Source organism: Phocoena phocoena, chromosome 17, assembly GCF_963924675.1.
Source record: "Phocoena phocoena chromosome 17, mPhoPho1.1, whole genome shotgun sequence".
NCBI classification, from domain to species: domain Eukaryota; kingdom Metazoa; phylum Chordata; class Mammalia; order Artiodactyla; family Phocoenidae; genus Phocoena; species Phocoena phocoena.
This window is the reverse complement of record NC_089235.1, coordinates 80166985-80219129: the sequence shown is the minus strand read 5'-3', so window position 1 is coordinate 80219129 and position 52145 is coordinate 80166985. Positions and strand designations below refer to the sequence as shown.

Here is a 52145-nt window from a genome sequence, read left to right as displayed (position 1 = left end):
CCCTCTGGGGGTGGGAAGCTGGCCCTCTTCCAGGCCATAGGGAAGGAGGTTGTGGACAGGGCACTGGGGTGGAGCTGGCTGGAGGCCCAGGAGGCCACGGGGGGCCTGGTGGACCCCATCCAGGGCATGCGCGTGGCCTCTGAGCTGGCCTGCCAGCAAAGCCTCCTGGACCGGGAGACATGGTGTGGGCTGTTGGAGCTTGGGCCCAGCTCAAGTGCCCCAGGCTTCCTGGACCCCGACACGCCGGAGCAGCTGCCATACCGGGAGCTGCTAGGCAGGTGTGTGCAGGCCCCCAGCACGGTACTGGGCCTACTGCCCCTCAAGATCACTTTCCGTACGCTGAGTGGGGCACCGAGCTTTGGCCAGGCCGCTGGAGGTGGGGGTCCTGGACGCGGAGACGGTCCAGGCCTGCGGGAGGGCAGGCTGGCAGTGCCGGATGTGGGTGCACGCACCGAGGTGCAGCGCCACCCGCAGGGCACCGGCGGTGTGGCAGGGCTCGTCCTGCTGCCTGCAGGGCACAAGAGCTTCTTCCAGGCCTAGCCGAGCACCTGCTCCCCACGGACGCCACGCTTCCGGTCCGGGAGGCTCAGGACGCCACCCGCATGCTGGTGGACCCAGCCACCGGCCGGCAGCTGTGGCTGGATGAGGCGGTCAGGGCAGGCCTGTTTGGACCAGAGCTCCACAGGCAGCTCCTGGCAGCAGAGCAGGTGGTGACGGTGGCATCCGAATCCCCCTATTCCAGGCCACGAAGAGGGAGCTGGTGGACAGGCCTCCGGTGCTGAGGCTCTTGGTTGCCCAGCTGGCTACAGGCAGGCTCCAGCTGCCCTTGGAGGCCACCCTGCACTTCGGCTGCCTGGACAGACTCAGCAGCATCTCTCGCAGGCGGCTGGCTTCTCGGGCCCCGGCAGCAGGAGAGCCTCAGCTGTGGGCAGCTGCTGGCCCACTGTGTCACCGACCCAGAGACGGGGCTGGCCTTCCTGCCCATCTCAGTGGGGAGCCCTGGAGCGGAGCCACAGGGGCCCCCGCTCACTGAGCACAGCACCTGGCAGACCTTGAGAGCTGCCGTGGCCACCGTCTCCATGGGCAAGTTCCAGGGCCGGCCCGTGTCGCTCTGGGAGCTGCTGTTCTCCGAGGCAGTCCCCGTGGAGCAGAGGGTGACGCTGAGCCAGCAGCACAAGGACAGGCCCTCTTGGTGGAGGAGCTGGCGGCTGCGCTGAGGGCCACCCACGAGCAGGCTGCAGCCACTGCCAGGACCACCTTTGCTGGGTGAGGATGCCCGTGACTCCAGGTGAGCTTCTGAGAGTGGAGATCATCAACCAGGGCATGTACGAGCAGCCGGAACGAGGCCGGACCATGGCCCAGGACGTGGGCCTCGTGCAGAGGTACTTGTGGCCTGAGGCACCGGCTGCATCGCCGGCTTGCTGCTGCCCGGCTCCCAGGAGCCCCTCAGCATCCACGAGACTTGTAGGAAGGGGCTTCTCAGGCCCGGCATAGCCCTCACCCTCCTGGAGACGTGAGCAGTCAGTGGCTTCATCATCGAAAGAAAACAAGGGGTATTCGGTGGAGGAAGCACTGAGGGCTGGTGTCATTGGGCCCGACGTGTTCGCGAGGCTGCTGTCGGCTGAGCGCGCCGTCACCGGCTACACCGACCCCTACACCGGGGAGCAGATCTCCCTCTTCCAGGCCGTGAAGAAGGACCTCATCGTCCGGGAGCACGGCATCCGCCTGCTGGAGGCCCAGATCGCCACGAGCAGCGTCATCGACCCCGTGCATAGCTGCCGCCTGCCCGTGGACGTGGCCTGCTGGCGCGGCTACTTCGACGAGGGGATGAGCCGCGTCCTGGAGGACCCCAGCGACGACACCAAGGGCTTCTTCGACCGCAACACACACGAGAACTTCACCTACGTGCAGCTGCTCCGGAGGGCTGCTCCTGACCCAGAAACAGGCCTCTTGTTTCTTCTCTGTCTGGAAAGTGAGCGGGTATTCTTTCTAATTGGTTGTTTTTTTCAACCCTGAAAAATACACGACAACATTTTAAAGCATTTCTTAGCGTGCCAGTATCTGTGTGCAACGTGTTCAGCTCACGTGCCCAGCGACGTTCTACTCTCCTCCGTCCTTTCTTGCTTATGGTCCCTCGTTGCATTAAAGGAAAGACATTGTCCTTTATGATTTTTTTCTCTCCACCCTTGGCGTTATCAGGTGTGAATTTTCAATTAAAATTTCACAAGTGGCCATTTCTGGTAGACTCTGATGCGTTTAGAGTGAAGGACTTTCCGTTGTTTCCCTGGCCTATCACACTGAAGTGTGTGTACCAATTTGTTATATTCCCATTTTAATTAAATCCGTTCCTTTCAGTTATCGATTTTTCTCCTGTTCGTTGAGTAAACCATTCCCCATCAATTTCTCGCTGTAGTAAGTGCCTTTGGGTCTCAATTTGGGGTCGACCTGCTATTATTTTCCATCCTCTGGCTGTGCTTTGAGGGGGCAGGGGCTGATTCTGTCCCCTGGTGCAGCTCTCCCAGTTGGTATGACCCCCTTGGTTTGCGTCACCAGCTTTGTTCTGGAGGTATGGCCTTTACAACAACGTACAAAGAATTGTTAGTATGTCAGCAAAGCTTTTTTCTTTGAGTTCAGTTTTTTGAAGGTTCATCCACAGAACTCTATCCTTATTGTAGATGTGAAGTTAATCACGGGAGAGAAGCATTGACAACCTACGGTGGCATACAGTCATATCCAGAACGGTCTCTGCAGTTCAGGTGTCAGACTCGGATGAGCCTGGAACTTCAGACACTCATTGCACGGTGTCTGGTTGGGGCAGGTGACAGAGGACCAAGTCTTGCTGGTCCCTCCTTTGCGACACAGCGCGTTCTGAGCAGTGTGAGTGATGGTTTCACAGGATCACCTGAGGGGGGTGGAGTGGGGAGCGCGGGGGCTATGCTGGTCCACCAGGATGGCGGCAGTGGAGTTATGTCTATGCAGAAGGTTGGGAGGAAGAGAGGTGTGCAGGGGACTCTGAGAGACCAACAGGCTGAAGGCCTTTGAGCCCAGGGTGGGGGTGGGGGGAAGTCAGGGTTGTGGTTTACTTTTGGGAGAAGGCACACGCGTGTCCACTACTTTTCTCTCCAGAAAGACATAGTGAGGGAGGGGGAGGACTCAGCAGGTGTGAGCGGGAGACTATTGAAAGGTAGTGGGGGTTTGGGATAAAGGGGGTTTTAGACAAGAATTCTAAAGCACATCCCCTGTTGGCATGGCCTCTGGGGTCAGGGCTCCCTTCTGATGGCTCCACTGTTCCAGAAAAGCCATCAGCAGAAAGCGGAGAGAGGGCCATCTGGGAATGTGGGAAGGTGGGTGTGGACATGAAAGGGAAACACCGAATTGCAGGCCAGTGGGAGGTCTGTGGTCACTAATTAAAGTCCACCTGCTTGCGTAGTTTTGTCTCCTTCGGGGACCCTCCCACGTGTTCCTTAGGGGATGGGGGACGTGCCGGGAGAGCTGGCCTCCCCGTCGCGCATTCCTGCCCTTCCCCCAGACCCTCGCGGTGATCCCCGGGCTGAGCGGGCTGCGCCCGGCCCGCTCCACGCTGGGTTCACCCCAAGGTGGGCGCCCGGAGACTGGGCCGGGTTTCAGGATGTGTGTGGCAGGCGTGTGATGGGGAACCGGTGCAGGAAGTACCAGCGGCTCCCAGAGCTGGGCAGGGCCGGTCGGCGCAGGCCTCCGCGCGCCCGGGGAGGCCCCGACGGACCCGGCTCCGGGCCGCCACGGAAACCCCTGCGCCCGGGCCGCTCGCCTCAAGCTGGTGCCGGGGCAGCCGAACGCAGCGAGTCCCGGGAGGAGCCTGTTTGGGACCAGGCAGCTCCTCCGGGAGGGGGCCTCCGGAGGGGCGGGGCCCTAGACGGGGCGGGCGGGGCCTCTGACGGGGCGGGGTCCGCGAGGCGGGGCCTTCGTGGATGTGGGCGGGGATAGTGGGCGGGGCCTTGGCCGGGGTGAGTCCCCACGCGCTGGGCCCCTGGGCGGGGAACAGGTGGGGTCTCCGCTGGGCGCCGCAAGGGCTCTGCCTTCTACGGGGAATCTCCGCTCGGGCTCCGGCCAGGGGAGGCGGCTCCGGTGGGGCAGGCGGGCTCCACCCCCGGGCCGGCCGCGCGCCCGCGCCTCCCAGTTCCCGGAGCCCGAGTAGGGACTCGAGGTGGTGGCGGCGGCGGCTCCGCTCCCAGCTGGGAGTCTGGGCGCGGGGCCAGGACGGGAGGGGAGCGGCGACGGCGCTGGGCGGCGGATAGCGCGGAGGGCGGCGGCCTGGACCCGCCGAGCCATGGCGGCCCCGGAGCCGGTGCCGAGGCGGGGCCGGGAGCGGGAGCGGGAGGACGAGAGTGAGGACGAGAGCGACATCCTGGAAGAGAGCCCGTGCGGCCGCTGGCAGAAGCGGCGGGAGCAGGTGGGCACGGCAGGGAGGGGCGGGTCGCCGCCCACCTCCGGCAGAGGGGCCCTTGAGACCACGCGGGGCCGTGCGGACTCTCGGGAAGCCAGAGGCCCGAAACCTCTCCGAAGCGTCGCGCAGGCGGCCCCCTTCTTGACGGGCCCTTGCACTCCTTTAGCCTGGCGCCCACGCCCTGGCGAGGAACCCCCGATTCCCTAAGTCTCCTCCCGAGACCACCTCCCCATGCCTCTGGGACCAGCTGTTAGTCCTCTGGGGACCAGCCTCAAAAACACCCGGAACATGCCCCAGATCCCCTCAGCCCAGCCCCAGGATACCAAGCTTCTGCTCCTGGGTGCCCAGCTTCCCCCCAGAGCAGGCCAGCGCCTGCCTCACATACTCGGGCTGCTGGAAGGGAGGTGAGCGGAGACCTAGCCCGCACCCTTTTCCTCCCCCACGCACCAGCTCACTCGTGCCCCCCGCCCCCCCACCAGGTGAACCAGGGGAACATGCCCGGCGTCCAGAGCACCTTCCTGGCCATGGACACGGAGGAGGGGGTGGAGGTGGTGTGGAATGAGCTACACTTCGCTGACAGGAAGGCCTTTTCGGCCCACGAGGTAAGGCCTGCTGCCCCCACCCCCAACGCCCAGCCCCCCCCACCCCCAGCCTGGTGACCGCCCCCCCTTCCCAGGAGAAGATCCAGCTCATGTTTGAGCAGCTGGCGCTGGTGGACCACCCCAACATTGTCAAGCTGCACAAGTACTGGCTGGACGCCTCGGAGGCCCGAGCACGGGTGAGCCCTGGGCACACCACGCGGAGGGGGGCACCAGTGGGTGGGGCGGCTGCGGGCACCCACCGTTGGTGGAGCCCGTGAGCCTGCTGCCTCGCAGGTCATCTTCATCACAGAGTACGTGTCATCGGGCAGCCTCAAGCAGTTCCTCAAAAAGACCAAGAAGAACCACAAGGCCATGAACGCCAGGGTACAGGGAGCGGGCTGGGTCAGCGTCAGGGCCAGGGTGGGGTCGGGGGTGCGCTGGGCGGCCCTGGGCACAGGAGCGGGGTTGGGCCGGGGCACCTCAGGCCCAGCTGCCTTTCCTGCGCTCACCCCACGGAGTCCGTCCGCCGCCAGGCCTGGAAGCGCTGGTGCACGCAGATCCTGTCGGCGCTCAGGTGAGGGCCTGGGCTTGCCCGAGCACCTGCCCCTGGGGCCCCCGCCTCCCTGGCACCCCTGACCCAGCTCCCCCTGCTCTCCCCTCCTCCCCAGCTTTCTGCACGCCTGCAGTCCCCCCATCATCCACGGGAACCTGACCAGCGACACCATCTTCATACAGCACAACGGCCTCATCAAGATCGGCTCTGGTGCTGGCGGAGCGGGGCTGGGCGGGGGCGGGGGGCGGGGCTGGGGGACCTGTCTGGAACGGGGCGGACGATGCCCACTGCCCCATCACGTTGACGCCTGCTTTCTCCCCGCGGTGACCGGCGCAGTGTGGCACCGGATCTTCTCCAATGGTGCGTGGGGACCCTGGGGGGACGGAGCGTGGGGGAGAGGTCCGGTCTGCTCATCCCGCGCGCCCTCCACAGCGCTCCCAGACGATCTTCGAAGCCCCATCCGTGTTGAGCGGGAGGAACCTCGGAACCTGCACTTCTTCCCGCCGGAGTATGGAGGTGAGTCTGGGGGGTCCCCCCTCACCCCCGGCATCCGCCTTACCTGCCCTGATCTGCTCTCCCCTTTCAGAAGTTGCCGATGGCACTGCCGTGGACATCTTCTCTTTTGGGATGTGTGCGCTGGAGGTACTAACCCCGTGGTCTCTGGGCCCCTCCCAGCTAACTCTCCCCATCTCACCTGTGCTGTCCCTTCCCCATGCCTGACCTTGCCCTGCCCCCCAGATGGCTGTGCTGGAGATCCAGGCCAACGGGGACACCCGGGTCACAGAGGAGGCCATCGCTCGCGCCAGGCATTCTCTGAGTGACCCCAACATGCGGGTAAGCAGCTGGCCCTGCCCCTACCGGCTGGCTCTCAGTGTTCCAAGGAGGGCCGGTGCGGTGCTTCGGGCAGGCCTGGAGGTGCAGCAGGTCTGGGCCAGGCCCGCTGCGCGAGCCTCCACCCCCCCCCCTCCCCCGCAAGGAGGGCCTTACTGGGCGTGCGTGTTGAGTTGCAGACGTGAAGGCTCTGAGGGCACGCTCTAAGCACAGAGAGGCCAGAGAGATACTTCCCGTGTGGGCACAATTTTTATGCCCATTTTATAGATAAAGGAACAGGTTCAGAGAGGCTTTAGAGCGAGTGGTGGAGCCGGTGTTTGCATCCAGGTCTGCCTGGTTCCACATCCCCGCCTGTAAGCCTTAGGGAGACCAGTTAGAAAGGACGTGGTCCTAGCCTGTGTTGGGGGCAAGGTGGGTGGGGAGCCGGCAAAGGGATTGCGGACGGACAGAAGCTGCAGCCACAGCCTCTCTGGCCAGAGTCTGGCGACTGTCTGGCTTCACCGCGTGACCTCTGGGGATGGGGGAGGGAAGTGACAGGGCCTGGACAGCACTGACGAGGAGGTGGAGCCAGGACGGACCCGAGAGCCAGTGGAGGGCACGGATGTGGGGCAGGGCAGGGGCACTTCAAGGTCACCTCCGGAATCGGGCCTGACCTGAGGCACCGGAAGAGGGGCAGGCTGTAGGTGGGCGGGCTCAGGCTAGGCTGCATTGGCCATCTTTCAGCACTCTGCCCAGCCGCAGGGCCGCGAGGCGGGGGCCGGGGTCCTCCCTGAGCAGCGCAGCTTCACCTGTGAATTGGGGATGACAGTGCCAACCTGCCACGATTTTTGTGAGGGGTGCTGGAAGTAGAGCACGGGCAGTTCTGGGCCCGGGGGCAGACTCGACTGTCCTGTCGGAAGAATCAGGTCCTGGCCTGGCTGCTAACGGGATTCCTCGACTCTGTGCACGTTACTCCGTGAAGGCTCCCACGGGGTTGGGAGGCTTCTCCTCACACAGTGGGGCCAGAGTGGAGGGGCTCCACCGACTGCAGCCCCCTCTCCACACCCCAGGAGTTCATCCTCTCCTGCCTGGCCCGGGACCCTGCCCGCCGGCCCTCCGCTCACAGCCTCCTCTTCCACCGTGTGCTGTTTGAGGTGCACTCGCTGAAGCTCCTGGCCGCTCACTGCTTCATCCAGCACCAGTGTGAGGGGCAGGCCAGCCTGGGGGTGGGCCAGGGCCTGGGGTCGGGATGCAGAAGGAGGCCCCGCAGGACCTCGTGCTTCAGGGCCCACTGCCCTGTGTGCTCCCACCGCCCGCAGACCTCATGCCTGAGAACGTGGTGGAGGAAAAGACCAAGGCGACGGACCCGCACACGGTCCTGGCAGAGATCCCCCGGCCGCCCCCCCGGCCCCCGTTGCGGTGGCGGTGAGCAGCCTGCAGCCCGGAGGCCTCCCCTCTCCTCCCAGCCACGCCCTCCCAGCCCTGCCCCCCCACCCCTCCCCGCAGGACCGCCACCCTCATGTTCTCACACCCATACCAGGTACTCAGAGGTCTCCTGCTTGGAGCTTGACAAGTTCCTGGAGGATGTCAGGTGAGGGCTGGAGTGAGGCTGGGGAGTGGGCAACTGTCAGGCCTGAGCCCTCGGCTGCCACCACCCCGCACTGTGTCCCTAGAAATGGGATCTACCCACTGATGAACTTCGCTGCTGCTCGGCCCCTGGGGCTGCCCCGTGTGCTGGCCCCACCCCCCGAGGAAGCCCCAAAGGCCAAGACCCCGACGCCAGAACCCTTTGACTCAGAGACCAGAAAGGTGAGACTCCAGCCTCCACAGGCCTGCCCACCGCCCAGACGGGTGCCCGTATCAGGGGTTTCAAGTCCCCCAGCCTGGCTCTCCTCCAGGCTGCCAGGAGAGACCAGGTTCTGGCTGACCTCTTTGTGGGGCTTGGGGGGCAGTCGTACAAGCTGGGATACCCCCTTTCCCAGAGGCTCCAGGGGAAGACCCCTGCAGGCCCCTGTCCCATACACGCTGCCTCTCGGATCCCACTTCCTTGGCTTGCTGATTCGCTGACATCTGTGACCTGGTGTTTCTGCCAAGGCCCCCAGGCCCTGTGTTTCCCCCGTCCCCTCCTCCTGCTAGGCTCCCCGCTGGCCAGGGGCCTCCCCGGCCACCCTCTCCCTTTCCTTGTCCACACCCACTGGGCTCCAGAGCCTCTGGCTTTGGCCTTGGGTGTGTCTCCATGGTTACCTCCCTGATCTGGGCCCCCTCTGTTCCCCACTGGGATGCTGCACCAGCCCCCAGCCTGGCCGCCTTCCCCCGGCTTTCCAGCCAGAATTCGTGTCCTAATAGCCACAGCTTGGGGTCCTCAGCGCACGCCCCCGCCCCCGCCCCTGGCCCGGCACCCTGAGGCTTGGTGTTGCTGGCATCCTGTGCTTCTGCTGTCATATCCCTGCGCACCTCGCTCCTCCCCCACCCCTTCCCAGCTCGCTCTTTCTCCAGGTGTTCTCCTCACCTGTGAAAACTCCTATTCATCCTTCGGTACCCAGCTTCAATATCTACTCTGGAAGTTTCCCTCAACTCGCCAGGCTCCTAGCAGTGAGATGTGCTTCCCAGGCTCCCCTCGGAGACCGTCCTCATTTCCGGTCTTTACGACCCCTTTGTGTCTGGGCCCCTTTGACACAGCATCTGCTCTTGCTGCCCAGTTGCCGAGTTCCAGCCTTCGTGGGTGACCTTGGCCTCCCCCTTCCCCCAGGTGATCCAGATGCAGTGTAACCTGGAGAGAAGCGAGGACCAGGCGCGCTGGCATGTGAGGGGGGGGGGCGCCACCCACAGAGGCGCGGGAGCGCGGGAGGGGCGGGGCCGACTCCCGAGCCCAGAGCCCACCTTGCCCTCCCGCCTTCCCAGCTCACTCTGCTCCTGGTGCTGGAGGACAGGCTGCACCGGCAGCTCACCTACGACCTGCTCCCAAGTAGGCCGCCGGGCGGGACCCTGGGCGGCGGCGGCGGTGGCGGGGGGGGGGGGGGCGGGGGGGGGGGGAGGGGGGGGCACGGCGGGCGGCGCTGCGGCCTCACGCCCGGTCCTCACGCCCCTGCCGCAGCCGACAGTGCCCAGGACCTGGCCGCCGAGCTGGTGCACTATGGCTTCGTCCACGAGGTGAGGTGCGCAGCCGGGTACGGCCAGCCTGGGAGGGCCGCAGGGTGGGCCGCGCCCCACCAACCCCCATGCCTCCCTCCTGCCCTGCAGGACGATCGGCCGAAGCTGGCCGCCTTCCTGGACAGCACCTTCCTCAAGTACCGCGGAGCTCAGCCGTGACCTTGATCCCACCTCAGCGCTCCAGCTCCCCAGCCCCCCGGAACCAGACCTGGTGGCTCCCGTGGGGAAGCTCGGCATTGGCCCCCGGCGTCTGGGTGGGGGACCAGGGGCCCCCTCTGCCTGTGTGCCTGCTAGTGAGGAACCTCCCCCTTCCACAGCTCCCAGCAACCCTGCAGTGGGGCTGAGGGTGGTGGGGCAGGCCCGTCAGGGGTGAGGGAGCCAGGGCTGGGGCTGGGGGGCTGGTTAGGCCCCGCATGTCCTTAGGATCAGGATCCCCCCATCGGCCAGCTTCCACAACTCAGCATCCCTCCCGTACCCTTCATTTCCACCCCCGACGCCATCTGGTCATGAGAGGCTGCCCTGCAGGGAAACGCGGCACAGTGCTGGGGGGCTGAGGGGTGGGGGTCGGCCCTGGACAGATGTGTGCCCAGGGAAGCGCTCCATTCCAAGTTGCTACCGCAGAGCCACACGAGGAACCGGAATCGCCGCCTTAAACCCATGGTAAACCACCTGCAGGTGTCAGGCGTGGTGCTGGGCACTGGGCAGGGCCACGGCCCTGCAGCTCCATGTGGCTCTCACACCCCACCCCCCGGCCAGTGCAGACCCTCCAAAGGGCTATTTTCTGTCCTTGTTCCCTGGCCTCGAGTGGTCAGGGTCAGGCACCCTCCCTGCTCCTCCCAAGCTCACCACTCCTCCTGCTACCTCTCTTACCTCCGCCTGTGGCAGGCAGCTGCCTTCCTGGGTCCTAAGGCTACCAGCCCCAGCTCCCTGTCTCCCCCACCCCTACCCCCCATAACCCTAGCCTCCATTCACTTGGACCACCTCCCTTCATTTTCAAATGTAGTTGATCACTCTTAAAGATTTTAAAGTGCATGTATAAACTGAGCACATTCAGGTTTCTAAGCATTTCAAATGTCAAACAAGAAAAGCTCACCACCGTGTTAGTTCTCTGTTGCTGCTGTCAGGGTTTACCACGAACTCAGTGGCTTAAACCAGCACACTTAGATAGTTCTGTAGCTCAGAAGTCTGGCACAGATCCCACCAGACTAAAACCAAGGTGTTAGGAAGACTGCGTGTCTTTCTGGAGGTTCTAGGGCAGAACCCATTTCCTGCTCCTTCAGGTTGCTGGCCTGCAGGTGCCAGGTGCGGCGCTGGGCACAGGGCAGGGATTCATTTCCTCGCAGTGATGGGGCCGAGGTCCCCACTTCCTTGCCTGCTGTAAACTGAAGGCCACTCTTAGCTTCTAGAGGCAGCCACCTCCATTGGCTCACGGCCCCGTCCTCTGTCTTCAAAGTCGGCAACATCGGATGGAGTCTGTCTCATGAAACTGTGTGTCTGGTTTTCTGCACCAGGAAGGTTTCGTGTGGCTAGGTTGAGTCCACCCGGATAATCCAGGATGATCTCCTCATCTCAAGGTCCTTAATCTTAATCACATGTGCAAAATACCTTTCACCAAGTAAAGTAATATTCACAGGTTCTGGGGGTTGGGACACGGACATCTCTGCAAGGGGCAGGGGGCGGGTGTCATTATCCCACCTACCACATCACCCTAGCCAAAACCCTAAACCAAAACACCTTACCAAGATGTATCAAATGAAATAAATGCACCAATACGGTGAATCTCAAGTTATCTTAAACATTCTAATACTCTTTACAAAATTATTCAAGTTCTCACACCTTTCAATTTAAAATTACAATCTAAAATAACTTACGCATCTAGTTGGAAACGCTGATGCTGTCTGATTCTGCGTCATCTTAAAACAGTTTGAGTGTCCAATGCATAACAGATTGTACCAGTGACTAAACCGAACTCAAAAGGATCAGTACTATCATTGCTTCATTCAATGCCTATGTTGATGTTTTCATTTTAACTTTTATCTTTTCGAAGTTATATACACATTATTTTAAAAGTGGAATTTTCTTAGGCCAATAATAAATACTGTCTCTAACCCTGACCCTTTCCAAATTCAACTCTCCTAGCTGTTTCTTCAGGCATTTAAAATGCGTGTTTCACAAAATCGCACACATGCTTTTACTGTGTTTTTATTGGTTTTTAACATCCCATGTCACCTGCCGGTGTCCTCTGGGGGGAAGGGGGTCACTGGCCTCAACCCCCTGACCCAGCATCATCCCAGTGTGATGGGTAGTATTACCGCTTCATTCCCACAGGTCTCAGCACAGAACAAGGTGTCCTAGGATTATATTTGCTTTCTTGCACAACTTTTTGTTTCCCCTGGAGTTAATCATTGCTTTTTGGGGGGCTTAGTTTTCTACACGTCTCATTAATTCCTCCCTAGATTCTCCTGCAGAAGTGCGAACCTACTCTCAGTCTTCAGATTTGTTGCATAGCTGGCTGCTGCGTCATCTTTTCCTGGAGACCCCAGCCTGCCCACTCTCTGCCCCTGTTCTTGGGTTTGTGACCCAGCTGTCAGCATGGGCTGCGCCTTCACCAGCACCTCCCTCCTCTTGTCTCTGGAACCCATGCTTTCTTCTTCCTTCATTCACCCTCTGTTTGAGGAGGAACGTCCTGAGCGAGGATGCGTGCAGGGTCACGGAGTCGTTCCTGTTTGCCCTCACTACTCTCTCATCTGCTTGTTCGTGCAGCTAGGGACAGTGTTGGGCGGGTGGAAGATTACTTCTTGCCAGGACTGTCATTTTCTTCCAGTCCCAAGAACTCCCATGCCTGTCTGAGTTCTGACCCTTTGTGATTTCTTCTCTCTCTCTCTGGTTCTTCTCTTTACCCAAGTACTTTGGAAATTCTCAACGTGTCCTGATGTAGACCTGCTCTTTCCTTTATTTTAATTTTTAATTGAAGTATAGTTGATTTACAATGTTGTGTTAATTCCTGCTGTACAGCGATTTCCATTACGGTTTATCATAGTATATTGAATATAGTTCTCTGTGCTATACAGTAGGGCCTTGTTGTTTTGTTTTTTAAATATTTATTCATTCATTTATTTGGTTGCACCAGGTGTTAGCTGCAGCTCGAGGGCTCCTTACTTGTGGCATGCGAACTCTTAGTTGCAGCATGCATGCGGGCTCTAGCTCCCTGATCAGGGATCGAACCTGGGCCCCCTGCATTGGGAGCGCAGAGCCTTACCCACTGTGCCACCAGGGAAGTCCCTGGACCTTGTTGTTTATGACCTCTTTCATCTATTGTCCAGAGATCCCAACCCTTCAGTTCTAGGAAGTTTTCTTTGCTTTTGTGGTGATTTCTCCCCTCTCCTTTTCTGGAATGCTTACTTAGATGTTGGACTTGTTTTTTGACAGGTGCAATACGTGCTGGTTAAGGGCATAGGCTCTGGAGCCATTCTGCTGCTTCCTGCTGTGTGACAGTGGTCTGTGACTCCACTTTCTCACCAGTAAAGATGGGGATAATAATGGGCCACACTTCACGGGGTGGTTGTGAGATCGCACAAGTTAACTGTGAAAAGTAACGAGAACAGTGCCCAGCACACAAGCACTCTGAAAGCAGCAATGCCAGATTTTCACAGGGGAAGCTGCCACCAGGGGGTGGTGCTTTTGCCCCCCACAATGGAGGTGGCAAGTCCCAGCCCATCCACCCCTTTACCCACGCCCGCCGTCATGGAGGCCTCTAAGGCGCCCGGCCAGCTCTAGCACTGGGGAGCGCTGACAGGGTGACAATGACTCCATTGTCTGCTTTCCAGCTATATGGTTTTGTTGTTGTCATACGTTCTGGAAAATTACAGCTTTATCTTTCAACCTTTCTGTTTAACTGTTCGTTTTCTTCTCATGCTTTCCATTTATAAGTGCTCTTTCTCGTTTGCTGAATGTTCTTTCTTTATAGCCTCTTGTTCATGTTTTCGGATGCAACAGCCTCTCTAATATCTCTGAGGATACGGTTTTAGCTTTCCTTTTTTCCTCCTTCTTCTGCTCGCTTTATTGGCTGTGTTCCTTCTGAGTCCCTTTTCCTTTTGCTTTTTTGTTTTTTCCTCTCCCTCAGCTGTCTGGTGATCCTGGGTTGCCCAGTTGCATTTAGTCTTAGTGGCTGGGGCTTATTGCCTGGTGAGCTTTGAGATCAAGGATCGAGCCAGGCCATTCTCCTGACCACCTCCCAACTGCCAGGCTTTTCTTCCGTGTTGGGAGCTACTGCAGAGATGAGCTCTTCTCTCTGAGGATTGTGGGTGCCACATGCTTGGGGCCGGACTCGGAGCCAGGGGTGGAGGTGGCAGAAAGGCGGGAATCTCACGTATTCCCCCACTTTCAGAACAGGACCCTGCCCCCGAAGGCCAACCCAACCGAGAGCGCCTCTGCTGGAGCTCACCTCCCAGCCACTGCCGGTAGGGGCTGAGCCCTGGAGTCTCTTCCTTTTCACAGTCGCACTTGCGTGAACGATCTCCTGGACCCCGACCTCCAAGATGCGAAAGCAGCTGCCGCTGTCCACCTTTCTTCAGCTCCACAACATTCCACCCCTTTGTCTTCATGGGTTGCTTCCTTTATAAAAATCCTTTTCCTATCATTTTAGAGGGAAGGGAGATGAGGCAAATATTGTTGGGTTTAACCAGGGGTGTCTGTATTTCATGTCAAACTCTCCCAGGATGGAGAAGAGACCTGCCTAGTTGGGGAAGACACCTTGCTGCCTCAGGCAGGCTGAAGTTGCTAAGCTGGCAACTTCAGGGCCTGAACCTCACTGAGTGAGGGTCTTGGGACTGGGTGGGCATGCAGCAAACGTCCAGGGCACTTCAACACCAGGGATGGACACCTGGAGCCTTTAAAAAACAGTTCAGAACTAAGGGGACTCTGAGCGCATACCCTTCCCACGGAATTGGTTCAGAAGCCTGTCTCTTGGGTTGCAGTTCTACCGACTGTATGTCAGTGACTCTACGACGCCATCAGTGCGAAAGATGCACTGTTTTATGGATCAGTAGGAAAGAGAAAATGCGGCCATTAGGTGACAGCACACCATGCATTGGTAGGCGCATTCGTAGATGTTATGATGCAAAGATGCATCTCGAAATCTGAGTCGAAATACAGCGATTCTTTGTCACTGCTTTCAACCGCAGCCCTGGAGAGGATCGGGCCGTCTGTGACCTGCCTCGGGTTTTCCTGCAAAGCAGGCAGAAAACCGAGCAGAGGCCGGAGGGCGGCACGGGACGAAGCGAGGGGTGGGACTGGGACGCACGGAGGCCGGCGGAGGGCGGGGCTGGCGGCGAGCGGAGGCCGGGCGGCAGCGCGCGCGCCCCCGACATCCCCCGGCCCCGCCCCTTCTACCCGCCCCTCCCGGAGCGTTAACTGTTTCTCCCCTCACCGGAAGCGCGCTCCTTTTTCCTTCCACGTCGCCGGGGGAAAAGGCCTTAATCGCGAGAGTTCCGTCCTCTTGAGAGTTTCTCCGCCGGCACCCAGATCGCGCGAGACCGCGGAAGGAGCCGAAGCGTGCGGCGCGCGCGCGGCGGCCGCGACGGGCGCAAGATGGCGACGGCGACCATAGCTCTAGTAAGTGAGCACCCCGTGACCGCGGGCCGCCGCTCAGATGGCGCGAGCGGGTTGTCGGCCCGGCCAGGGCGCCGAGGGTCCCCCGGGGATGTGGCGATCGCTCCGGGGCCCCGCGCGAGCTCCCGCGTCCTTTGGTCGCGCGAGGCGGGGGCGGGGCGGGCGCGAGGCGGGGGCCGGCCTGCGGCCGCAGCTTCCGGCCCGCAGATTGCAGCTTCCGGGGGCCGGCGCGGGAGGGCCTGGCGCGGTGGGGACCCGGGGCGCAGTTGGGGGCCGTGCCGCGCCCCGAGCCGGGTCCCTTCGCGGTGAGGCCGGTCGGGCCCCGGCGGCGGTCGTCCCCTTGTGTTGACGGGGTGCGCCTGTGTCCCCGACTTGAAGGCGGGGCTCCTGGGAACCGTGGCGTTTCTCCTCCCGCTAGTGTGAAAGGGGCCATTGGGCGTGCGGGGGCCTGTAGGAAGCGGTCGGGCCTGGTGAGGAGGGAGGCCTTGGCTTCTTGCGTACACAGCTGTGAATTTGCTCATCGCTGATGCTCAGCGGGGAAGAGGTTTCCAGCCAACAGGGATTCCGTCCTGCTAGCCCCACTCAGGAAGGGAAGACGTGGTCTCTCATTGCATGTTTCCTGAGCGATCACATTGTCCCAAGCGCTGTGCGAGGACTTGGGGGAACAGTGGGGAGCCAGAGGCAGTCTTGCCCTTTTCCGGGGTCTGGTGGGCACTGGAGACCAGTTCCCACCCAGGGTGCGTGAAGTGCTAGGGGGGTGCGGGCACCTAGAGGAAGGAACCCCTCCTTAGTTCTAAGACCCCTCCTTCACTAAGACCCTGCTTAGTGGTCTCGTCCTTCAGCCACATGGAGCAGTTAGCATAGATGGACAACCCCTCCTCACACAGCACTTCCGTGGTGAAGTCTCCTTTCACTCTTCTTCCTCCCAGGCTTGTGCGACTGACTCCCTTCTGGGACCCTTCACACGGTACATCCCTTTCTTTACCTGCCACTCTCCCCCGACCTATACTCAGACTGATGTGGTGAGATCTGTCTAAGAAGGCAGCTTTTGCAGGTAGATGGAGGCTGGACTGATAGGGGAGATATCTCAGGGTCAGGGGGTGTACTTAGACTGCCTTGGCCATGCTCTCAGCTGGGGGCTGATGCCCAGAGAGGGGGCCGAACCTGTTGCACTGGGGAAGAAACTGACCCCCAGTGAGAGAGAGGCCCCAGGCTATGAGGGGGGCCCAGTGTGTGACTGTCAGGCCTAGCTAACTTCACTGTCCTCTTTCTGCCATGAGCCGCTTCCTGTTGAAGCCACGAGAGCAACTACCTTTGTGAGAGGGACGTTAGAAAAGAGGTGAAGGTGGAGGCTTGGAGGCCACCAAAACTCCTGGGAAGGTGTAGGAGCAGGAGAGGCCAGTGAGAGTCACGTCCCCAAGCGTCCACAGACCTGCGTCAACACCATGCCTCAGCCTTGCTCGGGGGACTCAGCCCTGCTGTGGCACAGGGCCAGACACAGGTGGTGTCATAGTAGAGGTGGATAGGGGCACTGAGTCTAAACCCTGTAAGCTGGTGTTTTCAATAAGGGTCTTCACTGACCGTCTGACTCCTTTCAAGAGGTTAATACGTGTATGCTAATAGGTGTATGTAAACTGTAGAGGCCCGGGCTTACCTCATCAGCTTGTGGGAGTGAAGTCCAGCTTGTGGTCCTACACATTCCCTTTCCTGCCTTTTGAATGGATAGGTTTCTAGAAGGGTTACCTGTTTCCCTGCAGTCCTTTTGGGGCATATTGAGAGCTTGGTCTCTGTCTTCCGGTCCGTGCACGCTGAACAGTGCTGGTTTGCTGTCCTAAGCTGTGGCTTCAGCTCTTGTGGGAGGTGGAGTGGAATGGCACGTGATCTCTTGAGGAAGGACCCAGGAAGATATAGAAGCCCCTCTTCTGACTTGGGTGTGCCTTCCACCTGGTGGCTGCAGAAACGGGCCATAGCCCCTTCCTCTGACACTTGGACTCACTCCCACTTGGGACCATCATCCTTGGGTTCCATCTGGCAGGAGCACTGGGACCCTCCCCCCTCCCCAGGGGCACAGTTGCTTTTTTGCTCTTTCTGTGGGTCCCAGCCTGCATGTCAGTCCCCAGAGAGGCCTTCCCTGGGTGCTGGGGCCCAGCGTGCCCCGTAGTCCCGCTCTGCCCACCCTGTGCTGCATGTTCTTCTTAGCACTTGTTAACTACAGAAATGATCTCACGTAGGTGCCGGTTGCCAAGCCTCTTGTCTTGTTTCGCTGCATCTGCAGTGCCCTGCACAGAGCCTGGCCGTGCAGTGGACAGCGTGGCACCGTGTCAGGGGACTGAACGGAAGGAAGGCAGTGTCCTGCAGTGGCCCTGCTGTGCTCACTTGACTCTGGATGCTGTGATAATACTAATAATCCTTGAAACCTATGGGCTGCTTGCCACGTGCAGATGGATTGCCTTAAGTACTTTGTGTGGAGCCACTCACTGAATCTTCCTGCCAGCCCCAGGAGACAGGCCTGAGGAGCCTGAAGCCTGGAGATGTTAAGTAATTACGTAACTTTCCTTTTCTTCTAGTGGAAATAATCCTTTTGCCCTGGGCTGTTGATTATTGACAGTGCTGGGGTTTGGGGCCCAGAATCATGGGGCAGCACTGCACCCCACCCCACCACACACACACACACACACACACGTGCCAGAGGGGATTCGCACCCCTCAAGGCACTGCTGCCTGGTGGGGGGCGGGGTGGGGGGCTTTGTGACCGCGGGGCATGCTTCATTCATTGCCAGAGGATGACAGCAGAGGGCTAGCTGTAATGATAAATGACAGTTTCCTTTAAGCTCTCTTAGCATCTGCTTAGAACAGAACCCTAGGCTCAGTGGGACTGGAAACTTTGTTTCTGCCATGAATGGGGTAGGATGTCCTTCCTAGAGTTCTTGGTGAACTGAATTTTCCTGGGAAGTCTCTTCTGAGCTGTGTTCTGATCTCAGCACTGTCCTGGTTCCTTTGTTGGCTATTACAGTAATTTGGGGGAGTGGTTTATAAGTGTGCCCTCAAGTTGACTCTGTTCACAGGGGTCTAAAGGTTGGATTGTATCCCCAGACCTGAAGTGATCTCTTGCTGTGGGTCTTAAGAGGCAGCCTCTGCTCTGGGTGTGTTCTGGGGGCTGCCAGGGAACTTGGGGCAAAGCCAGACTAACCCTGTCCCCAGATGCCATGTACCCACTGGGTGGGACCTGTGTCAGCAGGTCCCCCCTTTTCTTTGTCTCTCTCTGGGGCACAGTTTCTAAGCAGCAGTGGTGCCGAGTTCAGAGGGATTCCAGGGAGGCAGCAGGGCCGGGTCGGCCACAGCTTCTGTGCCCGCTGGCCACGTCTCTAGTGCAGTCAGGTTTGTGCTGCTGTCTCTCCTTTGAGGCTGGAACTCCTGAGACATGCTCTGGCCAGGTCGGCCCAGCCTTCGGCTTTGTTTGTGCACGGACCCTTGAGGGTGGGCATGGCTGTCGCCTGTGTTCGAGATACCTGTGGGTCTCGTCTTGATCTGGGAGCGGGTTCCTGCTGTGTGGCATCTGAGAAGGTGGGGAAGTCTCAGGGCCCCTCCACTAAGACCCTCTCCCCTGTGACGTTGCCCACCTCCTGCCCTTGGCCTGCCACCCTTCTAAGCCGGGTCGGGAGCTTCTCCTTCCATTGGGCTGGCTCTGCATGGCAGTGCTTCTCGGCCCCTCTAGGCGTGGCCAAGCTCTCATCTGCCCCGAGTTAGACAGCCCTGGACAGTTTGCTGGGGGAGGGAGGCTTATACATGCAGACCCCCTGCCCGGCCCTGCCACTCAGAGGGCAGCCCTCCTCTGAGCTGTCTTCGGGAGGGGCCTGGGACCTGCCCCTGGGGCTTTTTGGCCAGAGACTGTTGAAGGCATTGGGGCTGCCGCTGAGCCCAGGCATGTGGACAGGGTGCTGAAGAGGTGCCTCTGTCTGCCTCAGGAGGGAGACGGCCATCTGCGCTCCTTGTCATCTTGTCCTGCCCGGCCTGGCCCAGCCTACCAGTAGGAAAGGAAGTGATCTTTAGGACCTCAGCTGTGTGGCCAGAGGGCAGCTCTCGACCCACTTTCTGCCTTTTGTTGGCCTGGGGCAGGAGCATAGCTCAGCTCTCTACCCTGTCTCTTTCTGGGGACTCGTTGCCAGCTCGGGGCTGCCACAGATTTGCTCTGGTTTCTGCCAGGCCAGCCCCTTGTGCTGGGCTCTGGGCAGCTGCAGGTGTGCTGGAGGAGTGGGCAGGGTGAGGTGCAGTGAGGCAGTGTCAGGAGTGTTCAGGGGCCATGTCACGGCTGGCTCCTTCCTGGGCCCCTGCCGGCCTCCCTTCCTGGTCCGTGCGGAGCTCAGCTCTTGACCAGGAAAGACGAGAGAGGGCCTGGGTGGCTGGGTCTTGTGGACGTCCGTCACATCATCTCCTTCCTGCCTGCAGCAGGTCAATGGCCAGCAAGGAGGGGGGTCCGAGCCGGCGGCGGCGGCGGCGGCGGCGGTGGCAGCGGGAGACAAATGGAAACCTTCACAGGTACTGACCTTAAGCATCCTCGCCCTCAGGCCCGCCTGCCCGCCCGCCCGCCCGCCCGCCTGCCTTCCGTCCCTGGGCCCAGAGAGACCTGGCAGGGGGTGGGGCGGGAGGAGCCCAGGGACTCTTCTCTGTCCTGCCCTCTCGCTCGCTACCCAGCCTCCAGCCTGGCTGTAGCCTCCTCCTCCCTGCCTCTACTTGGCGTCCTCCCTGCTTCTGTGGTGGGTTGAAGCCTCATGTGTCTTCAGACACCAGGCAGATGGTGGCTATGGTCAGGTGGGGTGTGAACCTCAGCCGGTGGCAGCCCTTCACCGTCGGTGTCATACAGAAGGGCAAACGTGTTGTTACCGAACGTGCAGGGTATTGTTGAGAGCCAGAGATACAGTTTCACTTCAGATCTCTGACTTAAGTAAAACGTGAAAGCAGAACCACGTGTAAGTCAAAGTCCAAGTCTGGCGGCCTCGGGGCAGGGCTTCAGGGTAGGCGTGGGAGATCTTGGCCAGTTCTGGTTGCGGAGCCGGTGGGAGTGTGGGAGGGGGAGCCGGGTAAGAAGGTTCTTCACGCTTCTCCACGGCAGCGCCTGCGTCCAGAGGGTTGGGGGGCTGTTCGGCTGGGCCCCCAGCACGCTGTGGGGAGGGCCATGGCATGCAGCCTGGACCCTAGGAAGTTACGGGGGCTGAAGCTGGTGGGCCCCTCTAGCCAGCCCTCCCCGACCCTGGCTGGCTGTCTAGACAGCCATTGGTTGGTAGAAGGGCTTTTTGTTTATCAAGACAAAGAGGAGATTGAAAAGTTTCTAAGGGGCTGAAAGGGGGTAGCATTGGTTACCATGGTGACAGCCTGCTCTGGAGTCATAGCCCCAGGCTCTCAGGCCTCTCTCCCACTAAGGAGAACTGGGCTTGGAGCCAGCGGGAAGGACAGCCTCGCAGGGGCCAGACTGGGTCGCCAGGGGAGGGGCTTCCAGGGCTTCCTGCCCTTTGACCCTGTGCTGGAAACCCCACACTCCAGCTGGTCAGGATGGTGGTTCTTGGCGGTTGGGTCATCCAGCCCCTTCCTGCCCCCTTTGTACCTCTGTCCTTGCTCGTCACTCCTGTGCTGGCGACCTGCCTCTCTTCTCTGCTGTCCCTCCCGAGGCTTCATGCTGGGTGCTGCAGATACCCCCTCTGGAGCGCTTGCTGGCCACCCAGTAACTGGTGGATAGGCAGGTGTGTTCTAACTCCCGACACACGTGCTCTTCTGGGTCTGGTGGCCGTGCTTCTCTTCCAGCTTACACAACTGTTTTCTTCCCCCTGCAAACCGCTTAGAAATGAGTTTTGATAGAGGGCATGTAAACAATCCTAGTAGCATCCACTGTGGTCTGCAGCAGACTGGGACACCACCACCGCCACCGCCACCAAAGCGTCTCCTCCTCCCTATGCTCGCCTAGGGTGCTGGTGGGTGTCCGCTTCTGTCCCCCTGTGGCTGGCCTGCTTCTGGTCTCTCTTGCCAGGGTGCCTATGCATAGCCCAGGGAGGAGTTTGGTGGAGGTGGGTTGGAGCCCTCCTCGGGGCTGCCGTGGCCTCTGGGAGAACAACTCCAGGCTCTCTGGGCGGTGTGCGCAGTGTGCAGGGATGGGTTACCGCCTGGAGCTGTGCTGGGAGGGAGCCCTTGCCCATACTTGCTCTTTGAGTGGCCCCTGGATCTCGTCCCGAGCAGGGAAGCCGAGTCTGTGGCCGTGGCTGGGGCCATGAGGAAGTGTGGGTGCCAGGCGGTCCGGGAGTGAGGAGTCCCAGGACCTCCAGAGAGCCCTGGCCCCCTCCCCTTGTCTTTGGGGACAGCTGAGGCTGGCTGTCTTGTGCAGCATGGGACGGGGGTTCTGGGGTCAGGCTTGCCACGAGGGCTGGGCCCCTCTCACTACTTGCTACCTGTCTTGGTGACTCCTGCAAGCCTGGGTCCTGCAGCTGCTCTGGGTTGGCCGAGGGCCCCCAAGGTGTCTGTCTGCCTCAGTGTGTGTCCTCCCGGTGGGTCCTGGAGGAGACCGGCCTGGGACAGGCATAGGGGTGTGAGGTGGGCAGACCCACGTCCAGGCTAGGCGGGAGACAGTCTGTGTGAGGACGTGTCTGCCCCTGGGAGCGGGCTGAGCTGCAGGCCACGTGCGGTTGTCGGGGAAGAAGGTGGGGTGGGGTCCTGGGGCCGTGTGAGGGAGGTCTTGAACTTGTCCTTAATGCCTTTCCTGCTCCCCATCACCAGGGGACAGACTCCATCAAGATGGAGAACGGGCAGAGCACAGCCGCAAAGCTGGGACTGCCTCCCCTGACGCCTGAGCAGCAGGAGGCCCTCCAGAAGGTGAGAGCGTGTGTCCTGCCCGGGCGCTGCGGCAGCGGGAAGCCGCTGGCGGGGGAAGGCCCATCGCCCCGCAGGCCAGGCCCCCCAGTGCTCCTCAACACCTTCTCTCGCAGGCCAAGAAGTACGCCATGGAGCAGAGCATCAAGAGCGTGCTGGTGAAGCAGACCATCGCGCACCAGCAGCAGCAGCTCACCAACCTGCAGGTGAGCCCTCCCCGCCCTCCCCCGCCCCCGCGCCTCCGCCTTCTCTTCCTCCTCTCGTGCCTGCGGCTGTCCCCGCAAGGTGTCGTGCTGCTCGGCTTCTCAAGGACTCCTTGGGACGCCCGGGTTCCTCCCTGGGGCACGAGTGGCCCAGCCTGACCCACGGCCCCCCCCCAACCCTCCTCTGCGCCCCGCCGCCCCTCCCGAATCGGCTCCTCTTCTTGGACTTCAGACTGTGGCCCTGAGCCCGTGTGCCCCCAGGCGGCGTGGCTGGTGTCGCAGCCCCTAGGAATGTTCCTCCCCACCCCCATGGCCTCGGATAAGAGCAGTCGGGCCCCCCTGCAGGGAGTTCGGTCCTCGGCTTGGGGCCCAGGACTGAGAGGACAGGCTGGGGACGCCTCCACGGGGCCCTGCTCTAGGCCTGTGGCCAAAGGCTGCCTCGGCTCTGGGGAAGAGGACAGGGTGAGGCTGACAGGTGCCTGGGCCTCGAGCCCCCTCCCACCGCCCCCTGCCCCCCTCCCCCTCAGATGTTCACGCTGCCAGGAGATGCCCTGGCTCTTCACTGTGCTCCATCAGTTCCTCCCCTCCCCCCTCCCCCCCTCCCTCCTCCTCCTCCCCCTCCTCCTTCTCCTCCTTCTCCTCCTTCCCCCTTCCTTCTGCCCCGCCAGCCAGGCTGCGGGGCGGGGCACCTGGGGCTCTGAGGCCCCCCTGGGCAGGTGCCGGCAGCTGGCCACTTGGCCGGCAGTGTGGGAAGGCAGGCGGGCCTCCTGGCAGGGCGGGGACTCCGGGCCTTGCCGCTGTCTGCGTGAGGTGTGACGAGAGCGGAGACTGCTCGGCTCCAACAGACTGAACTCTGTCTTTACTGTCTTTCAGATGGCAGCAGTGACAATGGGCTTTGGAGATCCTCTCTCACCTTTGCAATCGGTCAATAGACATGCTCACTTCTTCCGGGGCTCATGTCCTTAGTCAGGGCTAGAGGGGGGCAGTGCGGCCCGCGTGCTGGGGACCTTGCTCCCCGTAGCCGGCCCTGCCCGCCAGCTCGGGACAAGCGCAACAGAGCGCCAGGCGTGGCGGGGCCAGTGGTGTGGGGGGCACCCACCCCGGGACCGCCCCTGGGGAGGCCTACATCTGCTCTGAGGGCCCGCCTTAAAACTAACCGGCCAGGTAACTGCGGAGGGCAGCCGGCCAGGAGGGTAGCTGCCCACGCCAGGCCCGCCTGCACCCATGCCACCTGCACACACGGGGTGCACCGCCGGGCCTCCAGCTCCGCCGGTCTCCAGGCTGCTCGGGCTCCTGGCTTGGGGTCAGGCCCCCGAGGAGAGAAGGGTCTTAACTCATGGCCCCATCAAACCCTGGAGGGAGGACGGATGGATGGGGTGGGGGGCTGGGGGGACCCAAGCAAATGAGAGAGGGAAGCACGAGGACTGGGCCTCGGGCCTGGCTGTCAGCAAGGGGCGGAGGCCACGCGGCCAGGGGACAGGCAGAGGCGGCGGCCAGAGGGGCCAGGGGCCAGGCAGAGGCGGCGGCCACAGCCCTGCCTGCTATCAGCAGGAGTCTGGGAAGGAGAAGCCCCTCCATCCCCCAGAGGCAGGCTGAGGAGGAGGCCAGGCCCCTCTGGGGAGTCCGAGGGGGAAACGTGGCCTTCTCTGGGGGTCATCCCTGGGCGTGCCGCTCTCGCAGGGGAGACGCAGTCCTGACCTCGAGGACCAGACAGTCCCTGTGTCCTCTTTAGGAAGCGTCTGTCTGTGGGGACAGGTCAGGGAGAGGGCTTTTGGCACACCTGCTGTTGGGGAGCCCACACTGAAGAGGAGACGAGCTCCTATCTTGGAAAACTTTGACCTGAGGGGCAGCTGGTTTTATGTCTGGGGCGCCTGGTGCGAGAGGGGACATAATTCTACTTTTGGGGGGGCGGTCCTTGGTCTCAGCAGGGAGCCTGAGGCCTGTTCGTTGAGTGTAGTTTGAGGAGGGGAGTCCCATTTGTGGGGGGTAATTCTAGTCTGGGGGAGATGTGAACCTTATTTGTAGGCCCCTTTTTGAGGGACGGGGGGCCCGGCCTGTTCTAGGCCAGTTGATGTATCTAAAAGAAGCTGGCCTCTGGTTATGGGGAACCTCGTGAGGGTGTGGGGCTCCCCTGTTGAGGGGCTAGAGCCAGGGCCCCATCTCCTTTGCCTGCCCTGGGCCTGTGGTCTCCTCCCTGGGCCCAGCTCCTCCCAGTGGCCCATGGCGTGTGGCTCTAGGACCCTCCCTGCCAGGCATGTCATGTGTGAGGTGGCAGGGTGGGAACTGTCTCCTTGAGGGAATGGGGAGGTCCCTCGGCACAGCTGCCATGCTCGCCCCAGCGTGGAGGCGGTGTGTCTGCCCAAGCAGAGCCCAGGGGCTTCTTTTGGCGGCTCTGCCACCTCTTGATGTTCCCGGGGAGTAGCAGCCCTTTTTTGTGAGGGTTCAGGCTCTGGGGCCCTGCGCGAGCGGTTGCTGTTTGTCTTCTCTCCGGGGAGCCCCTGTCTGGGCTCCTCCCCTCCTCCCCGGGGTCTCTTCTGGGCGGTAGCTGCCCTGTCTTCTGTCCCCTCTCTCGCCTCCACACCAGTGGGTCCCTGCAGCCTGGCGGCTCCCCCTTCCCTCTCTGTTGGAGTGCATGGCCAGGACCCTGGGAGGACCTCTCAGCCCACCTGGGTGCCCGGCCCCAAACTGGAGGGCTTGCGGCCCTGCCTTGCGACCACCTGTCAGCTTCGCTGTCAGTCTGCCCGGGACCTGGGTGGGCCAGGGTGCGTTCGTCTCCTGCCTCCAGGCCTGCCTTTCCTTCCTGGGGGTGGGGTCCTGCCGACCCCCACCACCCTGACTGCAGGGGCTGAGCCTGTACCACGCTGCCGTGTGGGGAGCCCTCCCCAAGCGGAGCTGGGTGGGTGGGCCAGGAGGGGAATGGGCTGCCCAGCCTCCCACCACCCCCTCACAAGCCAGTGGCTCTCTCTCCCCTTGTGTCCTGCTCCAGATGGCAGCTCAGCGACAGCGGGCACTAGCCATCATGTGCCGGGTCTACGTGGGCTCCATCTACTACGAGCTGGGGGAGGACACCATTCGCCAGGCCTTTGCCCCCTTCGGGCCCATCAAGAGCATTGACATGTCCTGGGACTCCGTCACCATGAAGCACAAGGTGAGGTTCCGTCTGCCCTGCCTCGCCCCACCCCCGGGCTCTCCAGGCCTAACAGCGTGTTCCTGCGTCCAGGGCTTTGCATTTGTGGAGTACGAGGTCCCAGAGGCCGCCCAGCTGGCCTTGGAGCAGATGAACTCCGTGATGCTGGGAGGCAGGAACATCAAGGTGAGGCCGGGGGTGGACCTCGGGGTCAGCACGTGGCACGGGTGTGCTGTGTTCAGTCCCCCCGAGATGCAGAGCAGCCCCTCCAGGAGCCTGCGGCGACCCGGCCTAGGCTGACTGGGCACTCTTCATCCCTGCCTCTCCCCCAGGTGGGCAGACCCAGCAACATAGGGCAGGCCCAGCCCATCATAGACCAGCTGGCCGAGGAGGCGCGAGCCTTCAACCGCATCTACGTGGCTTCTGTGCACCAGGACCTCTCAGACGACGACATCAAGAGTGTGTTTGAGGCCTTCGGCAAGATCAAATCTTGCACACTGGCTCGGGACCCCACGACCGGCAAGCACAAGGGCTATGGCTTCATCGGTGAGCTTGGGGAGGCGGGGTGGCAGTGAAACCCACCCGACACCGTGGCCGGCCCTCACTGCCACCCCTGCTCTGCAGAATATGAGAAGGCCCAGTCGTCCCAGGATGCCGTGTCTTCCATGAACCTTTTTGACCTGGGTGGCCAGTACTTGCGGGTGGGCAAGGCTGTCACACCCCCTATGCCCCTGCTTACACCTGCCACACCTGGAGGCCTCCCGCCTGCTGCTGCTGTGGCCGCAGCTGCAGCCACAGCCAAGATTACGGCTCAGGTAAGGGCTGGGGGAATTGTGTGGGTTTGGTGGTGGGCACCAGGCCCCCCTGATCCTGTGCGGACTGGCTCTTTGGTCTTGAGTGGAGGCAGCCAGACCGGGGACTAAGCACAGTGGCCTTGGTTGCAGGAAGCAGTGGCTGGAGCAGCGGTACTGGGTACTCTAGCCACACCTGGACTGGTGTCCCCTGCCCTGACTCTGGCCCAGCCCCTGGGGGCTCTACCCCAGGCTGTCATGGCTGCCCAGGCCCCGGGAGTTATCACAGGTGAGCCTGGGTGGGTCGAGGTTTCCCTCCTTCCCCTGCCCCCTCCTCTGGGCTTGATGCCTTCAGCTGCCCTTAATGAGCTTCCTTAGTCCCCTGTGCCCCGGGCAGTTCAGCCATGCTCAGCGGAGCTGTGCTCCTTCCTGGGAATGGTGGAGGTGGGGGGAGTGACTGCTGGACCTCGTGGGTTTGCTGCAGGTGTGACCCCGGCCCGGCCTCCCATTCCGGTCACCATCCCCTCTGTGGGAGTGGTGAACCCCATCCTGGCCAGCCCTCCGACACTCGGTCTCCTGGAGCCCAAGAAAGAGAAGGAGGAGGAGGAGCTGTTCCCTGAGTCCGAGAGGCCAGAGATGCTGAGCGAGCAGGAGCACATGAGCATCTCTGGCAGCAGCGCCCGCCACATGGTGATGCAGAAGCTCCTCCGCAAGCAGGAGGTGGGCAGCCGGGGCCGGTGGGGCGGGGCGGGGCGGGGTGGTGCAGCCAGCCACAGCTCTCAGCTGTACCCCCCCCCCCACACACAGTCCACAGTGATGGTTCTGCGCAACATGGTGGACCCCAAGGACATCGATGACGACCTGGAGGGGGAGGTGACCGAGGAGTGTGGCAAGTTTGGTGCTGTCAACCGTGTCATCATCTACCAGGAGAAGCAGGGCGAGGAGGAGGATGCAGAGATCATTGTCAAGATTTTTGTGGAGTTTTCCGTAGCCTCTGAGACTCACAAGGCCATCCAGGCCCTCAACGGGCGTTGGTTTGCTGGCCGCAAGGTGGTGGCTGAAGTGTATGACCAGGAGCGTTTTGATAACAGTGACCTCTCCGCGTGACCTTAGACCCCCTCCCTGGACTTGCACTTTCTCCTTGTTCCCTCCGGGTTTTATAGAGATTCGGTGGTATCTTGGGCCCAGCCGCCCAGCCTGTGGATAAAGGTGCAGATGCTGCTGGCCCTGAACGTTCCTGTCTGACAGTGGTCTTGTGCTTATTGGGTCCCGTTGGGGCGCGGGCGGGGCTCAGGGCAAGCACCGGGGCCGTGCGGAGGCACTGGGCCTTGGCGGCCGAGACCTGAGTGCCGGGAGGAGGGCATTCGCCGGGGTCAGCAGGGGCTGCTTGGTTACTTGGTACCCGCATGGGGCCGCGGGGGAACGTGGGGGTGGCTTTCCTGCTCTGTGGGTCTCCACTGTCACCTGCGCAGGCAGTGCTGCGAGAAGACTGGCCCAGAGCCCCTGAAGTCCCGGGACACGTTTGGTCTGTCAGGCAAATGAGCGCCGCCTTGGCCCGGCGCCCTACCCTCCGGGAGCCCACTTCCCTGTAAGAGGGGCGGCGGGCAGGATCGTGGGGTCTTGAGGCCAAGCCCGGGGAGGGGGCCCAGCGGGCGGGAGGGGCGGCAGGAAGCCTCGGTCCCGGGAACGGTTGGGGCGCTGGCGTGCGGGAGCTCAGGCTTTGAACGGACTTCAGTTCCCACCATGCCTTGCGTCAGGGGGAGGGACCCGAGCTTCCCGACAGGCCGTGCGCGGTGCCGCTACGGGTCTTCGGACGCACCGGCGCCGCGAGGCCTTGTGGGGGTTGCAGTTCGGGGCGACGAGGTGCGGCGAGGGCGGGCCTCGGCTTCCCGGCGGGCTGCGCGGCTGCCGGCGGTTGTCGGCGGGGCAGTCCGGCGGGTAGTGGCGGCGGTTCCGGCTGCGGCACAGCGGCGGGCGAGCGGACGGGCCGGGTCAAGTGGGCCTGGCGGGATGCGGGGCCGCCGCCGCCTCCTGAGAGTCTGAGCGTCGGCCGGGCCGCGCCCCCCGCCCAAGCCGCCGTGGTCCGAGCGTCCCGAGCGCGGGCCGGGCCCAGCGCCGCCGCCGCCGCCGCCGCCGCCGCCGCCGCCCCGCCGCCCCCGCCGCCCCCGCCGCCCCCGCCGCCCCCGCCGCCCCGGGCCACCCCCGGCTCCTCCCCCGCCCGGGCCGGCCCGGCGCTCATGCGGGCCGAGCCCCGCCCCCCGCCCGCCGCCTGAGCCCGCGCCCGCCCGCACCATGCTCAAGTGCATCCCGCTGTGGCGCTGCAATCGGCACGTGGAGTCGGTGGACAAGCGGCACTGCTCGCTGCAGGCCGTGCCCGAGGAGATCTACCGCTACAGCCGCAGCCTGGAGGAGCTGCTCCTCGACGCCAACCAGCTGCGTGAGCTGCCCAAGGTGAGGGGCCGCTGGACCTGCCGCCGGCCCAGCCCTCGCACCGGGTCGGCGGGCTCGGCCTGGCTGCGACAGCCCGCTCCTCTGAGCCCTCAGCAGGCGCTGGCCCGGGCGGGACGCCGCAGTTTCCAGTCGGTCCTGATGGTTCTTACTGGCCAGAGCCCCACCCCGGCCAGCCCCACCCTCCTCACCCACCGCCGGCGCTGGCACCAGGTGGCAGCGGTCATCGGGTGCCTGCCTGGGGGCGGGGATGGTCACAGCCCAGAGAAGGAGCTGCAGATTGAAAGCCGTGGGGGAAGGTGGATGGGGTTGGAGTGCATCAGGGTGGAAGGTGAACCCGGCGTGACTGACTGATAGGAACTTGCTGGACTGCTCTGGAGGTGGGGAGGCCACGCTTCTGTCCGGACTGCTCTCCTCTTCCTCCTGGGTGCTGGGGTGGGGTCGGGGGTAGCCGTCTTAAGGTGCTTGTCCTTGGCACGTCTGTGGTCCGTCTACTTCCCGCTGCCTTGTTCCTTCTGGACAACTTATTTTCCTCCTTTTAAGGCCACTTGGGAGAGGAGGTTAAAGGAAGCAGGTCACAAAAGGATTTCCTTTTTGGAGATGGGGTGCAAAGTGGCCTAATGCTTGGGGGCTGCGTGCCACAAAGGGTGTGGCTCCGTTCTGGGCCTGGACCGGGCCTCCTCACGGTCACTCCAGGGCCCACGACACGTTGCCTGCAGCCCCTGTGCGCGTGCAGCCTGTATTTGTGGCTCTCTCCTGCCTTCTTTATACTTTTTTTTGGTAGTTGTTAAATTCTTGTCATGGGCTCAGGTTGGGGTGGCTGCTGGGGTGCAGTAGCAGAAGCCACCACAGGCCTTGGAGGGCCCACTTGCTGGGTGGGTGGAAGAGGTGATTCAGGGGGTGGGTGGAGCCTTGAGGGAACACAGAGAGCAAGGAACTCATCAGGTCAGAAAAGATAAGTGACTTTCCAGCTGAGACTTGAACGCATAAGGTAAGTCACGTGGCAGCGTTGTACGGGGTGGGGGGGGGATGATTCTGAGGTGACACAAGTCAGAAGTGTGGGAAGATGTGTATCTGTTTTCGTCTCCTTGCGTCTCTCACTGCAGACCAGGGTGATGGGACAGGACCCGGGGTTCCTGTGTGGCCTGGAGCAGGGAGGGGCCTTCTGCTACAGGGCCCGTCCCCCCTGACCCACCCCCTGCCCACAGCCCTTCTTTCGGTTGCTGAACCTGCGCAAGCTGGGCCTGAGTGACAACGAGATCCAGCGGTTGCCCCCTGAGGTGGCCAACTTCATGCAACTGGTGGAGCTGGACGTGTCTCGGAATGGTGTGGAGCCTGGGGCGGGTCTGGGGTGGAATCTGAGGATGGCAGGAAGGGCTTTGAGCTCCTGGAGGCTGTGGGCATGTTTCCGTGGTGACCCCTCTCTCCTCACAGACATCCCTGAGATCCCCGAGAGCATCAAGTTTTGCAAAGCCCTGGAGATTGCAGATTTCAGTGGGAATCCTTTGTCCAGGTGGGTGGTGGCCACGGCAGGGGTGGTAGTGGGGCTTGGGAGGTCCTGCAGCCTCTGCCTGGGCATCTGAGGACCTCTTGCTCCACTTAGGCTCCCCGAAGGTTTCACCCAGCTGCGCAGCCTGGCTCATCTGGCCCTGAATGATGTGTCTTTGCAGGCGCTGCCTGGGGATGTGGGCAAGTGAGTGCATTCTTGGGTGGTGGGGGGGCTCAGTAGAGCCCTGTTCCTACACCTCTCCCCACCGTCCTACCTTTCTCACGCCCCGCCCTGATCTTTTTCAGTCTTGCCAACCTGGTGACCTTGGAGCTCCGGGAGAATCTGCTCAAGTCCTTGCCTGCGTGAGTGGGCTTGGCCCTGCCAGCAGCCGCTCTAGGCCTCTCGGCCCCAAGGACCACGGGCCGTGTGGCCACGACAGAACTTGCTCTGTTTCCTTTGCAGGTCCTTGTCTTTCCTGGTCAAGCTGGAACAGCTGGATCTGGGAGGCAACGATCTGGAAGTGCTGGTGTGGAGAGGGCGGGGCTGTCGTGGGTGGGGCGGGGCCAGGCAGGGTTAGTGAGCCTCGTCCGTCACTCTGTCCCTGTCTCTTCTTGCAGCCAGACACCCTGGGGGCCCTGCCCAACTTGCGTGAGCTGTGGCTGGACCGGAACCAGCTGTCGGCCCTGCCCCCGGTGAGTGAGGGTGTGGCTGCCCCCGCTGCATGCTTGTCCGTCCCCTGACTCTCTGCACCTGCCTCCAGGAACTCGGGAATCTGCGGCGCCTGGTGTGCCTGGATGTGTCGGAGAACCGGCTGGAGGAGCTGCCTGCGGAGCTCGGGGGGCTGGTGCTGCTCACCGACCTGCTGCTTTCGCAGAACTGGCTGCAGCGGCTTCCTGACGGCATTGGTTAGTGCTGGGAGGGGTGTGGCTGGGGGTGAAACCAGGTCTAGAGAAGGCTTCTGGGGTAAGGATCCTGATTTTGCTGGGTCCTGGGACACAGCCCCAAGGAGGGGGAGACCGGCCTGAGGCCAGAGTGGGATGGCTGGGGCTGCTCCTGAGGAACCGAGGCAGCTTGTGGTGGTGGGCGGGGATGGTGAGCTCGTGAGGGCATGATGGCAGGTCGCGGGCAGCGGGTGCATGGGAGCTGGTGGGCGTGGTCAGGTTGGCAGCAGGATGGCAAGGGTGGGGGGGTGAGCTCTCAGCGTTCTCGAGGTGCAGGAGGCAGGGTGAGGGGCAGGCTGTTTCAGTCGTGTGGTTGACTGGGCTCCCTGCCTCACTGAGCCCCGTCACCGTGTCTTCCTGATGCCAGGTCAGCTGAAGCAGCTGTCCATCTTGAAGGTTGACCAGAATCGTCTCTGCGAGGTGACGGAGGCCATTGGGGACTGTGAGAACTTGTCAGAGCTGATCCTCACTGAGAACCTGCTGACGGTGGGGCCCAGCCCCACTGGTGGCTGGTTTCAGAGTTAGCATGGGATGCAGACGGGGGGACGTCTGGAGGCGTGTGGAGTGGCAAGAGACCAGTGGCTGGAGGGGTCGGGGCCCTGGAGCAGGGGCAGAGACCGCCCTCCGAAAGCACTCAGCTCCCTCCTCACGCTTCCCGGGGGCTTCTGCTGATCTCCGATCCTCCCTCCTCCCGGCCAGGCCCTGCCCCGCTCCTTGGGGAAGCTGAGCAAGCTGACCAACCTCAACGTGGACCGGAACCGCCTGGAGGCACTGCCGCCTGAGATCGGGGGCTGCATGGCACTCAGCGTTCTCTCTCTGAGGGACAACCGCCTGGCGGTCCTGCCGCCGGAGCTCGCCCACACGGCCGAGCTGCATGTGCTGGATGTGGCCGGGAACCGGTGAGTAACCCCCGTGCCCTCCTGGCCTGGCACCCCCTGAGCTGACCGTGCCCGCTGTGCCCCCCCCACCTCCCCCACCCTGAGCTAACCGTGCCCCCGGCCCCCAGTCTGCAGAGTCTGCCGTTCGCACTCACGCACCTCAACCTAAAGGCCCTGTGGCTGGCGGAGAACCAGGCGCAGCCCATGCTTCGGTTCCAGACTGAGGACGACGCCCAGACCGGCGAGAAGGTGCTCACCTGCTACCTGCTGCCCCAGCAGCCCCCGCTCAGCCTCGGTAGGTTGCTGGGGGGGCGGGATGGGGCGTGGCCTCGGGTGGGGAGGGGCTTCCCCTTGACACGCGCTTCCGCAGAGGACCCGGGGCCGAGGAGCAGCCCTTCGGAGAGCTGGGGTGATGCCCCGCTCGGCCGCGTCAGTGTCATCCAGTTCCTAGAGGCCCCCGCGGGCGACGAGGACGCAGAGGAGGCTGCTGCCGAGAAACGGGTATGGGGGGGTGGGGTCCCTGGGGGGCTCCCTCCTCCCCACCCCTGCCTGACCCCGGCCCCGCCCCGCCCCTCACCCCTGTGCCCACTGCAGGGCCTGCAGCGTCGGGCTACGCCTCACCCCAGCGAGCTCAAGGTGATGAAGAGGGGTGTAGAGCGTCGAAGCGAAGCCACCTCCTGCAGGCCCGACTCCACGCAGCACTCACCCTCACCCCCGCCCTCGGAGGAGGTGCCTGGGGGGACCCGCGGGGCGTGGGAGGGATGCCCGCCTTACAGGCTCTCCTGCTTGGGAACCCCAGGCTGGGTGCAGGGTTCCGGGGCCCTGTGTGGGCATGGGGAGCTGGCCGGGAGAGGCACCAGGTTGCAGTGGGGGGCTCGGGGCCAAGCGCCCACACCCTCCCGCAGAGCAGGCTGCCTCCACCGAGGGCTGCCGGGCAGACGCGGGGGTCGTGTGGCGTGGACGTGCGGGCAGCTGCAAGAGAGGAGCCAGAAGCAGCTGGGGCCTTGGCAGAGGGGACTGAGTAGTGGGCCCGTTCCCTGTGGTGTTTTTCTTGGGCGTCTACGTTGTCAGCCTTTGTGAAGGGGGCTGGGGCAAGAACCAAGCAGGCCTAACTCTACTCATTCAGGAGCTTTGGCAGCAGGGCTAGGGGAAGCTTTAGGGCCCCTGGGGTACAGCAGGACATCTGATGCCTGGGGGACAAGTGGCAGGGCCTGTGCCTGTGACACAGAGCCTTCCACCCTGGGAAGGGAAGCTGCCACAGCTTGTCTGCAGAGACGTGCTCGCTCTGGGGTGCCTGTCCTTCACCGTGCTGGCGTCATCTTGGGTACTCAAAAGACCTTTTAGGGTCTGCAACACAGAGCAGTGGCTTTGTGTGCCCGTAGCTGTTTGGTGGAGTGTGGCTTCCCTGGGGGTGGGACAGGGGGCACCCCAGAGGGCTGAGCACAGATTCCACTCCCTGCAGGGAAGGGGCAGCTGGGAGAGGGGAGCCCACGAGGTGCTGTGGTCAGGAAGCAGGGAGCCCCAGGTTGGGTGGCCTACAATGTGGGGTCCCCCAATAGGTGGCCTGACCCACCACCTGACCCCACCACAGGAGAAGAGGCTGAGCACCGAGTCTGGCCTGAGTGCGGACTCGCACCTGTCTGCCAGCACAGCCTCCCAGGGTGAGCCCGAGGGCCTGCTGGCGGAGGAGGAGGAGACGAGCCAGCAGGAATCCATGCCAACCTCCCAGGAGGAGGTCACAGAGGAGACCTATGAGGAGGTGAGACTGGCCGTGAAGGCTGCTTGCCCAGGGGTGGGTCCGCCTCCCCCTGCCCCTCCTCCTTCCCAAGCAGGTTGCTGTCAGGACCGGTCAAGGTGCAGGAGGGCCCCGCAGGTGTGCTCTTTCCTATGTGGAGCCCAGCAGGAGCCTTGCTGCCCCAGGCAGGGGCGAGGGCCTGGGGATGAGGGTCTCCACCCCATGGCCAGGTTTGGCATGGGCCCTGCCCTCCCACATCCGTCACCGCCTCACATCCCCCTTTTGGGTTGCTCCCAGCCCCCCAGGGACCTTTATCGTGGCCCTGACGGGCACCCCAGCGCCAGGCTGCTCAGAGTACAGCGCACAGGGTGGGCAGAGCCTCCTGGCCCACCGATCCCCATCCTTCTCTGATCCGAGCAGCGGGGAGCCTCTCAGAGCCCCTGTCTGTTGCCACCTTCCCTGGGCCCGAGTGGGGGTGGGCCAGACCGACGTCCTCCCACTCGGCCTCTCGCAGCCCACGGTGCGCTTCGCGGAGGACACGCTGCTCCTGCCCAGGGAGGATGGCGAGAGCGAGGCGGGGCAGCTGGAGGCCCCCTGGCCCGTGCCGGGTGAGAGGCAGCGGCTCATCCGCAAGGACACGCCCCACTACAAGAAGCACTTCAAGATCTCCAAGCTGCCCCAGCCCGAGGCCGTGGTGGCGCTGCTTCAGGGGACACAGCCAGACAGTGAGGGCCCAGTAGGGTCCGGGGGCTGGCACAACGGCCCCCATGTGCCCTGGGCTCCTCGAGCCGAGGAGGAGGAGGAGGAGGAGGAGGAGGAGGAAGAGGAGGAAGCCGAGGAGGCGGCGGCGGCAGCGGCGGCGGCGGGAGCCGAGGAGGCGGGCGAGGAGGAGGAGAGCGAGGGGGCTGTGGCTTCTGCGCCCTCTGTCAAGGTGGGTCTGACCCCACGCGCCAGCCCAGGCCAGGCCAGCCAGGCCCCTCGGTCCGCACTGGCGGGATCTCAGGTGACACTCGAGGCCCGTGTCTTGAAACCAGCAGCTGAGGGAGGTGCCTGTCCCCGCCCGCCCGCCCTCCTCTCCAGGCCGGCTGCTGATTCCACCCAGAGCTCCCTGCTGGCCGCGCAGCCCCGTCCCAGGGCTCGGGCGGCCCCTTTTCTCTGCCCGGGTCCCTCTGCCTGCCCTGGCTCTCCTGAGGGCGGCCTTCAGGCCGGCCATGGGGCCCTCGCCCGCCTCCTTGCCCTGGTCCTCAGGTGCCTCTCACGGGGCCCCTGGGGTCCGGTCTTCTCCGTGGGCTGCCCGGCTGCCACAGCGCCCCCGTGTTTGCGTCGTCAGTGGTTCTGCCCTGAGCGCGGCGGCACGATGCCGTGACAGCTGAGAGGGCCTTGGACAGTCAAAACCGGGACAGCCGGGCCTCCAGACTGGAGGGGACCTCGCGCCTGGGGGCAGCACCAGGCACAGGCACGGGCACGGGCAGGAAGGGCCCGGCACTCAGGCTGTGGGAGCTTGGTGTGGTCTTTTCTCTCTTTCCTGCTCGAGGTGGGGCCGGGCAAGGCGGTGGCGGGGCTGGGCGTAGCTGACCTGCATGCCCTTGCTGGTCCTGTCCTGACAGGGGGTGTCGTTTGACCAGGCCAATAACCTGCTGATAGAGCCCGCTCGCATTGAGGAGGAAGAGGTCTGTACTCGCTTGCTGCCCTGTGCTCTGTACCCCGGGCTGCCGCTGGCCTCGCTTCCCGGGCTGCGGGCGCTGCGTCTCCTTCCCCCGTTCCTGCGCAGGCCTCCTCCTGCCACCTCAGAGCCGGGGCCTGGGGCGTCTGATTGCCCTCTGGCACAGATGTGGGGGGACAGGGCGCTGGCCTCCAGGTGAGGGTGGCCAGTCTCGGGGGGGTGCTGGGCATCCCCCACCTCCCTGCCTGCGGCACCTCGGCCCAGGCACCGTAGGGCAGCCTCGTCACCCTCAGGCGAGGGCTCTCTCCGGGTTGTAATCCCTCAGGCCCGGCATTACCCGCCCTGTCCAGCTCCTCTGTGGCCCGAGCCAGCCCTGGGAGAGGTGGTCATTGGCGGGGGGGCCTGGGCCCTCCCCGCCTCCTGCTGAGTCCACTGGCAGCCCCGCTCCCTCGGCCGTCCTTGGACACCGTATGTCTGTTCTGCTTCCAGCTGACGCTCACCATCGTGCGGCAGACGGGGGGCCTGGGCATCAGCATCGCGGGCGGCAAGGGCTCCACGCCCTACAAGGGTGACGACGAGGTGAGGAGCCGCTGCTGCCCTGCCCACTCCGTCCTGCTTGCGCCGCTTGGTGGCCTTGAGGACTGTGGGGTCCCCGTCCCCCAGAGAATGAACGGGGACCTGGAGGTTGGGGCTGCCCCGCCTGCCTGCAGTCTTCTTCAGCCTCGCCTTCCTTCGCTAGTTGCTGCTGTGCCAGGCATGGGGTCAAAATTCTCTGGAAGCTTTTGACCGGCACCTTCTTGCTCCCTGACACCCGGGACCTCGCGGCGGCCCGCGCCCGGCCCCACTGACCACCCCAGGCCCACTTCTGCTTTTCCCGCACCCTTGGGCGTCGCTGCAGCCCCAACTTGGGGGCCTCTGGGCCTCGCAAAGCTGCCAAGGGCCCCTCCCCAAGAAGGGCAGGGTGAGGCCCCTCTGTGGCCTCCGCCTACGCCCTCGGCCTCAGCTCCTGTCTCTCCTCCAGGGTATATTCATCTCCCGGGTATCTGAGGAGGGCCCTGCGGCTCAGGCTGGGGTCCGAGTAGGCGACAAGCTCCTCGAGGTGAGTCGGCAGCCCCCGGCCCCTGTCCGAGTGAAATACTGGGCCCTCGGGGCCTCACATCCTGGCTGTCAGGTGCTCGGCTGCCTCCCCTGCAGCCAGTTCTTCTCCTGAGAGCCCCAAGCACAGGGCCACTGGTGAAGCATGCAGCTCATAAGCCAGAGCTTCAGGGGGCTCAGATGCCAGCCCCTGAGGCAGAGACCCCCGTCTGGGCGGGAGGCCTGGTGGGGTGGGGCCCTGGCCGTGCTAGGAGCAGCGATCTCAAGGAGGGATCTGCTCCTGAGGGTTGGTCTAGGAGGGGCTCGGACTTCTAACACGTTTGGGTGGCGGTTGGTTTCTGCCTTGGAACCCCTGCCTGTGCACCTGGCCACCCAGCCCTAGCAGGTGAGCTCATCGCGGGAGGCCACGTGCCAGTGCTCACAGCTGTCACCATAGGGCAGGGTCTGAGGGCAGTGTGCCCGGCCCACGGGGCAGGGGGCCAGTGGACAGAAGGCTGCAGGGCCAGGCGGGGCTGGTCCTACATCCAAGTTTTATGGAGGAACTGCTGTACCCCGATGGCTGGGAGAGCCTGAGTCGGGGTCAGGGTGGAGGCAAGGGGCTAGAAGCCCAGAAACCGCAGGCACGCTCGGCTGTGGGGTTGCTCAGATGAGAGCGTGGCAGGGGTTTCCAGATCTGGGAACCGAGGTGTGGACCCGCAGGAGGGGCCTCCGCCTGCTGTTCTCGTCCAGCGGGCGTCCTGGCCCCGGGCTTGCACAGGCGGTGGACACGTAGATAGCAGGGGTGGTGACGACCCACCACTTTCCCTGGTGCCTGTCCCCTGCGCTGCCTGCCCACCTGTAGGGGGCCTGCCCTGACGAGCGCTGTGGCTTGCAGGTGAACGGCGTGGCCTTGCAGGACGCCGAGCATCAACAGGCCGTGGAGGCGCTGCGTGGCGCGGGCACCACCGTGCACGTGCGGCTGTGGCGGGAGCGTATGGTGGAGCCCGAGAACGCGGTCACCGTCACGCCTCTGAGGCCTGAGGACGACTACAGCCCCCGGGAGCGGTGGGGAGGCGGTCTGCGCCCGCGCCCGCGCCAGCCCGAGCCGCCAGGGCCCCTCCGCCAGCGTCGCGTGGCCTGCCTCGTGCGCAGCGACAAGGGCTTGGGTTTCAGCATCGCTGGGGGGAAAGGCTCCACACCCTACCGGGCTGGAGACCCGGTGAGGCGGGTGGGCAGGGCCAGGGAGGGCTGCTGGGGGGCAGGGCCAGGCCAGCCTGTAGTCAAGAGCTCTCCTTCCCTCTCCCCTGCAGGGTATCTTCATCTCCCGCATTGCTGAGGGGGGCGCCGCCCACCGGGCGGGCACCCTACAGGTCGGCGATCGCGTCCTCTCCGTGAGTGGGGGCAGTGGGGCCCTCCCAGTACCCAGCCGCCTCACTCGCCCCATGGGGCCCCCTGACGGGCCACGCTTTTGCAGATCGACGGGGTGGATGTGACGGAGGCCAGGCACGACCACGCCGTCTCCCTGCTGACCGCTGCCTCTCCCACCATCGCCCTGCTGCTGGAACGGGAGGCCGGGGGGCCGCTTGCCCCTGGTACTCCGCCACACTCACCCCCACCCCCTGCTGCTACCACCACCACCATGGCCACTGCCAACCCTGGGGAGCCCGGACCGCTAAGGCTGGCCCCCAGTCTGCTGGCCGCTGCCCTGGAGGGGCCGTACCCAGTGGAGGTGAGACCCCAGTCCCCACCCTTAACCACTCCCCGGCCCCTTCCTCCACGTCCACACGGCTTTAGGGATGGGGTGCTAGCCGCACCGGTGGGGAAGCAAGTACTTAACACCCTCTGCGGCTCCAGGACACCAGGGCGTCGTTCAGTAGCGGGTCTCCTCCTGTGGTCTCCTGTGTAACGCAAAACGGCCTCCTTGCAGTGGAGCGCCCTGATCCCACACACTCTCTGGGCTTGGAAAGCGCCCCTTTGGTACTTTGCCAGGCCTGTTCCAGCCACTCCTCCCACCCCTCCACGTCCCCAGGAGATCTGTCTGCCGAGAGCTGGGGGCCCCTTGGGGCTCAGCATCGTCGGGGGCTCCGACCACTCCAGCCACCCATTTGGCGTCCAGGAGCCCGGCGTGTTCATCTCTAAGGTAGGGCGGACCCCGCAGGCATCCTTGTGCATAGAGGGCCCGGCCCAAGCACAGGGCAGCCAGAGCCCCCGCCCACCGCGCACCACCCTCCCCCAACAGGTGCTCCCCCGGGGCCTGGCTGCACGCAGTGGCCTGCGGGTTGGGGACCGCATCCTGGGAGTGAATGGGCAGGATGTGCGGGACGCCACCCACCAGGAAGCGGTCAGCGCCCTGCTGCGGCCCTGCCTCGAGCTGGTCCTGCTCGTGCGGAGGGACCCGCCGCCCCCGGGCATGCGGGAGCTCTGTATCCAGAAGGCCCCTGGGGAGAAGCTGGGCATCAGCATCCGGGGCGGCGCCAAGGGCCACGCAGGGAACCCCTGTGACCCCACGGACGAGGGCATCTTCATCTCCAAGGTGAGCGCCCCGCCTCGTCGGCCCCGCTCCACTGCACTCCTCGGGGCAGAAGGGGGCTCGGGCATGGGCTGGTCCTGAGCTCTGGGGCCGGGTCTCCCCGCAGGTGAGCCCCACAGGAGCGGCCGGGCGAGATGGTCGCCTGCGGGTGGGGCTGCGGCTGCTGGAGGTGAACCAGCAGAGCTTGCTGGGCTTGACGCACGGCGAAGCCGTGCAGCTGCTACGCAGCGTGGGCGACACCCTGACTGTGCTTGTCTGTGACGGCTTCGACGCCAGCGCCCCCGAGGTCAGTGCCCCCGCCCGGCCGGTGCTCTGCCACGGGGACTGGGTCCTTCCCTGGAGGGGTCCCGGTGACCTGACCCTGTGCGGGCTGGGACAGCCGACCCTTTCCGCCTGCAAGCCTGGGAAGCGCTCGGCCGTCGTGAGTCAGCCTCAGGGGTGACCAGGGTGGTGCCGGGCCCTGGTCTTGGCCGCCGCTCGTGGCCTGTGGAGGCTCTGGCCCGGGCTGGACGAAGCATGTGCACAGACGGCCTGGTCGTGTCTTGAAAGAAAAGGCTGAGTTACCTGCCTCCAGGTGAGCAGTACCTGTACCGTGTGGCCGCTGGGCCGGGGCAGGGTGGCGCAGAGCCGGGCACACGGCCTCCCTGCAGACTCGCACAGGACCCCACCCTGCTGGCCCAGGCGCCATCCTGCTCAGCAGGGAGCTCGGCACCCAGGATCCCCCCATCCCAGGTGGGCCTGTGGCAGAACGCAGCTGTCTTACCTCCTAGCCCCCTGGAGAGTGTCTGGGCTCTGGAGGCCTGGTGCCCGGCCCAGTCTGTGTCCTGGACAGGCCTGGCTTCCAAGCTTCAGCGTCCCCTCTGCTCGGGAGGGTCCCGCTGTCCTGCTCTTTTCCGTTTTGTTTTCTCCACGGCTGTCCCCGGGCCCCTGGCATAAGCTGATGCCCACCCAGGCCTCAAGGCTCATCACCCGCAGTGGCCGCCAGCTCCTCCCTGGGGTGCCCTTGCTGGCACAACCTCTGGGATGGGGCCGTCACCTTGGTTTGGCCTGCAGTGGATCTTTGGGATGGTGACTTACTGCCCCACTTGCCCTGCGCTGCTGGGGAGGATCGCCCTCATTCTGTGTGTTGTCTCCTGAATGGGGAAGGACTCTGCATTCGTGTTCTCTGCTCCAGGGCTGGAGGCCCCACTCCCTGGGTTCTGGGGCCACCCTCTGCTGGCTTCCGTGCCCACATCTCTGTGTAGTCACTGGAACCCTGTCGTTTCTGGGGAGCAGTCTCTCTCAGGTTTCCAGAGAAGTCTTTGCCTTCCATTTACTTAATTAAAACGTGTGTTTAAGTGTTTTAGTCCATACATTTGCCTACTTTAAAGCTTTCTGTACAAAGAAAGAGAATGAATCCAGCTTCGGGGTAAAGGGTCGGGGCTGGTGTGTTCCAGACTTCACAGGGGCCCTCGCTGTGCTCTGCTGGTGGTTCTTTGACTTCCTGCATCTGGCCTTCTCTCCAGCGTTGCTGTATCTCTGCTGTGTTACCAGCCAGAGCGCTCGGGAGCCCATCTTTCTGCTTTGGGGGAGTTTCTGCAGGAAGGAGTCCTGGAAGAGTGGGTGCTGGGTCAGAGGCCACAGGCTTGCCCCGTCTCCCGCCCCCTCCCAGCCTCGGGCAGCACCAGCTTCTATTCCCATGGGATCTGGCAGGCAGTGCCATCTAGTTTCCTCATCCTTTTCGTTTTGGGAGTTTGTCTTTAGTCACTAATTCACTTAACTCGTGTCACTCGCAGTAGCTCCTTTGTGTTGTAAGTTTCAGTCTTTTATTACATAGGGCGTGAGTGGTTTTGTCTTCTGCTGTTTAGGAACGGCCTCTCTGGGGTTACAGAAATGGAGACTTCTATGAATTAAGTCTTCTAAACTTCTTTATGATCCCTGGGTTTGGTTTTTGCTTAGGAAAATCTTCTCCGTTGCAAGATTGTCAAAGCACTTTTTTAGAAAACATATAGCTCTGTAATCCACCTGGAATTGCTTTTCAAGCAAATGGATCTTTGGTCCCAGTGGTATGCACTAAAACGTCTGTCATTCTCCCACTGATTTGGGGAAATCTGACTTCCTTGTGGGTCAGATCCACATTCCTGTGGCCCTGGGGAGCCGGATGCGCTCTTGGGCCAATGCTGCTGTCCTCAGTATAGCCACTTTAGACTGTGTTTCAAGGCCTAACCGGTGAAGTCACCCACTTTTTTTTCTTCTTTTGAAAAGTTTAGTCTATTTTCATGTGTTTCCTAAATGGACCTGCCAAGTTCCCTAACAAAAGTTGGTTGGGACTCGGATTAGCTTTGATCTCCGACTGTGTAAGTTTTCCCCAAGCGCATTCATAGATTGATCTTGTTTCCTTATTAATTCTCGTCGGTGGCTTTCTTTCATCCCCTAGCAGCAGCCCTGCGTGCGGCCCGATTGGTGGCTGCGGGTCCCCTTTTCCTGGGAGGTCAGGCCCCTCCATCCCCCCGGGACCCGGTGGTGGTGGTGGCCAGTGGCCTTCCCTTGTGCCGACTTCCAGGCTGTAGTTTTTATAGCATTTTTTTTTTAATTTGGAGGGCTGTTTCCATTTATAACCCGTAAGAGTTATTCTCTGAAGTGGGTGTTGAGTTTTCTGAAGTCCCTTCATTGATGGTTTTTACAGCCCTGTGCCAGGTGGGGTTGAGGCTCAGCGCACAGGTTTCCTCTGGCTGGCTTGGTGCTTGAAAGGAAAAGGGGTAACACCGTTCGTCCCCCCACCCCCGTTTCTCCGAACCTCGGCCCACCTGACTCACCTGCATTGACCCATGTCAATGATTGGATTGGATTCTGCAAACCCGCCATTGTGTCAGCCCGCACCCTGTCCTTTGATTGGATTCTGCAAACCCGCCTTTGTGTCAGCCCGCACCCTGTCCCTCCTCCCCGGTGCTCTGCACGGTGGTGGGGCGGACTGTCCTGGGCCACAGCCCCTGGGGGCTCCTGTACAGTCAGACAGCCCTGGTGGCCAGTCTTCGGCTGCAGGGCCTCGGGGGCCGCTGTGCACTTTCCAAGAAGCCTCCTCGCTGTAGTTCTCAGCATGTTGGTGCGAGGCTGGGAATATTCTCTCTCCTCCGCCTCTTCTCCTCTTCTGTGGTTCTGTCACCTTTTTGATCTGATTTCTGCTGCCTCTTCCTTCTCATCATACTCACCAAAGTCTTGTGTATTTGAATGGACTTTTCAACTAACCAGCTTTAGGATTTGATCAAGACTGCCTTTGTTTTTCAGTATTTCCTTGATTACGGCTCTAAAGAAGAAGCCTTCAGTTATTCCTTCTACATCTGTTGCTTTTATTCTACTGACCTTTCTGTAAGGAAGAAATTTTCTTTATCAGCTATTTTTTTAATCCTAAAATGAGATTTTATACAGGAGAGGTGTGATAAATACTTTGATTCTTTCCTTTCATTTGTTGATTTTTTAAATAACAAGCTGGTGCCTTGGAAACCCCCAAAGATGGCTACAGAGGTGTTTTTTTGTTTTTAGGGTCTGTATATTCTCGGTGTGCCGTCCTCATTGGGCAGTGTGGCTCCCGTGTCCTTTGAGTGCGACACCTGTCGTTCGTTAGCGTCCTGCTCTCTGGTGTGACCAGGTGTCCATGTATTTCCTGCCGCAGCCCCGGGCGTGGGGTTCAGAGCTGTCACTGGCCGGGTGCTTGTGGCTCTGAGCTGTCGTTGCTCTGGGCCTTCGCAGCACATGAATCCCGGGAAGTGAATATTTTTGGAAGGAGAAAAATCATGAATTTGTGCTGTTACTTTCAATTCATATTTAAGGTTACCGGGTTTTGGGTTTTTTGATTATATATTTGTATTTCTTTTTCTCATCTTAAAAACCGTTTCAGTAAATTAAGTAACATTACCATAATTATAATTTCAAAAAGCAATATCAATATTATTACTAATAATGAGACCATTAATAGCATCTTTTTTTTTTTTTTTTTTAATTTATTTGGCTACACCGGGTCTTAGTTGCAGCATGTGGGATGTAGTTCCCTGACCAGGGATGGAACCTGGGCCCCCTGCATTAGGAGCATGGAGTCCCAACCACTGCGCCACCAGGGAAGCCCGATCACTTTCTTATTATAAGTCTTACATGGCCCCAAAGCCAAAACTACGGACACGCACCTTGAGGAGTCAGTCCCGTCTCCGCCCCACAGGCCATCATCTGCCTTAGTGTTGCTTTCTCCTGCCATTATTTCTTTCTGAAGGATATAAGCAAATATATAAAATAATTTTAAAGTTGGAGGAAAGGGGCTTCCCTGGTGGCACAGTGGTTGGAGAGTCCGCCTGCCGATGCAGGGGACACGGGTTCGTGCCCCGGTCCGGGAAGATCCCACATGCCGCGGAGCAGCTGGGCCCGTGAGCCATGGCCGCTGAGCCTGCGCGTCCGGAGCCTGTGCTCCGCAATGGGAGAGGCCACAACAGTGAGAGGCCCGCGTACCGCAAAAAAAAAAAAAAAAAAAAAAGTTGGAGGAAAGCGTCAACACTCAGAGGCCCCGCGTGCGTCCCACCAGCAGTCTCGGGGCTACGCCAAAGGCCACGGTCCGGGGCATGCGGGTGTCTGGTTGCCACGCCTGCACAAGTCTCCCTGACTCTGGCCTTGAACTTCAAACGAGCACAGGCCGTCATCACTGTGGAACAGCCCTCGCTGTGGGTCTGTCCGGTGTTTCCTCAGGACGGGCTTCAGTGGATGCCCTTTTGGCAGGGTTAATACAGAGGTGACACTGTCTTCAAGGGCCTCCCACCAGGACGCATGGACGGTGGTGTCCTGTCAGTGACCCTCTCCACGGGGGCGTCTCCGGCTTGCTCCACCGCAAAGTGACGCTTTTCCCTTGAAATTAACAAGTGCTTTGTGGGGAGGTGCTGTGAGACTGTGTAACTGTCTGCTCTTCGCCGGGCTCCCCCCAGGCATCAGCCCCGCCGCTGTCCATACCTCAGTCCCTGGTGGTAGCTCGTGCGCCGTCCCTGTTGTTCCTTCCACATGTGTTGAGCGGCTTCCTGCCCTGAGGAGGAGTTTTCCCTTCTTCCTTAGCATAGATTTGCCAGTTTCCATTTTATTTCACAGGTGATAGTTTGTCACTACTGCTGTTGATTTTGGTGCTCAAGCCATCCCAGACTTGGCTGATGAGAGGGGCTTCTGGCTGGCCCTGGCCCTGTTAGCATGACCCACCTTCCTTTAAGCAGCTTACTTTCTGCCACAAGATGTCTGGGGTCATTTCATACTTTCCCACCCAGGAGCACTGGTTCCTTTAGTGGAAAGTGATACTTAGAAGCCAAAGTCTGGGCCCTGGGCATGCTCACGGCTGTCGGGGTGTCATGGTCTCAGGACCTCTCAGTGGCTGGAATCACACCTGTGAACGTAGGCACCTTTGCACCTGCGATTATCTCTGTAATTCTGGAAGAGCGTGTGTTCACATCATGCCTTTATCACTCATTCCAGTCAGCACCACGGGTCAGCTCTTCCATACTCGAGCAGACTTTTCTGATGTGAGAGCCAGTGTTGTCCTCCTTGCCGCTTGGACTTCTGCCTCAGTCCCTCTCTGTGCTGTCAGGCACGTTGCGGCTCCACCCCCCACCCCCGCCATCTTGTTGTCAGTTCTCTGCTCCCCGAGTGATGGTTACGTGGCCAGCCTTTTCTGCCCCGTGGCCCAGCGTCACTGCCTGGGAATCCTGCCCCGCATCAGGACATCCTCTGGTGCATGCAGTGTACAGACGTGACCTGTGGGTGCCCCAAGTCACAGACAGGATGGTGGCATGGTGTCCCGAGTGGGCGGCCGCGCTGCTCACAGAGCCCGCCCCCAGAGGCCACCTCAGGTATGTGTGGTCACTCAGCCCGCTCCTCCCGCAGGTGTCCCCAGGCATCATCGCCAACCCCTTTGCAGCAGGCATTGGTCGCCGGAACAGCCTGGAGAGCATCTCCTCCATCGACCGGGAGCTGAGCCCCGAGGGCCCCAGCAAGGTCAGAACCACCTGCAGCCAGCAGCCCCAGGGCTCGGGAGCCTAAGGCCGTCAGTCCTGACCACTGTCTCTGCTCACAGGAGAAGGAGCTGCCTGGACAGACCCCACAGTGGGGGCCAGAGGCCGTGGTGAGTGTCCGGGTTGTCCGTGCCCTGCACAGTGGGCTTCTCCGCACACGGGCCCATGGCTCCGAGCTCTGGCTGCCCACCCCGCCCCCCTAGCAGCTGCCTGCCCCACACTCGGTGGCAGGCACAGCCCCTGGTAGCCCTGTGTCCACTCTGCCCCCCAGGGTCGGAGCCTGGAGAGCCTGAAGCTGGACTGCCGCGCCCTGGCCGCCACACCCAGCACCGGCAGTGTGCAGAGGGTCAGTCCCTGATTGTCACACCCCTGTCCTATCCTCTGTCTGCTTACCTGTCCATCAGTCCTGCCCCTGTCTTAACCTCCTTCCCTCTGCCTGAGACCCTTGCAGGGCAGGGCTTTCAGGCGGCTGCCCCCAGGGGGAGGGCTGAGGCCCGTGGGGGCCGTCACATGGCCCAGGGGCTGGAGGAGGGGACTGGCCAGCGCGCCCAAGCTGGAGCGCCACCCCCCGGCCTGGCACGCGTCTCGTCCTCCTGAAGCCGTGAGCCAAGCCGTGGAGCAGATGCTTCTGTCCCTCCTTAGAGCCTGGGGTGTGAGGTGCGGCGCGGCAGGGCCAGCTTCTGGAAGGCCCTTGGCCTCCGCCCCAACCCTTCTCTTGCCGTCAGACTCACCAGGCAGGCTGGGCAGAGGGGCTTTGTGGGCCCAGAGGGCTTGGGACAGGGCCAGAGGCAGGGGCAGCTTGAGGCCACCAGAGTGGTCAGGGTGGGATCGGGCACCAGCCACGGTGGGGAGGACGGGCTGGAGCAGCTGCGGGAGCCCCAGAGACCATGGTTGGCGAGGAGGCCCAGCACTCCCAGCTGGGGGTGGGGACGCCGGATGGGAGGCGTGTGCTTCTCATTCCTCTCCCCGAAGCTAGAAATAACCCCTCCCGGAGGGTGTGCCCCACCAGCTGCTGCTGGGAGACCCCGCAGGACCGACTGTGAGTGGTCGGGAGGAGGCTGCGCTGGGTGAGAGGCCGAGTGGGGCCTGGGGGCTGAGGGAGCCTGCTCGGGGCCTTTGTGAAGACCCTCCCTCCCGTGACCACAGACAGGCAAGAGCAGGAAGTCCCCAGGATGGGAGCCCAGTGTCCTCTGACCAAAAGGGGCACAGCTGCAGGGTGGCTGGCAGGAGTCGGGGCCTCCCCAGCTCATGGATCTCTGAAGCTCACGGGGAGGGTGGGTGGCCTCGCTGTAGGGAAAGCCCGCCTATCTCGGGATATTCCCTGGGCTGGTCAGGTCAGGGAGCTGAGGACCAGCCTGTGCGACCAAAGCAAGCACCCCAGCCCCCAGGTCCTCCTTGCGGGGCCCCAGCCCTGCCCGGCCCTCATCCCACCCACCCACCACTCGGCTCTTCCAGGTACCGTCTGGGGCAAGTGGCGGGAAGATGACTGAGGCCCCCTGTTCCCCTGGCCACCAGCAGGTGAGTGCACACGGGGGTGGGGGGTGGAGGACTCTGGGGGGGTGCTATCTGCAGAGCCCCCTCCTCTGGGAAGGGGGTTGCCAGGGGACAGCGCCTCCCCCCAGCTGCCATCCGTCACTCTTGAGGACACAACCTGTGGGCCCCTTCCTGGCAGAGCTGGGTGGCATGGGGCTGGGGAGCTCCTGTGGCTTCCTTGGGCAGATGGGCTGTGGGTGGTCAGGGCGGCCCCACCCCCATCCATCCTCCCGTCTGGGAGCCCCTGGGGGCCAGCTTGGCCCTGCCCCCACCCCCACCTGCTTGCAGAGGCTCCCCGGTTCTGCTGCGTGGGGAGGGCCAGGCCGTGGGCACCCCCCTCTCGCCTGGTGGCAGGGTAGGGGTAGGCACTGGAAGTGTCAGCTTGGAGCCCAGCTCCCAGCCTCTGCCCCTTCCCAACACGGCAGATGGGTGAGTGTTGGCCTCACACCCTGGACACCCACCCAGCCGCCCACCTGGGCTCCGTCTCTCTTTTTTCCCCGTCCTCCCCCCCGTCCTCACATCCCCTCACCTGAACCGATTCCTCCTGGCCCCTGCACCTGCCCTTTGCAGACAAAGCCTGGGGTGATCCAGCCAGTGGCTCAGGCCTGGCCAAGGGGCTCCCCGGCCCTCAGGGGCAGAGGTGATCCCCAATCCGTGAGTGCCCTGACCCGTGGGGGTGGGGGGGCGGGGAGGCAGTCAGCAAGGACAGCTGGTGGTGGGATGGGTGGTGGCTGCAGCCGGGACAGCTGTCACCACACAGCTCACTGTGCCCCGTCCGCCAGCCCCCCTCCCCGCCCTCCCCTGACGAGCTGCCCGCCAACGTGAAGCAGGCGTATAGGACCTTCGCCGCCGTGCCCGGCCTGCACCCGCCCCTGGAGGCCCCTGCCCAGGTAGGTGGTGGGCGGCCCACCGGTCCCCTGCTGCGTGTTCCTGCCAGGGTGCGAGACCCGAGGGACCGGCTCTCAGGGCGTGCTCTCCCCAGCCTCCCACGCCTGGGCCCACGGCCTCCCCGGAGCAGCTGTCCTTCCGCGAGCGGCAGAAGTACTTCGAGCTGGAGGTGCGGGTGCCCCAGACCGGGGGCCCCCCTAAGCGCGTGTCGCTGGTGGGCGCCGACGACCTGCGGAAGATGCAGGAGGAGGAAGGTAAGCAGCCGACTGGGTTGGGCGGGGGTGGTGGGGGAGGGGAGCACCGGCTCCCAACCTGACCCGCCCCACCCCTCCCCTCCCCCAGCCCGAAAGCTGCAACAGAAGAGGACGCAGATGCTGCGCGAGGCGGCGGGGGACGCGGTGGACGCGGGGCGCCCGGAAGGCGAGGCCCCGGAGGACGAGGAGCCCGAGGAGGAGCCGCCCTGGGCCGGCCGGGGCCCCGCCGCAGGGTGAGCTGGGGCAGGGGCCGCCCCCCAGCGTCTCCCCCTCCCCGCTCTCCGCCCGCGCGGCGCCCCTCCACCCGGCTCTCCTGTCGCCCGGCCCAGGCTTGGCCCCGCGTCCCCCCCGCCGCAGGGAGGCGGCGCTCCGGTGCGGACGGCCAAGGCCGAGCGGCGCCACCAGGAGCGGCTGCGCGTGCAGAGCCCGGAGCTGCCGGCTCCTGAGCGGACCCTGTCCCCGGCGGAGCGCCGCGCCCTGGAGGCCGAGAAGCGCGCGCTGTGGAGGGCGGCCAGGTGAGGCCCCGCCCCGCCCCGCCCCGTTCGCTGCTCCCGCCCCGTTCGCTGCTCCCGCCCCCGCCCCCCGCCCTCCGACCCTGCCCAGCCCGCCCAACGCTCCCCTGCCCGCAGGATGAAGTCTCTGGAACAGGACGCTCTCCGCGCACAGATGGTCCTCAGCAAGTCTCAGGAGGGTCGAAGCAAGCGGGGGCCTCTGGAGCGCCTGGCCGAGGCCCCCTCGCCCGCGCCCACCCCGTCACCCACCCCCTTGGAAGGTCTGTGCGTCGTGGGGAGGCGGGGGGCTCAGCCTGCGGCGCGGACCTCTCCCGACGTCCACCTCTTGTCCCTCCAGACCTCGGCCTCCAGACCGGCACCTCCCCGGGACGCTTGGTGAGGAACCAACGGCTGTCACCCTTCCCTGCACTCCTCCCCTGGTGGGGGGCAGGGATCCAGACTCCCCCAGCCCTCTTTCTTCTCACGCTCTTTACCTCTCTCCTCACGCTGTCCTTTCAAGGCCTTGTCTGGGAGGAAGTTTGACTACAGGGTGTTTGCAGCCCTCCCCTCTTCCAGACCTGTCTATGACATGCAGGTACCGGGCCCTCCTGGCCCTTCTGCAAGACAGCCCGACCAGCTCCTGCCACCTTTCCGCTGTGCCTGTCACCCAGCCCTGTCCCCTCCTCTGGTACCCTCCCTGTCTCTCTGTGGCCAGTCCTGTCCACCCACGTCCCATCCTCCAGCCAGGGCTCGGCAGGGGCCCACCCCGGCTCAGGCGGGTGGTTTCAGGCAGTCTGGGGCGGAGCCCTGAGCAGCCCTTCTCCCCATCACAGTCCCCAGACTTTGCTGAGGAGCTGAGGTCCTTGGAACCATCTCCGAGCCCTGGTGAGTTGGCAGGCGCGGCCCCGGGTGCTCCCAGGGTGCCTGGGGCCCGTCAGCTCACCCCCTGCCCCCGCCGGCCAGGTCTGCCAGAGGAGGATGGAGAGGTGGCCATGGTGCTTCTGGGCAGGCCTTCGCCGGGCGCCGCGGGCCCCGAGGAGGTGGCCCTGTGCAGCAGCCGCCGCGCCATGCGGCCGGGGCGCCGGGGCCTGGGCCCGGTGCCCTCCTAGAGGGTCAGGGTACCTCCCCCGACTTGGGGTGGGGGCCCTGCCAGCTCCAGCGCCACCCTTGCCTCGAGTCTTTTAACCCGGCCGTTAGCATTTTCAAGAGTTCTGGCCGCTAACTGCCCCCTCCCCAGCCGGGACCTCCTGGCGAGACTGTAACTAGTGATGTTTGTACAACCAAAGACTCTATTTTGTGGTTTAAGGAGAATAAAATTGACTACGTTTTACCTCTAGTCTGTCTGTCTGTCCACCCGCCGGCATACCAACGCCCACCCCTTCTGCTCCTCCAAACCTGGGGCCGGTGCGGGGACCACGAACTCCCCCGTCGTCCCGACTGTGCACTGCTCCACGGCGGGAGGAACTGATTGGGCCCGCCGGCCGGGGTCCCCCAGCTGGGGCTCCCGGCCGGCCCCCTCCCCTGCACAGCGCACGCCCACATTCCTGATGTGGACGCGTGCACGTTCACGGACCCGGCGCCCTGGGGCGCTGCGGCCACCGAACCTTGGTCACACAGAAGAGGTGGAAGTGCCCCAGGCGCGCCTCCTGGCACTGGCTGGGGCTGTACTCGGGCCCGTAGGTCGCAGCAGCGACAGGAACCTCTCGCGCTCCAGCAGCCGGCGGCCCAGCAGTTCCTGCGCCAGGCCCGGCTGCACCGCCTCCAGCTGCCACTGCGCCACCAGGAACAGGTCCACTTCACGCAGGTCGGACACCCGCGGCTTCCCGAAGCTGCGGGGAGGGCGAGGGGTGGGGCGGGGAGGGCCGGGGCCTCCCGCCTTCCGCCAGCCTCACCCGAGCGCCCCCAGCAGCGCCAGCCTGATCCTCTACGGACTCAGGTGGTCTGCGTTCACGGCGTCCACATAGTTGGTGTCCTGGTAGCGCAGGAAGGTGGCCGCCTGGCCCGAAGGGTCGATGACAAGAGGCCACCTCGGGGTGGCCGCCAGGTCACCGCCGTCCGCCCGAAGCCTCGGCTCATCCTTCGCCCCTCGCCGGCCGGGACCAATGACCTGCCATCAGCGCGGATGCGATCACCCACGTCCTTCAACAGCACGTCGTGGAGCTCAGTGACCTGACACTTCAGCCCGGGCGCCTCCTCCTCCCCTGTGGGGATGTAAGTGGGGGGCCAACCGGCGGGCTTGGCGCCCGATCCCCTCCCCGGGCCCCTCTGGCCCCCAGCCCGAGCCCCGCCCACCCTCCTGGGCCCGCCCCCCCCGCGCTCCAGCCTGGCCAGTGCCAGCATCTTCTCCGCCTTCTGGGCCTCCAACCGGAGCCTGTCTACTTGGGCCTCCGCGCCCTTGACGGCCTGGAGGAGGGGCCCTACGCTCCGCTCAGGGCAAGGCCGGACCCCCACCCCTGCCTGCCGGGCGCAGCCGGGACCCCTAAGGAAGGGGCTGGGAGGGGGGCCGACCCGCCCCGCCGAGGGGGAGTAACCAACCTGCCCAGTGAGCTCAGCCATGCCCGCGCCCCTCCGTTAACCGTTGTTGTGCTCGTGGATCCTCGGGTTGAGCTCGCGGTAGGCCTGCGGGGTGGGGCCAGCTGAAGCCCTCCGGACCAGGCTGGGGGCTCGCGGGGCGCCTCTCACTCTCCCTCAGCTCCCCCTCCTCCCACCGGCTCCTTCCGGGGGGCTGGCTGCACACCTGTTGGTGACACTGGCTGCTCTTTGGGCAGCTGTTGCACTTTGAGGTTCATGCTGGGGTAAGGGGAGGCGGGTCGAGAAGCTCCTGGCCGCCTCCCCCCACCCCAACCCCCCTCTTCAGCGCCACTTGGCCTCCGCCTCCCTGTGCTGCTTGGTTCCCTGGCCCGGCGCTGCCGCTGGGCCTCCACGTTCTGGAGCATACGGCTCAGGTCCCAGGACTGCAGCACGCTGACCACCACGTCCAGCGAGGCCACCTAGCGACAGTGGTCAAAAGCTCAGGGTGTGTTCTGTCTTCTGCCCGACCTGGAGAGGAGATGCTGTTACACTCCCACTTCAGAGAAAAAGGCACCGACTCACAGAAATGTGGCCCTCACAGCTGGCCAGGGATGAGCCCCGAAGTGCTGACCATCATGCCCCCGAGGTCCTTGCAGTCCCCCTGCCAAGACCACACAGGCCTCCACCTTCCCCTCCTGCCCTCCTCCCTCCACACCCCTGCCACCGGCCCCCGGGGCTCCCTGCTTGTGTCCACTGCAGGCAGGACCCGGGCTGCAGTTCCCCGCCTTCGCGGCCTCCCTACAGACCTCAGTCTGCAGGACACAGCCCTTGGGGCCACACATCCCAAGTCTCACCACTCCTGTTCCTCTGAAGTCCCCCCTGCCACCCCACCCCCCACCCCGGAGTGATAAAGGGGCCACAGAAAGCAGGGTTCTCAGAAGGGAGGGATAGCGTTCTCCAATATTTTACATCTTGACTCAGGAGGTCAATCCAGGAGTATTTCCTTTATCAAGCCACACAACTTTGATTTGTACAATGTTCAGTACGTGGTTCGTATTTTAGAAAGGAAAGTTCAAAGGTGCGTAAAACCAAGGATGAGCGAGGAATGGATGGATGGAGCAGATAAGTGAATGGAAGAGTGAACGTAGGAACGGGTCCATGAATTATCAACTTAAGGAACTGTGAATAGCTACTTTAAAGAGTAACAGCTACCATCTACTGAGGAACCGTGCTAAAGAATTCCACTCCTTGTCTCATTCGTCTTTGAAATATAGGAACTATTAGCCCCATTTACGAATATATGGAAGCTGCTATTTAAATAAGTTTAAAAACTTGCCAAAGGTTACTTTGCAAGTAGAAGAAATGGAAAACTAAATGAGCGAACAGATAAAATAATAATGTAATGGGTGACTTTATGAGTGAGTTAACGAATGGACAAATAGTGAGTAGATGAACAAGTTAATGATACAAGAATGAAGGGTTCTCGGATTAGTTGAATGGATGGATGAAATATGGATACACGAAAAATTAACAGATGAAGGGATTTAATGGATGCATAACAGCTGAGTAGATGGTTGGTTGAGCAAGTGGGTAGATGAATTGA

General features: G+C 62.8%; 4 protein-coding genes across 10 annotated transcripts; all 4 read left to right on the top strand.

Moving 5' to 3' along the window:
• The first annotated feature begins 1272 nt into the window (after window positions 1-1272).
• LOC136136940 (epiplakin-like) lies at window positions 1273-3892 on the top strand. Its single transcript, XM_065895164.1, is given in 6 exon segments — window positions 1273-1395; window positions 1398-1540; window positions 1542-1972; window positions 3295-3392; window positions 3530-3596; window positions 3666-3892. Coding segments are annotated over 6 exon segments (1089 nt in total).
• A 414-nt stretch (window positions 3893-4306) lies between these two features.
• Window positions 4307-9676, top strand: NRBP2 (nuclear receptor binding protein 2). Its single transcript, XM_065895317.1, has 18 exons — window positions 4307-4429; window positions 4903-5025; window positions 5100-5201; window positions 5299-5388; window positions 5538-5578; window positions 5673-5767; window positions 5894-5917; window positions 5990-6073; window positions 6144-6199; window positions 6296-6391; window positions 7438-7570; window positions 7687-7792; window positions 7908-7958; window positions 8041-8176; window positions 9117-9170; window positions 9269-9332; window positions 9462-9517; window positions 9608-9676. The coding sequence occupies exons 1-18, from the start codon at window positions 4307-4309 to the stop codon at window positions 9674-9676; spliced, it is 1503 nt and encodes a 500-aa protein (XP_065751389.1).
• A 5223-nt stretch (window positions 9677-14899) lies between these two features.
• PUF60 (poly(U) binding splicing factor 60) lies at window positions 14900-27344 on the top strand. 6 transcript variants are annotated; one of them, XM_065895304.1, is made up of 12 exons: window positions 14900-15130; window positions 19573-19662; window positions 21886-21981; window positions 22095-22184; window positions 23055-23105; window positions 25168-25329; window positions 25402-25494; window positions 25641-25854; window positions 25933-26123; window positions 26253-26388; window positions 26584-26819; window positions 26907-27344. In XM_065895304.1, the coding sequence occupies exons 1-12, from the start codon at window positions 15107-15109 to the stop codon at window positions 27204-27206; spliced, it is 1683 nt and encodes a 560-aa protein (XP_065751376.1). In that variant the 5' UTR covers window positions 14900-15106; the 3' UTR covers window positions 27207-27344. The 6 variants fall into 6 exon arrangements, with proteins under 6 accessions (XP_065751376.1, XP_065751381.1, XP_065751378.1 ...); XM_065895305.1 differs by having other exon boundaries at window positions 15107-15130; window positions 19576-19662; XM_065895309.1 differs by lacking the exon at window positions 19573-19662.
• Window positions 27345-28391: 1047 nt separating this feature from the next.
• Window positions 28392-49140, top strand: SCRIB (scribble planar cell polarity protein). 2 transcript variants are annotated; one of them, XM_065895273.1, is made up of 37 exons: window positions 28392-28550; window positions 29756-29873; window positions 29982-30060; window positions 30151-30240; window positions 30342-30398; window positions 30499-30562; window positions 30654-30728; window positions 30797-30941; window positions 31345-31463; window positions 31677-31876; window positions 31984-32150; window positions 32226-32356; window positions 32450-32584; window positions 33447-33614; window positions 34105-34521; window positions 35198-35260; window positions 35743-35832; window positions 36275-36352; window positions 37223-37546; window positions 37638-37718; window positions 37802-38056; window positions 38357-38467; window positions 38567-38860; window positions 38964-39143; window positions 44738-44848; window positions 44928-44981; window positions 45137-45211; window positions 46321-46383; window positions 47181-47288; window positions 47381-47540; window positions 47629-47773; window positions 47870-48055; window positions 48170-48312; window positions 48390-48427; window positions 48552-48626; window positions 48865-48916; window positions 48995-49140. In XM_065895273.1, exons 1-37 carry the CDS (start codon window positions 28392-28394, stop codon window positions 49138-49140), a joined length of 4956 nt encoding a protein of 1651 aa, XP_065751345.1. The 2 variants fall into 2 exon arrangements, with proteins under 2 accessions (XP_065751345.1, XP_065751346.1); XM_065895274.1 differs by lacking the exon at window positions 48552-48626.
• The last annotated feature ends 3005 nt before the right edge of the window (window positions 49141-52145 follow it).

Bases quoted from the DNA above. Each gene is read 5' to 3' on its own strand.
- NRBP2 (XM_065895317.1), top strand. From the start codon at position 4,307: ATGGCGGCCCCGGAGCCGGTGCCGAGGCGGGGCCGGGAGCGGGAGCGG. The intron at 5,202-5,298 runs GTGAGCCCTGGG...GCTGCCTCGCAG, and splicing joins CCTCGGAGGCCCGAGCACGG to GTCATCTTCATCACAGAGTA. The intron at 5,768-5,893 runs GTGCTGGCGGAG...TGACCGGCGCAG, and splicing joins CCTCATCAAGATCGGCTCTG to TGTGGCACCGGATCTTCTCC.
- PUF60 (XM_065895304.1), top strand. From the start codon at position 15,107: ATGGCGACGGCGACCATAGCTCTA. The intron at 22,185-23,054 runs GTGAGCCCTCCC...ACTGTCTTTCAG, and splicing joins AGCAGCTCACCAACCTGCAG to ATGGCAGCAGTGACAATGGG. The intron at 26,820-26,906 runs GTGGGCAGCCGG...CCCCACACACAG, and splicing joins AGCTCCTCCGCAAGCAGGAG to TCCACAGTGATGGTTCTGCG.
- SCRIB (XM_065895273.1), top strand. From the start codon at position 28,392: ATGCTCAAGTGCATCCCGCTGTGGCGCTGCAATCGGCACGTGGAGTCG. The intron at 30,942-31,344 runs GTTAGTGCTGGG...TCCTGATGCCAG, and splicing joins GCGGCTTCCTGACGGCATTG to GTCAGCTGAAGCAGCTGTCC. The intron at 46,384-47,180 runs GTGAGTGCACAC...CCCGTCCGCCAG, and splicing joins GTTCCCCTGGCCACCAGCAG to CCCCCCTCCCCGCCCTCCCC.